Source organism: Phaseolus vulgaris, chromosome 2 (genome assembly GCF_000499845.2).
Source record: "Phaseolus vulgaris cultivar G19833 chromosome 2, P. vulgaris v2.0, whole genome shotgun sequence".
In the NCBI taxonomy this organism is placed as follows: Eukaryota; Viridiplantae; Streptophyta; class Magnoliopsida; order Fabales; family Fabaceae; genus Phaseolus; species Phaseolus vulgaris.
In genome coordinates this window covers 9623043-9695131 of record NC_023758.2, presented here as the reverse complement: position 1 = coordinate 9695131, position 72089 = coordinate 9623043, and positions in this window count along the sequence as shown.

The window sequence follows — 72089 nt, the reverse complement described above, 5'->3', positions numbered from 1 at the left end:
GCTCCTCCAATGCTCTCGACCATGGAGTTGATACTAGAAGAAGGAGACATCAGCATCATTCCAATGGGGGCAGCCACTATCGTTATCAAAGACCTCACCATGAGTTCAAGCCTCAAGTTTCTTTTGTAAAAGTTCCTTGTTTTAGTGGAGGTAGTGATCCAAATGTATATCTAGATTGGGAGGCTAAATGTGAACAAATCTTTAACACCTATGAGGTTGATGAGGACCAAAAGGTGAAGATAGCCACCCTAGAATTTGTTGATTATGCCATGAAATGGTGGCATAGCTATGTAACGGACATTTGTTATAACAAGAGACCTCCTGTGGTCTCTTGGAACGATTTGGTTGAGTGTATGCGCTTTAGATTTGTCCCACCACACTTTAGGAAAGACCTCATGTTGAAGCTCCAACGGTTTCAACAAGGCATGCTAAGTGTGGATGCTTATTTTAAGGAGTTAGAAATGCTTTTACTTAAAGTTAATTTGCAAGAGAGTGAGGAAGCTTTGATAGCTAGGTTTGTAAGTGGTCTAAGGAGGGATATTCAAGATGTTGTTGAGCTTCAAGAGTATTCATCTTTGGGATCTTTGGTTCATCTTGCAATGAAGGTTGAGGCCCAAATTGCTAAGAGAAATGCTTTTAAAAACTCTCCCAATGATGGTTACTACAACAACTCTTGGAAAAATAAAAAAACCCTTTTCAAAACCCCCTTCTAAGGATTCTTCTTTCAAACCTAAAGATTCTAAGCCTTCCACTTCTACTCCTAAATCTCCAATCAAATCGTCTAGTAAGAAATGCTTTAAATGTTTAGGTTATGGTCACATTGCTTCTAATTGTCCTTCTAAAAGGAATATGTTTGTGCATAATGGCATTGTAGTTAGTGAGCATGATTCAGATTCATCTAAGCATTCTTCTCTTTCTAGAACATCTAGTGATCATGAGAGTGAAAGTCCACTTGAAGGAGATTTGTTGGTTGTGAGAAGACTTCTTGGTCAAGTTTTACAACCTTTTGATGAAAGTCAAAGGGAAAATATTTTTCATACAAGATGTCTTATTCAAAACAACATTTTTTCTTTAATAGTGGATGGAAGTAGTTGTGCTAATGTGGCTAGTACAAGAGTAGTACATAAGCTTGGATTGTCTACTATCTCTCATACCAAGCCCTACAAATTACAATGGTTGAGTGAGGTGGGAGAGATTATTGTTAATAAACAAGTACTCATTAATTTCTCTATTGGAAAATACAAAGATGAGGTATTATGTGATGTTGTGCCAATGGAAGCTACACATGTTCCTTTGGGAAGGCCATGGCAATTTGATAGAAAAGTTTTTCATGATGGCTTTACCAATAAACTTTCTTTTGACTTCCATCGACACAAGGTCATTTTAAAATCTCTCTCTCCTAGGGAAGTCCATGAGGACCAAATTCTTATGAAGAAAAAGAGGGAGAGTGAAAACCAAAAAAGTTCTAAAAAAAACCTTTTTATCTCTAACCATGCGGTCAACAAGGTGATGGCTTCTCAAAAGCTAACTTTTTTAGCCATTCCTAGACCTCTTGTGTTCCAAAAAATTGAGGCTAGTCCTACATGTTTAGATAATTTGGTAAAGGAATTTCAAGATGTGTTTCAATATCCTCCTAAAGGACTTCCACCTTTAAGAGGCATTGAACACCAAATTGATTTAATTCCGGGATCTTCTTTACCCAATCATCCCGCATATAGGACCAACCCAAGTGAAACTCAAGAGATCCGCAAACAAGTTGAGGAGTTGATTGCCAAGGGATGGGTTCAAGATAGTATGAGCTCTTGTACCATGCCTATCATACTTGTCCCTAAAAAAGATGGATCATGGAGGATGTGTTCAGATTGTAGAGCTATAAACAACATTACAATTAAGTATAGGCATCCCGTACCTAGGCTTGATGATTTGTTGGATGAATTGCATGGTTCCCAAATTTTTATAAAGATTGATCTTAAAAGCAGCTACAATCAAATCCGTATAAAACCGGTTGATGAATGGAAGACGACCTTTAAGACCAAATTTGGCTTGTATGAGTGGTTAGTTATGCCAATTGGTTTGACTAATGCACCAAGTACATTCATGCGTCTCATGCATCATGTCTTAAGACCATTCATTGGCAAGTTTGTTGTGGTTTATTTTGATGACATTCTCATTTCTAGCTTGTCTTTAGATGATCATGAAATGCATGTTAGACAAGTCTTGGAAACCCTTAGGAAAGAACAATTGTATGCTAATCTTGCTAAATGTATGTTTGCGCTTGATCATATAGAATTCCTAGGGTTTGTTGTAGTGTTAAAGGGGTGCATGTTGACCAATCAAAATTGTAGCATTCAAAATTGGCCAACACCCACCAATGTGAATGATGTTCGAAGCTTTCATGGCCTTGCTTATTTCTATAGAAGGTTTGTGAGAGACTTTGGTACATGGCCGCACCCTCAATGATATAGTAAAAAGGATGTGGTTTTTAAGTGGGGAGAAGAGCAACAAAGGCTTTTGATATTTTGAAAGAAAAATTGACTAATGCTCCCATCTTAGCCCTTCTTAATTTTACTAAAACATTTGAGATAGATTGTGATGCTTCAAATGTAGGCATTGGGGTTGTTCTCCTTCAAGAGGGTCACCCCATAGCTTATTTAGTGAGAAATTGAAAGGTAGTCATCTCAATTATTCCACTTATGATAAAGAGTTATATGCTCTTGTTAGAGCTTTACATACTTGGCAACATTATCTTTTTCCTATGGAATTTGTGATTCATAGTGATCATGAATCCCTTAAATATTTCAAAAGCCAAAATAAGCTTAACAAGAGGCATGCTAAGTGGGTGGAATTCCTTGAGCAATTTCCTATTGATCAAACAAAGCAAGGCAAAGTGAATATTGTAGCCGATGCACTTTCTAGACGCTATGCCTTGGTAATCTTTTGATGTACAATATCTTGGGTTTGATCACATCAAGGAACTTTATCATGATGACCTTGATTTTTCTCTTATCTATCAAGAGTGCACTAAGGAGGCCACAAAGATTTTTTTATACAAGATGGATTTCTTTTAGAGGAAAACGACTTTGTGTGCCCCAAAGCTCTATTAGACATCTCTTGTTAGAGAGCACATGAGGGGGATTAATGGGACATTTTGGGGTTGCTAAAACTTTGGATGTGTTACATGAGGATTTCTTTTGGCGTCATATGCATAAACATGTTCATAGTTTATGTGATAAATGATAGCTTGTCGTAAAGCTAAATCTAGAGTGCATCCCCATGGTTTGTATACTCCTCTTCCTATCCCTTCAATGCCTTGGGTTGATATTTCTATGGATTTTATCTTAGGTTTACCCAAGACATCAAAGGGTAAGGATTCCATTTTTGTGGTAGTGGATCATTTTTCCAAGATGGCACATTTTATTCCTTGCCACAAGTGGATGATGCATGTTTATTGCAAATCTCTTCTTCAAGGAAGTGGTTCGTTTACATGGACTTCCTAGAACTATAGTGTCCGATAGAGATTCCAAGTTCTTGAGTCACTTTTGGAAGACCTTGTGGGGTAAACTTGGTACTAAACTTTTATTTTCTACTACTTGTCACCCACAAACCGATGGTCAAACCGAAGTGGTAAATAGAACTTTGGGACAAATGTTGAGATGCTTTATTTCCGGGAATCCAAGGGTTTGAGGATGATTTACTACCACATGTTGAATTTGCTTATAATCGTGTAGTAAATTCTACCACCTCACATTCTCCTTTTGAGGTTGTTATGGGTTTAATCCCTTAACACCTCTTGATCTTCTTCCTATTCCCATACTTGATGATGTCTTATGCAAAGATGGGGATGAAAAGCTTCTTTTGTGAAAAATTTGCATAAAGACATCAAGTTGAGAATTGAGAAGAAGGTTGGCAAGTATGTTGAATTTGCCAACAAAAGGAGGAAAGCATTATTGTTTGATGTAGGTGATTGGGTTTGGCTTCATTTGAGAAAGATCATTTTCCTACTCAAAGGAAGTCCAAACTTATGCCTCGTGGAGATGGACCTTTTCAAGTCCTAAAGAGGATTAATGATAATGCTTATGAGTTATTATACTTGGAAGTCATACATTTAATATGAGTGATGTAACCCCTTTTCTGTAGGTCTTCATAATTCGTGGTCGAATTCTCTCCAACTTGGGGAGTATGATGGGATTAGATCAAGAGAGAAAGAACGAAGATGAAGATGTCAAGAGGATATTAGTCATCATCCTTACCTCAAAGGATTACAAGGAGCAAATTTAAAGAATTAGGTAGTGGTCAATGTTTTCTCTTTTGTACTATCTTTTGTATAAAATGTAAAATGTAAATATATAGTTTTTAGGAAGGTCCTAAGAGGGAAACCTAAAAGATACCTCTTGTAAAGCATCTTTTAGATATTAGTTTTAGAACATTCTAGTAGTTGACCCTTCATACCTCACTATAGGTGCTAGAAGTGGGAGTTGTACAAGGGACCTTTGGTTAGCTTCTTGTGTAAGCTTCTTGTACTTCATGATCGGTCCTTCTCCTATATAAGGAGGGCTTGGGTCCTTCTAAATACAGATTTGAATTTGAAACTACCGAAACTCTCCCAAATTGGTGATTGAGTGAGTGAGATTTGTCTTCTCCTCTTCTAGTCTCATCTTGAGTGCATCTCGGAACCTCAAGTGGTAGCATCTACACTCATCTTGAAGCCTTGCATCCTTCAAGTGGCGTGTTCACCTCCAAGAACTCCAACCACATAAGTTTCCTTATCTTTTCCATCTTTTCATCCATTCCATGTCCTTATAAACTCTAGAAACATGTTTTAGGTCTTTCTTGCACTTTTGATCGGTTCATTTGACCCAATTCCTATTTTGTTCGATTCATTTCATTTGTTAATCATTTTAATCGGTTCAATTTTTTTTTTTTTGGTCAGCAAAGAATAAAATTTAAATTTAACGGGACATTTTAGGGATGTCCCAACCCTTATACAAACCATGCACCAGATGTTGATATAACCACTTGTGGATCATAGTTAAAGATCACCAGGGAAACATCAAACAACAAAACAAGGATACTAAAAACTTCAAAGGAATGTAGAATCATGCAACAGAAGAAGCAGGAAAAAACGTCCCAGCAAGCTACACCACACGGCTGCTAAGCCAGCATTTGTGCCTATATTCTAATCCCGAATAGCTGCCAGAACATGCTCCAAATACATTGGCCAAATACAGAACCAAGACCCTTTTACTTGACAAAATCTTGGCTAATAAATTTTGTTTGACATGTAGCACCTCCTACGTTCCATCTATTGCATGCATCCTCCCAGCACCTACTTGTAACCCCTGCAACTTTCTTAGGTGTCCTTGTATAGCCTTCCCACCACATACCTGGCTACAATTCTTTCTCCCCTGCACCCTTCAAAAGTGACCTTAGCAGGTATTAACCACCGAACCCCACCTAAGCGTAGAAGGCATATGTCCTGCACCAGGGAGCTTCCCTTGGATTCAAAACATTACAGGGCCATCTCTCTCTCTCCCTCCACGCTCGCCCACCATTTTAACCAACGTCATGTGTCTATGCTTTCTCCACTCCAACTACAGTACCAAACAAATAAGACCACGTAAGAGCCCGTCCTCCTCTCCATCGTACCTAGCAGACCTTGATGACATGATAAGGTTAGGGCATCCAGGCTTAGTACCAACAACTCATAAGGGTGTCCCAGAATGTCTCTGCTCCAGTTCCAAATCTTCATACAGTCAAGGCCTCTCTAACAAATAAGTTGATCTCCCATGCATAGACAACCACTAGGTTCTATTCGGCACCAACCTTGGGCCTCTTAAAACTCTAAGACTTATCCACTTCGTAGTCAACTCCAGATTTAAAACCTCTTTACTCAAGCCAATACTTTCTTCTACTTCCCATCAACAATATTTATACTCCCTTAATCTGGTTGGACAGATTCCAAAGCCAACTGAGTCAAGATAAACAACATCACTAGAACATGACAAACAAGGCCCAAAACCGATATTTATCTAATTACTCCCTGTCAACTTGCCTTTTTCACTCCCCTGTTCTGCTACCCATTCCTGACAGACAAAAACTTCGCCCCAGCAGCTGACATGTGCTGCCTCCCTTCTCCTCCCCTGCCCCTTGTAGTTTGGATAGCCGTGGTCATCCCTTTGTTGCTGCCTTGGTAAGAGTTTTTAAGTACCCTTGATACAAAACCGACCCTAAGTTGCTACCGTCCATAATTATTATCTGCTCAGTACCTGCTTCTACACACTGCTACAAAACTCGTCACAAAACTCCAAACTGGGGGTTACCTGCCTAGAGCACCCCATACTACAGCTTATAGTACATCTCAGCGTTGACCTGAACCAGCAACAGTAACGCTTCTCAAGCATTTGTGGGAATGGTGCTATCAACGAATAACATGGAGGCACTGATTTGGATTCAAAATCCAGTCAGATAGCCCTCCAAATCCGCTGCCTTGTGTTTTATCCACAACCAAGATTGCTCTTGGGCATTTTGGAGGATTTCATCCGTATCCGGTACCCCATCCTTGAATACAATCAGATTCCTCTTCTCCCAAATGCACCTGAAAATTGTCGCCCATACTCCTATCCACACTTGATTTTGCTTGCTAGAGAGATGAATTAAGTGAGAGTTTAGCATATGGTTCCTAATATCGTTGTTATGGACCCCCAAAACTCCAATCCAGCGGTAGCAACGTGACCAAACTTGTTGTGCAAAAGCACAATCAAGGAAAAGGTGTTGGGATGATTCTTCTGATAGGCTGCAGAAAGGGCATAGAAGAGATATCACGGGCACTCCTCTCCTAGATAGGTTATCTCTGATAGGGAGTTTGTCGTGAAGGACTCTCCACGCTGTTAGAAGTACTTTGGGCGGGGCCTTTGCTTGCCATAATGTACTAAAAACTCCTTTCATTTCACCAATATCTTGATGGTTAGCCAGGATAGAGTAAGCTGATTTCACTGAAAAAATACCAACTGGATCCTTCCTCCAAACGAGGTGGTCATGAGAATCCTGACATGTAACTCCCGTATTCAAGCTTGAGAGCATATTTTCCTCCAGATTTGACTCCCATAGGTGCCTGTCTCTTCTCCAGTTTAGCCGCCACCGCCACCTACCGTCCTCCCATCCTCCTACCTCCCCCACCTTCTTACCCTGATCGAGGGACAAAGAGTAGAGTCTGGGGTACAAGACTTTAAGGCTGTTATTTTGTACCCACGTATCCTCCCAAAATCTGACTAAGCCTCCATCGCCTACTTTCCACAAAATAGCCTTGTGAAACCATTCTTCTTCTTCTACCCCTTCACCACAGACCTTGGCTAAGTCCTTCCACCAACATGATTGGTATCTCTGCCTCACCTTACCACCCTCTGTTTCTGTACCATATTTAGATAGGAGAATATCTTTCCATTTCCCTCCCTTGTCACTCATAATCCGCCATTTCCATTTCGCCAAGAGAGGCGTATTAAAACTCCTAATCTCTTTGATCCCCAACCCTCCTTCCTCCTGAGGCCTACAAACATTTTCCCAACTCACCCAGGAGATCATTTTATTTTCCTTCCCCCATGCCCAGAGGAATTTCCTTTGTAAGCTACTGATTCTGTCATGTACTACAGCAGGGGCCTTAAAAACAGATAAGTAAAACAAAGGTATGGTTGTGAAGACTGACTTGAGCAGACAAATCCGACCCGCCATAGATAAAAATCTCCCTTTCCATGAGCTTAGCCTGGTTTCTAATTTTTTAATTACCGGCTCCCAAAACTGTTTCTTCCTTGGATTTCCCCCCACTTCGACACCCAAATATAGGAAGGGTAATCGCATGGTGTTGCAGTTTAGGGTCATTTACTTTCTAAGTAGTTTTAATCGGTTCCTTTGCTTTCTTGTGCTTTTCAATCGGTTCATTTGACTAGAAATGGGTTTCTACATGAGTTTTGGTGTGGTGGCTCAAGTTATGGTGAGTTCTTGAATGAAAGAACATTGATCCAATTCTAGAAAACTGCCTATTCATATTCCAACTCAAGTTGATTTCATATCATGTCTATGAAACATCTCTATCTTGCTATTGGAATCATATCAATAAGTGTTTTCAATCAATTAATAGCGAAAAGAACAAGTTGCAAACATTTAGTTAAGTAATATGCTTGTTTTCAATAGTTAAGATACTTTTAAACTATTATTATAAACAACATTCACTTTCTTATAGTTTCCTAGGTTATAAAACCTTAGATTGTAAATGAAACAAGTATTAAACATACCAAAAAACAAATTTTAAAACATGTAATTGTGTTTCAAACATATCATAAGTGTTTTAATCAATTAATAGACCTTAGATTCTAAAAGAAGTATTAAACATATCAAAATACAATTTGAACACATGAAATGGTTTTTCAAAGGTATCATTAGTGTTTGAATCAATTAATAGACCTTAGATTGTAAAAAATATATTAAACATATGAAAACACAATTTTAACACATGAAATTGTTTTTCAAAGATATTCATAAGTGTTTCAATCAATTAATAGACTAAGATTGTAAAAGAAATATTAAACATATCAAAACACAATTTTAACACATGAAATTGGTTTTCAAAGATATCATAATTGTTTTTAATCAATTAATAGCGAAAAGAACAAGTTGCAAAGATTTAGTTCAGTAATACGCTTGTTTTCAATAGTTAAGATACTTTTAAACTATTATTATATAGAACATTCACTTTCTTATAGTGTCCCAGGTTATAAAACCATAGATTGTAAATGAAACAAGTATTAAACATATCGAAACACAATTTCAACACATGAAATTGTTTTTCAAATATATCATAAGTTTTTCAATCAATTTATAGACCTTAGATTTTAAAAGAAGTATTAAACATATCAAAATACAATTTGAACACATGAAATGGTTTTTCAAAGGTATCATAAGTGTTTGAATCAATCAATTAAGCTTAGATTGTGAAAAATATATTAAACATATGAAAACACAATTTTAACACATGAAATTGTTTTTCAAAGATATTCATAAGTGTTTGAATCAAATAATATACTAAGATTGTAAAAGAAATATTAAACATATCAAAACACAGTTTTAACACATGAAATTGGTTTTCAAAGATATCATAAGTGTTTTCAATCAATTAATAGCGAAAAGAACAAGTTGGAAACAATTAGTTGACTAATATACTTGTTTTCAATAGTTAAGATACTTTTAAACTATTATTATACAGAAGGTTCACTTTCTTATAGTTTCCTAGGTTATAAGACCTTAGATAGTAAATGAAAGAAGTATTAAACATATCAAAACACAATTTTAACACTTGAAATTGTTTTTCGAATATATCATAAATGTTTGAATCAATTAATAGACCTTAGATTCTAAAAGAAGTATTAAACATATCAAAATACAATTTGAACACATGGAATTGGTTTTCAAAGGTATCATTAGTGTTTGAGTCAATTAATGGACCTTAGATTGTAAAAAATATATTAAACATATGAAAACACAATTTTAACAAATGAAATTGTTTTTCAAAGATATTCATAAGCGTTTCAATTAATAGACTAAGATTATAAAAGAAATATTAAATATATCAAAACACAATTTTAACACATGAAATTGGTTTTCAAAGATATCATAAGTGTTTTCAATCAATTAATAGTGAAAAGAACAAGTTGCAAACATTTAGTGTTGTAATACGCTTGTTTTCAATAGTTAAGATACTTTTAAACTATTATTATACAGAACATTCACTTTCTTATAGTTTCCCAAGTTATAAATCCTTAGATTGTAAGTGAAACAAGTATTAAACATATCGATACAAAATTTCAACACATGAAATTGTTTTTCGAAGATATCACTTTCTTATAGTTTCCTAAGTTATAAGACCTTAGATTGTAAATGAAAAAAGTATTATACATATGAAAACACAATTTTAACAAATGAAATTGTTTTTCGAAGATATCACAAGTGTTTCAATCAATTAATAAACCTTAGATTCTAAAAGAAGTATGAAACATATCAAAATACAATTTGAACACATGAAATGCTTTTTCAAAGGTATCATAAGTGTTTGAATCAATTAATACATCTTAGATTGTGAAAAATATATTAAACATATGAAAACACAATTTTAACACATCAAATTGTTTTTCAAAGATATTCATAAGTGTTTGAATCCAATAATAGACTAAGATTGTAAAAGAAATATTAAACATATCAAAACACAATTTTAACACATGAAATTGGTTTTCATAGATATCATAAGTGTTTTCAATCAATTAATAGCGAAAAGAACAAGTTGCAAGCATTTAGTTAACTAATACACTTGTTTTCAATAGTTAAGATACTTTTAAACCATTATTATACAAAAGATTCACTTTCTTATAGTTTCCTAGGTTATAAGACATTAGATTGTAAGTGAAACAAGTATTAAACATATCGATACAAAATTTCAACACATGAAATTATTTTTCGAAGATATCATAAGTGTTTCAATCAATTAATAGACCTTAGATTGTAAAAGAAGTATTAAACATATCAAAACACAATTTGAACACATGAAATGGTTTTTCAAAGGTATCATCAGTGCTTGAGTCAATTAATGGACCTTAGATTGTAAAAAAAATATTAAACATATGAAAGCACAATTTTAACAAATGAATTGTTTTTCAAAGATATTCATAAGCGTTTCAATCAATTAATATACTAAGATTGTAAAAGAAATATTAAATATAGCAAAACACAATTTTAACACATGAAATTGGTTTTCAAAGATATCATAAGTGTGTTCAATCAATTAATAGTGAAAAGAACAAGTTGCAAACATTTAGTTAGGTAATACGTTTGTTTTCAATATTTAAGATACTTTTAAACTATTATTATACAGAACATTCACTTGTTATAGTTTCCTAGGTTATAAATCCTTAGATTGTAAGTGAAACAAGTATTAAAAATATCGATACAACATTTCAACACACGAAATTGTTTTTCGAAGATACCATAAGTGTTTCAATCAATTAATAGACCTTAGATTGTAAAAGAAGTATTAAACATATCAAAACACAATTTCAACACATGAAATGGTTTTTCAAAGGTATCATCAGTGTTCGAGTCAATTAATGGACCTTAGATTGTAAAAAATATATAAACATATGAAAGCACAATTTTAACAAATGAAATTGTTTTTCAAAGATATTCATAAGCGTTTCAATCAATTAGTAGACTAAGATTGTAAAAGAAATATTAAATATATCAAAACACAATTTTAATACATGAAATTGGTTTTCAAAAATATCATAAGTGTTTTCAATCAATTCATAGCGAAAAGAACAAGTTGCAAACATTTAGTTAACTAATACACTTGTTTTCAATAGTTAAGATACTTTTAAACTATTATTATACAGAAGATTCACATTCTTATAGTTTCCTAAGTTATAAGACCTTAGATTGTAAATGAAAGAAGTATTATACATATGAAAACACAATTTTAACAAATGAAATTGTTTTTCGAAGATATCATAAGTGTTTCAATCAATTAATAAACCTTAGATTCTATAAGAAGTATGAAACATATCAAAATACAATTTGAACAAATGAAATGGTGTTTAAAAGGTATCATAAGTGTTTGAATCAATTAATAGATCTTAGATTGTTAAAAATATATTAAACATATGAAAACACAATTTTAACACATCAAATTGTTTTTCAAAGATATTCATAAGTGTTTCAATCCAATAATAGACGAAGATTGTAAAAGAAATATTAAACATATCAAAACACAATTTTAACACATGAAATTGGTTTTCAAAGATATCATAAGTGTTTTCAATCAATTAATAGCGAAAAGAACAAGTTGCAAGCATTTAGTTAACTAATACACTTGTTTTCAATAGTTAAGATACTTTTAAACCATTATTATACAAAAGATTCACTTTCTTATAGTTTCCTAGGTTATAAGACATTAGATTGTAAGTGAAACAAGTATGAAACATATCGATACAAAATTTCAACACATGAAATTGTTTTTCGAAGATATCATAAGTGTTTCAATCAATTAATAGACCTTAGATTGTAAAAGAAGTATTAAACTTATCAAAACACAATTTGAACACATGAAATGGTTTTTCAAAGGTATCACCAGTGCTTGAGTCAATTAATGGACCTTAGATTGTAAAAAAAATATTAAACATATGAAAGCACAATTTTCACAAATGAATTGTTTTTCAAAGATATTCATAAGCGTTTCAATCAATTAATATACTAAGATTGTAAAAGAAATATTAAATATAGCAAAACACAATTTTAACACATGAAATTGGTTTTCAAAGATATCATAAGTGTGTTCAATCAATTAATAGTGAAAAGAACAAGTTGCAAACATTTAGTTAGGTAATACGTTTGTTTTCAATATTTAAGATACTTTTAAACTATTATTATACAGAACATTCACTTTCTTATAGTTTCCTAGGTTATAAATCCTTAGATTGTAAGTGAAACAAGTATTAAAAATATCGATACAACATTTCAACACACGAAATTGTTTTTCGAAGATACCATAAGTGTTTCAATCAATTAATAGACCTTAGATTGTAAAAGAAGTATTAAACATTTCAAAAGACAATTTGAACACATGAAATGGTTTTTCAAAGGTATCATCAGTGTTCGAGTCAATTAATGGACCTTAGATTGTAAAAAATATATAAACATATGAAAGCACAATTTTAACAAATGAAATTGTTTTTCAAAGATATTCATAAGCGTTTCAATCAATTAATATACTAAGATTGTAAAAGAAATATTAAATATATCAAAACACAATTTTAACACATGAAATTGGTTTTCAAGGATATCATAAGTGTGTTCAATCAATTAATAGTGAAAAGAACAAGTTGCAAACATTTAGTTAGGTAATACGTTTGTTTTCAATATTTAAGATACTTTTAAACTATTAGTATACAGAACATTCACTTTCTTATAGTTTCCTAGGTTATAAATTCTTAGATTGTAAGTGAAACAAGTATTGAAAATATCGATACAACATTTCAACACACGAAATTGTTTTTCGAAGATACCAAGAGTGTTTCAATCAATTAATAGACTTTCGATTGTAAAAGAAGTATTAAACATATCAAAACACAATTTGAACACATGAAACGGTTTTTCAAAGGTATCATCAGTGTTCGAGTCAATTAATGGACCTTAGATTGTAAAAAATGTATAAACATATGAAAGCACAATTTTTACAAATGAAATTGTTTTTCAAAGATGTTCATAAGCGTTTCAATCAATTAATAGACTAAGATTCTAAAAGAAATATTAAATATATCAAAACACAATTTTAACACATCAAATTGTTTTTCAAAGATATTCATAAGTGTTTGAATCCAATAATAGACTAAGATTGTAAAAGAAATATTGAACATATCAAAACACAATTTTAACACATGAAATTGGTTTTCAAAGATATCATAAGTGTTTTCAATCAATTAATAGCGAAAAGAACAAGTTGCAAGCATTTAGTTAACTAATACACTTGTTTTCAATAGTTAAGATACTTTTAAACCATTATTATACAAAAGATTCACTTTCTTATAGTTTCCTAGGTTATAAGACATTAGATTGTAAGTGAAACAAGTATTAAACATATCGATACAAAATTTCAACACATGAAATTGTTTTTCGAAGATATCATAAGTGTTTCAATCAATTAATAGACCTTAGATTGTAAAAGAAGTATTAAACATATCAAAACACAATTTGAACACATGAAATGGTTTTTCAAAGGTATCATCAGTGCTTGAGTCAATTAATGGACCTTAGATTGTAAAAAAAATATTAAACATATGAAAGCACAATTTTAACAAATGAATTGTTTTTCAAAGATATTCATAAGCGTTTCAATCAATTAATATACTAAGATTGTAAAAGAAATATTAAATATATCAAAACACAATTTTAACACATGAAATTGGTTTTCAAGGATATCATAAGTGTGTTCAATCACTTAATAGTGAAAAGAACAAGTTGCAAACATTTAGTTAGGTAAAACGTTTGTTTTCAATATTTAAGATACTTTTAAACTATTAGTATACAGAACATTCACTTTCTTATAGTTTCCTAGGTTATAAATTCTTAGATTGTAAGTGAAACAAGTATTAAAAATATCGATACAACATTTCAACACACGAAATTGTTTTTCGAAGATATCATAAGTGTTTCAATCAATTAATAGACCTTCGATTGTAAAAGAAGTATTAAACATATCAAAACACAATTTGAACACATGAAACGGTTTTTCAAAGGTATCATCAGTGTTCGAGTTTATTAATGGACCTTAGATTGTAAAAAATATATAAACATATGAAAGCACAATTTTAACAAATGAAATTGTTTTTCAAAGATATTCATAAGCGTTTCAATCAATTAATATACTAAGATTGTAAAAGAAATATTAAATATATCAAAACACAATTTTAACACATGAAATTGGTTTTCAAGGATATCATAAGTGTGTTCAATCAATTAATAAGGAAAAGAACAAGTTGCAAACATTTAGTTAGGTAATACGTTTGTTTTCAATAGTTAAGATACTTTTAAACTATTATTATACAGAAGATTCCCTTTCTTATAGTTTCCTAAGTTATAAGACCTTAGATTGTAAAAGAAAGAAGTATTATACATATGAAAACACAATTTTAACAAATGAAATTGTTTTTCGAAGATATTATAAGTGTTTCAATCAATTAATAAACCTTAGATTCTAAAAGAAGTATGAAACATATCAAAATACAATTTGAACACATGAAATGCTTTTTCAAAGGTATCATAAGTGTTTGAATCAATTAATAGATCTTAGATTGTGAAAAATATATTAAACATATGAAAACACAATTTTAACACATCAAATTGTTTTTCAAAGATATTCATAAGTGTTTGAATCCAATAATAGACTAATATTGTAAAAGAAATATTAAACATATCAAAACACAATTTTAACACATGAAATTGCTTTTCAAAGATATCATAAGTGTTTTCAATCAATTAATAGCGAAAAGAACAAGTTGCATGCATTTAGTTAACTAATACACTTGTTTTCAATAGTTAAGATACTTTTAAACCATTATTATACAAAAGATTCACTTTCTTATAGTTTCCTAGGTTATAAGACATTAGATTGTAAGTGAAACAAGTATTAAACATATCGATACAAAATTTAAACACATGAAATTGTTTTTCGAAGATATCATAAGTGTTTCAATTAATTAATAGACCCTAGATTGTAAATGAAGTATTAAACATATCAAAACACAATTTGAACACATGAAATGGTTTTTCATAGGTATCATCAGTGTTTGAGTCAATTAATGGACCTTAGATTATAAAAAATATATTAAACATATGAAAGCACAATTTTAACAAATGAAATTGTTTTTCAAAGATATTCTTAAGCGTTTCAATCAATTAATAGACTAAGATTGTAAAAGAAATATTAAATATATCAAAACACAAGAAATTGGTTTTCAAAGATATCATAAGTGTTTTCAATCAATTCATAGCGAAAAGAACAAGTTGCAAGCATTTAGTTAACTAATACACTTGTTTTCAATAGTTAAGATACTTTTAAACCATTATTATACAAAAGATTCACTTTCTTATAGTTTCCTAGGTTATAAGACATTAGATTGTAAGTGAAACAAGTATTAAACATATCGATACAAAATTTCAACACATGAAATTGTTTTTCGAAGATATCATAAGTGTTTCAATCAATTAATAGACCTTAGATTGTAAAATAAGTATTAAACATGTCAAAACACAATTTGAACACATGAAATGGTTTTTCAAAGGTATCATCAGTGCTTAACTCAATTAATGGACCTTAGATTGTAAAAAAAATATTAAACATATGAAAGCACAATTTTAACAAATGAAATTGTTTTTCAAAGATATTCTTAAGCGTTTCAATCAATTAATAAACTGAGATTGTAAAGGAAATATTAAACATATCAAAACAGAATTTGAACACATGAAATTGGTTTTCAAAGATATCATAAGTGTTTTCAATCAATTCATGGTGAAAAGAACAAGTTGCAAACATTTAGTTAAGTAATACGCTTGTTTTCAATAGTTAAGATACTTTTAAACTATTATTATACAGAACATTCACTTTCTTATAGTTTCCCAGGATATAAAACCTTAAATTGTAAATGAAAGAAGTATTATACATATGAAAACACAATTTTAACACATGATATTTTTTTCCGAAGATATTATAAGTGTTTCAATCAATTAATAGACATTAGATTGTAGAAGAATTATTAAACATATCAAAATACAATTTGAACACATTAAATAGTTTTTCAAAGGTATCATAAGTGTTTGAATCAATTAATAGACCTTAGATTGTGAAAAATATATTAAACATATGAAAACACAATTTTAACACATGAAATTGTTTTTCAAAGAAATTCATAAGTGTTTGAATCAAATAATAGACTAATGATGTAAAAGAAATATTAAACATATCAAAACACAATTTTAACACGTGAAATTGGTTTTCAAAGATATCATATGTGTTTTCAATCAATTAATAGCGAAAAAAACAAGTTGCAAACATTTAGTTAACTAATACACTTGTTTTCAATAGTTAAGATACTTTTAAACTATTATTATACAGAACATTCACTTTTTATTGTTTCCCAGGTTATAAAACCTTAGATTGTAAATGAAACAAGTATTAAACATATCGAAACAAAATTTCAACACATGAATTTTTTTTTCAAAGATATCATAAGTGTTTGAATCAATTAATAGACCTTAGATTGTAAAAGAAGTATTAAACATATCAAAAAACAATTTGAACACATGAAATGGTGTTTCAAAGGTATCATAAGTGTTTGAATCAATCAATAGAGCTTAGATTGTTAAAAATTATATTAAACATATGAAAACAGAATTTTAACAAATGAAATTGTTTTTCAAAGATATTCATAAGCGTTTCAATCAATTAATAGACTAAGATTGTAAAAGAAATATTAAATATATCAAAACACAATTTTAAAACATGCAATTGTTTTTCAAAAATATCATAAGTGTTTGAATCAATTAATAGACCTTAGATTGTAAAAGAAGTATTAAAGATATCAAAAATACAATTTGAACACATGAAATGGTTTTTCAAAGGTATCATAATTGTTTGAATCAATTAATAGAACTTAGATTGTAAAATATATATTAAACATATGAAAACAGAATTTTAACACATCAAATTGTTTCTCAAAGATATTCATAAGCGTTTCAATCAATTAATAAACTAAGATTGTAAAAGAAATGTTAAACATATCAAAACTTAATTTTAATTCATGAAATTGGTTTTCAAAGAAATCATAAGTGTTTTCAATCAATTAATAGCAAAAACAACAAGTTGCAAACATTTAGTTAAGAACTACGCTTCTTTTCAATAGTTAAGATACTTTTAAACTATTATTATAGAGAACATTCCCTTTCTTATAGTTTCCTAGGTTATAAGACGTTTGATTGTAAATGAAAGAAGTATTATACATATCAAAACACAATTTTAACACATGAAATTGTTTTTCAAAGGTAATACGCTTCGTAATACAAGTAATACACTTGTTTTCTATAGTTAAGATACTTTTAAACTATTATTATACAGAACATTCACTTTCTTATAGTTTCCTAGGTTATAAGACATTAGATTGTAAGTGAAACAAGTATTAAACATATCGATACAAAATTTCAACACATGAAATTGTTATTCGAAGATATCATAAGTGTTTTCAATCAATTAATAGCGAAAAAAACAAGTTGCAAACATTTAGTTAAGTAATACGCTTGTTTTCAATAGTTAAGATACTTTTAAACTATTATTATACAGAACATTAACTTTCTTATAGTTTCCTAGGTTATAAAATCTTAGATTGTAAATGAAAGAAGTATTAGACATATCGAAACCTAATTTTAACACATAAAATTGTTTTTCAAATATATCATCAGTGTTTAAATCAATTAATAGACGTTAGATTGTAAAAGAAGTATTAAACATATCAAAAAACAATTTGAACACATGAAATGGTTTTTCAAAGGTATCATAAGTGTTTGAATCAATTAACAGACCTTAGATTGTGAAAGATATATTAGACATATGAAAACACAATTTTAACACATGAAATTGTTTTTCATATAAATTCATATGTTTTTCAATCAATTAATAAACTAAGATTGTAAGAGAAATATTAAACATATCAAAACATAATTTTAACACATGAAATTGGTTTTCAAAGATATCATAAATATTTTCAATCAATTAATAGCGAAAAGAACAAGTTGCAAACATTTAGTTAAGTAATATGCTTGTTTTCAATAGTTAAAATACTTTTAAACTATTATTATACAGAACATTCACTTTCTTATAGTTTCCTAGGTTATAAAACCATAATTATAAATGAAAGAGGTATTAAACATATGAGAACACATTTTTTAAAGATGAAATTGTTTTTCAAAGATATCATAAGTGTTTCAATCAATTAATAGACCTTAGGTTGTAAAAGAAGTATTAAACATATACAAATACAAACTGAACACATGAAATGGTTTTTCAAAGGTTTCATAAGTGTTTGAATCAATTAATGGACCATAGATTGTAAAAAAAATATTAAACATATGAAAACAGAATTTTAACAAATGAATTTGTTTGCCAAAGATATTCATAAGCGTTTCAATTAATTAATAGACTAACATTGTAAGAGAAATATTAAATATATCAAAACACAACTTTAACACATGAAATTGGTTTTCAATCAATTAATAGCAAAAAGTACAAGTTGCAAACATTTAGTTAAGTAATACGCTTGTTTTCAATAGTTAAGATACTTTTAAACTATTATTATACAGAACATTCACCTTCTAATAGTTTCCTAAGTTATAAAACCTTAGATTGTAAATGAAAGAAGTATTAAACATAACAAAACATAATTTAACACGTGAAATTGTTTTTCAAAGATATCACAATTGTTTCAATCAATTAATAGACCTTAGATTTTAAAAGAAGTATTAAACATATCAGAATACAACTTGAACACATGAAATGGTTTTTGAAAGCTATCATAAGTGTTTGAATAAATTAATAGACGTTAGATTGTAAAAAATATATGAAACATATGAAAACCCAAATTTAACACATGGAATTGTTTTTCAAATATATTTATAAGCATTTCAGTCAATTAATAGACTAAGATTGTAAAAGAAATATTAAATATATCAAAACATAATTTTAACACATGAAATTGGTTTTCAAAAATATCATAAGTGTTTTCAATCAATTAATAGGGAAATGAACAAGTTGCAAACATTTAGTTAAATAATACGCTTGTTTTCAATAGTTAAGATACTTTTAAACTATTATTATACAGAACATTCACTTTCTTATAGTTTCCTAGGTTATAAAACCTTAGATTGTAAATGAAAGAAGTATTAAACATATCAAAACACAATTTTAACACATGAAATTGTTTTTCAAAGATATCATAAGTGTTTCAATCAATTAATAGACCTTCGATTGTAAAAGAAGTATTAAAAATATCAAAATACAATTTGAACACATGAAATGGTTTTTCAATGGTATCATAAGTGTTTGAATCAATTAATATCCTTAGATTGTAAAAAATATATTAAACATATGAAAACACAATTTTAACACATGAAATTGTTTTTCAAAGATATTCATAAGTGTTTCAATCAATTAATAGACTAAGATTGTAAAAGAAATATTGCACATATCAAAACACAATTTTAACACATGAAATTGGTTTTCAAAGATATCATAAGTGTTTTCAATAAATTAATAGAGAAAAGAACAACTTGCAAACATTTAGTTAAGTAATACGCTTGTTATCAATAGTTAAGATACTTTTAAACTATTATTATACAGAACATTCACTTTCTTATGGTTTCCTAGGTTATAAAACCTTAGATTTTAAATGAAAGAATTATTAAACATATCAAATCACAATTTTAACACATGAAATTGTTTTTCAAAGATATCATAAGTGTTTCAATCAATTAATAGGCTTTAGATTGTAAAATAACTATCAAACATATCAAAATACAATTTGAACACATGAAATAGTTTTTCAAAGGTATTATAAGTGTTTGAATCAATTAATAGACCTTAGATTCTAAAAATTATATTAAACATATGAAAACTCAATTTTAACACATGACATTGTTTTTCAAAGATATTCATAAGCGTTTCAGTCAATTAATAGACTAAGATTGTAAAAGAAATATTAAACATACCAAAACACAATTTTAACACATGAAATTGGTTTTTGTTCCGGCCGGTTGACCGGGATCGTCTTTGCGCGTGGCTTGTCCTCGCGAGCTAGGGCACCTTCGTTTTGGTCTGTCTGTGAGTACCTGAAAAGAAGTGAACAAAGAGGCGCCCTCGCGGCCGTTTGCTCTCCGACGATCAAGTCAGCTAGCGAGAAACATCAAAGGGTGACGCACCCCCGTATCGGAACACTTGAACGAATGCTCTGAGGGTGGTCGAAAACTGTAGTGAAAAACTAGTACTGAAGGGCTAAAACTGTGTTGCCGTAATTGCCTTGTGCTCACAGCTGGGTGCGCCGTCAAGAACAATTAGGGTTTGTGCTCTGTGTGTCTATGCTCTGTGTAACTGTGAGAATTAGGTTAAAACTCTCTCCCTTTTCAAATGCTCTCAAGGTCCCTTTTTATACATCTCTCATCATTAAAACGCGTTGAAGCGCATTGAAGGCGTATAAAAATGTGCCTTGGAATATACGAATCTTAACTTACTTAACGCGTACCTTGGCAAACTTTCCCTAAAACCTTTAATGAGCACGTGGGCATTGCCACGTGCCCCTCTGACTTGATCGTTATTCTGTTCAGAGGGTCCCACACCGCCGCCACCCAACTTAGGGTTTTTCCATCGTGTGAGCCCTCTTTTCTGCGAAGTGCTTCTGTCACGTGGGTTGACTTTTTGGGTGCCAACTCATGCCAATCACTAGTCACTCGCCTTGGGGGTGTATCTACCTTTCTCTCGTATCATGCACGTGGTTCTCCCCTGGCCATGGCCCTCTCATGGGTCGTATCTGTCCCAGGGTCTCCTAGCAGTGGCGTGGATACTTCACGAGTCAGGTTTACCCTCTACTGGTACTAGAACTTATGGCCTTGAAGCCACCTTTCTCTTCTCCTTGCTACTGTTCTGAACTGTCGAGGCCCGATGTCTTTGCTTAGGCGATGTCTGACTTGGGCGATGTCTTTCCTTAGGCGATGTCTTACTTTAGGCGAAGTCTTTCCTTAGGCAATGTCTTACTTTAGGCGATGTCTTTGCTTGGTCGATGTCTTACTTAGGCGACGTCTTTCTGGGCGACGTCTTCTCTTGGGGTGACGTCTTACTTTAGGGCGACGTCTTACTTTGGCGACGTCCCGAGCAGTCGACCTGTTGACTTTTCTTCCTTGGGTCCCTTGAGGGGTCCCACCATGTGTTGACTTTGACTTCTGGTCAACGCCCAGCAACAGGACGGTACAGTTTTCAAAGATATCATAAGTATTTTCCATCAATTAATAGCGCAAATAACAAGTTGCAAACATTTAATTAAGTAATACGCTTGTTTTCAATAGTTAAGATACTTTTAAACTATTATTATACATAACATTCACTTTCTTATAGTTTCCTAGGTTATAAAACCTTAGATTGTAAATGAAAGAAGTATTAAACATATCAAAACACAATTTTAACACATGAAATTGTTTTTCAAAGATATCATAAGTGTTTCAATCAATTAATAGACCTTAGATTGTAAAAGAAGTATTAAACATATCAAAATACAATTTGAACAGATTAAATGGTTTTTCAAAGGTATGATAAGTGTTTGAATCAATTAACAGACCTTAGATTGTAAAAAATATATTAAACATGGGAAAATACAATTTTAACACATGAAATTTTTTTTCAAATATATTCATAAGTATTTCAATCAATTAATAGACTAAGATTGTAAAAGAAATATTAAACATATCAAAACACAATTTGAACACATGAAATTGTTTTTCAAAGATATAATAAGTGTTTCAATCAATTAATAGACCTTAGATTGTAAATGAAGTATTAAACATATCAAAATACAATTTGAACAAATGAAATAGTTTTTCAATGGTATCATAAGTGTTTGAATCAATTAACAGACCATAGATTCTAAAAAATATATTAAACATATGAAAACAATATTTTAACACATGAAATTGTTTTTCAAAGATATTCATAAGTGTTTCAATCAATTAATAGACTAAGATTGTAAAAGAAATATTCAACATATCAAAACATAATTTTAACACGTGAAATTGGTTTTCAAAGATATCATAAGTATTTTCAATCAATTAATAGCGAAAAGAACAAGTTGCAAACATTTTGTTAAGTAATACGCTTGTTTTCAATAGTTAAGATACTTTTAAACTATAACATTCACTTTCTTATAGTTTCCTTGGTTATAAAACCTTAGATTGTAAATGAAATAAGTATTAAACATATCAAAACACAATTTTAACACATGAAATGGTTTTTCAAAGATATTATAAGTGTTTCAATCAATTAATAGACCTTAGATTGTAAAAGAAGTATTAAACATATCAAAATACAATTTGAACACATGAAATGGTTTTTCATAGGTATCATAAGTGTTTGAATCAATTAACAGACCTTAGATTGTAAAACATATAATAAACATATGGAAACACAATTTTAACACATGAAATTCTTTTTCAAATATATTCATAAGTGTTTCAATCAATTAATAGACTAAGATTGTAAAAGAAGTATTAAACATATCAAAACACTATTTTAACACATGATATTTGTACCGTTCCGTCCTCGGGCGTTGAGCAAAAGTCAAAGTCAAACATATGGTGGGATCCATCCAAGGGCCTAGGGAGGAAAGTCAACAGGTTGACCGCTTAAGGCGTCGCCAGGATGAGGCGTCGCCAGGTTAAGGCGTCGTCAGGATGAGGCGTCGCCAGGTTAAGGCGTCGCTAGGTTGAGGCGTCACCAGGTTAAGGCGTTGACGGTCTTTCTTACCCGTGGGGCGACACCCCGAGGGGCCCCGGTACCTCAGAACAGTTGGAGAAAGGTGGCTCCAAGGCCATGGCTTTAGTACCAGTAGGGGTAACCTGACTCGTGAAGTTCCCATGCCACCTCTGGGAGACCCCCGGGATAGATACGACCCATGAGAGGCCCACGCCCAGGGACGAACCATGTGCGTAGTACGAGAAGAAGGTAGGTACCCAGAAGTTGGGGCGCATGAGTTGGCACCCAGAAGGTCACCCCGTGCGCTAGATGCACTTCGAGGAAGGAGGACTTACACAATGGAATATCCCTAAGTTCGGTTACGGCGCTGTAAGGTCCTCCATGTAGAATAGCGATGAAGTCAGAAGAACACATGGCAGTAAGTACTGAAACGTCAAGGTGTATAAGTTTCCCTGAAAGTTTGCTAAGGTACGTTTTTATTCAGTTTACGTTTTGAACGCTTTAAAAGCACTTTAAACGCTTTAAATGCTTTGAACGTTTTAAACGCGTTGAACTTTTTAAACGCTTTAAATGCGCTTTAAGACGCTTTAAATGCTTTAGACGTTTAAAAGGGGGCTTTAGACGTTTGAGACGGGATCCCATACTCAGTTTTACACACACACACACTCTAGTTGCTTGGGAGCGCACCCACTGTACGCACAGGCAATTAGAGAGAAATCAGTTCACGGTGCTCCGATACGGAGGTGTGTCTTTTGATGTTTCTCGCTTGCTGACTTGATCGTCGGAGCGTCGAAGGCTGATCAAGAGCGCATGTGATGAGAATCAAGTAAAGGAGGCTTTTATTGATGAAGGTAGAGGTCATTTTCCTTCACATCTAAAGTTCTTCCTTCTAGTCTTCTCAAAAATTAAAAGAAGACATAACATAAAGATGAGGCCCAAGCCCAAAGCCCAAGCCCAAAGCCCAAGAAGGCCAAAGCCCAAAGAGCCCAAGTCCATCCCATGAGGGGCAAGGCCAAGTTTTAAATAATAAAGAATATTGTTTAGAAAAGTGCTTAGAGGGAAACATTAGAAACCTCTTTTGTTAAAGCATTTTTAGGACTTTAGATTAGGAGTCTTAAGGGGGGTGCGTTAGTAGATAGGTGTAGGAATAATAAGGGAGGTGCCAAAGTGAGAGAGAAGGTCACACCTTCCTCATGACTATAGTTGGCGCCACTTTCATTTGTATTTGGGGGGAATTTTGAATTTGATTAGCTTTGCATTTCAGCACCTCTAGGCTATAAATTAAGGTGATGCCTTTGTATTTTTCAGAATTGAAATTTGATTAGAGAAACTATACTCAATTTTTGAGAGAGCATTGGAGAGCTTTGTGCCTTCCTCACTAGTCTTATCTTGAGAGTTCAATGGTTACCTCAAGTGGCAGCTTGCACACTCATCTTGGAGTCTCCATCCTCTAAGTGGCGTGATCATCCAACCATTCCTCCATCTTCATGAGCTTTCTCTTCTCCTTCTTTCCTTCTCTTTTATGTTCATGTCTTTCCTTGTTGTTCTTGCATTTTTCTGTTCGGCAATTATAGCTTCTTTGGTTTGCTTCGGTTCTTTTTAAGTTCAGCTATTCATCTTTGGTTCTTCTTCCTTTTCTAGCTAATTGATCGGTGCAATTCAGTTTTTAACACATTTTGTTCGGTGCATTTGCTTTTCCTTCCATTTTAATAGGTTCAATTTGACAATAATTGGAACTTCCATATGAGTTTGTGTTTTGGTACTAGTTTTGGTGAGTTCTTGTTCATAGAACCTTGATCCAATTCTATGATAAAGTGCCTATCTCATAACCAACTCAAGATGATTCCTAAGAATGTCAAGAATCATTCAAAGTGTGCTAGTGGAATCATATCAGCATGCAGGCGGATCTCGCGACGTCTCAGGCGAGAAATGAGGAGCTTTGTCGCATGAATGAGGAGTTGCGCCATGGGTGGCACAACCACACAGGGCTACGTGGCGTGGATGAACCCGAGGGTTCCACCCCACCAAGGGAGTTCTCTACGCTGTTCTCGCAGCCGATTTTGGAGCCGGTGATCCCCAACACATTCATGGGGCCCAAGGTAACCTTCACGGGGATGGAGGACCCCGAAACACATCTCACTGCGTTCCACACGCAAATGATGCTGGTAGGCGGCTCCGACGCTGTAAAGTGCAAGCTCTTCATGAGCACTTTGAATGGGATTGCCATGGACTAGTTCATTAGTCTTCCGAATGGCCATATCACTTCCTTCGCACAGCTCTCGCAGCTGTTCAGGGAGCAGTATCTAGCAAACAGGGCTCCACTGCCGGTCTCGTACGACTTGTTCGATGTAAGGCAGTATCAGGGTGAGACCCTCAAGCAATACATCAATTGCTTTGGAGCGCAGGTGGTGAAGGTTGGCACCACAGAGGAACCTATAATCGTCTACGCATTCAGGAAAGGAATGTGCCATGGACCCTTCTGTGAATCGATCATACGAAGCCGCCCCAAGACCTCCGTTGAGATAAGGCATCGCGCGGTGGAACACATCGCCTCTGAGGGCGAGGTGTGCGAGAAGCGCACAAGTGTCGCACCCGCACGCCCAAGAGCGCAGTCGTGTGCACAACTAGCCAGGGTCAACGAGGCCACGACAGGAAGGAAGAACCAAGACAGGAAGCGCCTATACGAGGCAAGGAGGCCTCAGGCAAGGGGGGCAGCAAAGGGGGACAGGCAGGTGAGGAAAGGAAATAGGTCGTTAAGGCACAATTTCGTGATGGAGCTGAAGGATCTTATTGTTGTGCCCAATATAGCTGACAGGTTGAGGCCACCAGTGAAGTCTGACAAGGTGCTAGGACCCCGTAAAGACTCGTGGTGCGAGTTCCACGAGGCGTTTAGGCACCATATCAACAACTCCTTGGAGCTGGGCCATCAGTTGGATGAGCTCGTGAAGAATGGCTTTCTGAAGGATTATCTTGTTGGGCCTGCCACCACCGCAGCCTTAACAGTGCTAGAGGAGGATCAAGCGCATGAAATGCCAATCCATGGAGAAGTTCACACCATCTCTGGTGGCTTTTCTGGAGGAGGACCCATTGCCTCTCAATGCAAGAGGTATGTGAGGGCAGTGAACTCAGTTGCTGAGGAGGGTTTGGATGATCAGTGTTCCGGCCGGTTGACCTAGATACATCTTTGTGCGCAACCTTGCCCGTCAGCTAAGGACACCTTCCCTCTGGCAATCTGTGAACACCTGCAAAGAAGGACAAATGGGCGCCCTAGCGGTCGTTTGCACTTCGACGCTCAAGTCAGCTAGCAAGAAACACCAAAACTCTGCACCTCCGTCTCGGAACACCGTGGATGGTGCTCTGAAGGTGGTAAAAAGAACTGTGTATTGTGTATATCTTCTCCCTTTGGCAAACAACCTTTCTCTAGTCCCTTGTGCGTAGCCTGAAGACTCGAGCAAGCAACTAGAGTGTATTCTGGGCAAATTTGCCAAAAGTTCGAACCCCGTTTCCAACATCCAAGGTTCTATTTAAACGCCTCTGGCATTTAAAGCGTCTTAAAGCGCATTTAATTATGAAACGTTCAACGCCTTTAAGACGTTTAAACTGCCTAAAGCATTTAAAGTACCTTTAATTACCTTTAAATAGCTTTAATTACCTTATACCTGACAAATGGATGTTGATGTTTTGACTTGGCTATTATTACACGTGGAGGGCCTCACAGCACCATGACCCAACTTGGGGGTATTTTGTCGTGTGAGTCCTCCTTCCTTGGAGTGCATCTGGCGCAAGGGGTGACTTTTTGGGTGCCAACTTATGCCCCCAAACCTCTAGTCACTCGTTTTGACAGCGTATCTACCTTCCTCTTGTACCCTGCACCTGGTTACCCTTGGACGTGACCCTCTCATGAGTCGTATCTATCCCAAGGGCCTCTCTGGGTGACATGGGCACTTCGCGAGTCAGATTGCTCTCCACTGGCGCTAGTACTATGGCCTTGAAGCCACCCTTCTCTTCACTTTATCATTGTTTCTGCACTTGGCGGGCCCGAAGCCTCCGCGGCGTCACTCCCTCCATGGTCTTTCCTACCCATGGGTATCAGGGAGTGACACTGCTGGTGGCTTGTTGGGCGACACCTTATCTTGGAAACACCTTGCTTGGGCGACGCCTTATCTTGGCGACACCTTGCTTGGGCGACACCTTACCTTGACGACTCTATGTTAAGGCGATGCCCTTCTTTGGCGACGCCTTGCTTAATTATTCTGTTGACTTCCTTTCTTTAACCCCTTCGCAGGGTCTCACCACATGTTGACCTTGGCCCCGACATTGACTTTGACTTTGGTGAACGCCCGGGGGCGGGACGGTACAATCAGTGGGAGTCAGACCTTGTGTTCACAAGGGCTGACCTACGAGATGTTATCCCACATGACAATGGACCCCGTGGTCATTTCGGTTGTCACAACTGGGAGAAAGGTGCATAGGGTTCTCGTCGACCAGGGCAGTTTCGCAGATGTCTTGTTTTGGTCGACGTTCAATCAGTTGCAGTTGTCCCCTGACTTGCTGAGGTCCTACACTGGATGCTTGTATGGGTTCACAGGGACCAAGTTGAGGTGTGTGGCTACCTGAAACTGAGAACGACGTTTACTGATGGAACGACGTCGTGAACCGAGAGCATCCGGTATCTAGTCGTGAATGCTAATAAAGGCTACAACATCTTGTTGGGAAGGCCAGCGTTGAATAGACTAAGGGCGATGGCGTCCACGCGCCACATAAAAATGAAGATGCCAGATCGTAGTGGCAGGGTCATTGTGATCAAATCTCATCAAGAGGAAGCCCGTAGATGCTATGAAAATAGCTTAAAGACAAAGAGAGGCGTGTTCATGGTGCTTGAACGATCACCCATCTCGGCTACGCCAATGGAGGTAGAGTCAGTAGAAGAGGCGACATCTGCGAAGGCGACGCCTGTCGAGGCCTCACCCACGGAGGTGACGCCAAGGGAACATTTGGCGCGCCTAGGAAAAACACATGGGGAGGCCTCCCCCATGGAAGAGGTATCCGGAGGGGCCTCGCCCATGGGAAAGGTCGATGAGGCGACGCCTATAAGAGAAGATCGCAGAAACGAGTCTCGTGCAGAGAGCGTGCGAGATAGCCGACCCCAACCAGTAGACAATGCGGTGGAGAGGCAGATTGATGGCAAGATATTCAAGCTGGGGCGTTTGTTGAGCCAGGAAGAACAAGACGAAGTGGCAACAGTAATCTCGCGCCACTTAGATGCATTCGCATGGACCGCCTCAGACATGCCAGGCATCGACCTAGATTTTTTGTGCCACCACCTCACCATGGACGCTAAGGTTCGCCCTGTACGACAGAGGAGGAGGAAGTTCAACGAAGAGAGACGCCTTTTCGTAAAGGAAGAAACGCAGAAATTGCTAAGTGTTGGGCACATCAGGGAGATACAATACCCTGAGTGGCTGGCCAACGTCGTCTTGGTGAAGAAGGCGAATGGAAAGTGGAGAATGTGCGTCGACTTCATGGACTTAAACAAGGTGTGCCCTAAAGATTCGTACCCCCTACCTAGCATCAACGCATTGGTGGATAGCGCCTCAGGGTGCAAGATGCTAAGCTTCTTAGACGCGTTCTCTGGGTACAATTAGATAAAAATGCATACAAGGGATGAGAGCAAAACGGCGTTCATGACGGAAACATGCAGTTACTGTTACAAGGTGATGCCATTTAGGCTGAAGAACGCAGGCGCCACCTACCAGAGACTAATGGACAAGGTCCTTGCACCCATGCTAGGAAGGAACGTGCAAGACTATGTACACGACATGGTGGTGACCTCGCAGGAGAGGGGGCGGCACACAGCGGATCTGGAAGAGCTGTTTGCCACCATATCAAAGTACTGCCTCAAGCTGAACCCCGAGAAGTGCGTCTTCGGGGTTGAGGCGGGTAAGTTCTTAGGCTTTATGCTCACGGAAAGGGGAATAGAGGCGAACCCTAATAAGTGCGCAGCCATCATTACCATGAGAAGCCCAACTTCGGTGAAAGAAGTGCAGCAGCTGACTTGGCAGATGACAGCTTTGTCAAGGTTCGTATCTGCTGGAGGTGAGAAGGGCCACCCCTACTTTCACTGCCTCAAGAGGAATAGCCATTTTGCGTGGATAGATGAGTGAGAAGCAGCATTCCTCAAGTTAAAGGAGTACTTGGCGACGCCGCCGGTGCTTTGCAAGCCACGGGCAGGCATCCCCCTTCGTTTGTACTTCGTTGTGACTGAGTGGGCCATCAGTTTTGTGCTGGTCCAAGAGCAGGATCAAGTGCAGAGGCCCATCTACTTTGTAAGCAAGGCTCTGCAAGGCCCAGAGTCGAGGTACTAGTCATTGGAGAAGGCGACGTTGGCAGTGGTATTGTTGGCCAAGAGGCTCCCCCATTATTTTCACAGCTTCACAGTGGTGGTGATGACAAACCTCCCCCTTCAGAAAGTACTTCAGAAGCCAGATGTAGCTGGAAGGATGGTTCGTTGGGCGCCATCCTTCGGGAAACCTCCTTCTTAGGCGTAATCACCAAAATCCCTGATCATTTTGGTGTTTAGACACACCAGGGACGATACGACAATGTTTCCAACACGCCTCTCCCTGGGCGTGGGCGCCAAGAACAATGATCGCCTTAGAGTTTTCAGACACTCTGGGGACGAAACGGCGTTGCCTTCGGGCAGGCCTCTCCTCGGGCGTGGGCATCAAGCGCGCAGTTATAATGGGATAAGTTGCCTTTGGCGTTTAGACACTCCGTGGACGACGACGCTGTTGTAGTAGGCCTCTCCTCGGACGTGGGCACCAAAGGGTGATTTAGTCCCAAGTGTTTAAACACACTGAGGACGATACGACCTCGGGTTCAACGGCTCTCTCCTCGAGTGTGGATACCCAGTATAGGAAAAGGTAAGTCCTCCTCGCCCTCGAGCGCTGTCGAGGCCACAAAAGGAGAGATGAGTCCTCCTCGCCCTCAAGTGCTGGCGAGGGTATAGAAGGGCAATGAAAGAACAAGTTGAGACTTTTGCAAGTTGAAGAGGCAAAAGAAAATCGAAGAGTAACAAGAAAAAGCGTAAAAACCGCGCGTTATCGAAAGCCATAAAGACAAGAGAAGTCCTTCTTCACCTTTGGAGTGATGATGAGGCACGAAGTTAAGTCCTGCTATGTCTTTGGGCGATGACGTGGCAGGTGACACCTTCATGAGGTAGATTCCTCACAGATACAAAGACCAAGTGAAGTTTGAAGTGAAGAGATCAAGTGAATGGCATGCATCACGACTTAGAAAGGAAGAGTAAAAGAGAAAGTCGCGTGCTACCTAAAGAGTTAAAGGCAAAGCAACGAAGAGATACATCGAAGGTAAGTACCAGTTACGCCTTTGATATAGTAAAGAAAGCAGAAGCAGATAAAGGTGCAAGAGAAGTTAAGAGCGAACAAGAATTTAAAGATAATGTTCGAATGACATTTAAATAAATAAGTTGGGTATCAGAGTTACAGATATTTCAAATGTGGTAAATACAAATTTACAAAGAAGATGGAAATCAATTAAGTACTGCTCATTCCCCGAGGTCGAGAGGCACCACCTTTCCATCAACAATTTGGTTGTCGGGGTCACAATTTGAGGTGTTAATCTCTAGGTTTTCACACGTTGCTTGAGTCAGAGCCTCTTTAAACCCCTCCTCAAATGTGTCAGCCATGTCGTCAATAAGCTTTTTGTTGGACTTCTCCAGTTCTTCAATCTTGGAGTTCTTGGTGGCTAGCTGCTTGTCCAGAAATTCCTTCTCCACTTGAAGCTTGTTGACATCAGCTTGGAGTTTTCCATTTTCAGCTTGGAGAAGGTTGAGAGCTTCGATCTTCGCAGCTAGCTCCCCCTCAGTCTCACCCAGTTTTACCTCGAGGGCCTTGGAGTTTACAGCAGCCGCCTTCAGTTCAGCAACCTCCGCCTGCAGAGGGACCATGGAGCCTAGAAGGTCAGCATATTTCTGGCCAGCATCGTGCAGCCTCAGGTTGGTCGCCTCCTCCGCCTTCCGGGTCTCCATCAGAGAGGTTTTGTAAGCATCTTCCTTGTGCTCCCAGAGGCGTTTGAGCTTCAGTTTCTCCTCCTTCAGGGTGGCCACCTCTCGCTTGAGAGCCTGAAGTGCTTGCATCTCGATGGCTTTGGATTTTGCTTGTGCGCGCCACTCGAGAGCAATAGCAAGGAAGGCTCCCATGTAGTAGGGCATGCCTTCTTTCTTGGCCTTGTCGGAAGAGCTTGCCGACGACCTCTCCGTGAAGCCCCTCATTAGTTGTATAATTGGAGGGGGTATTTCTAAGACCTCTGGGGCAGGTGCTTGTGCGGCAAGTGTTTGTGTTGATGGTGGTGCGGATTCTGCCCCCTCCTCTTGGCCCAGTTGTTGTGATGGAGACGTGGCGCTAGGGGGGTTGTCCCTTAGAGACCCTCCACATTGGGGGGATGCAGATCGTGAGGAGATGACTCTGTTGGTCCTCCTCCTCTTGAAGAACTTCCCCTCGTCTGAACCTTCGTCATCGGAGGGGACGATAAGGACGTCTTTGCCCTTGTCAAGGGGGGCTGAGGTGTTGGCCACAGCCAGTGGGACTGCAACGATTGGAGGGGGTGAATTAAGCGTTTGGAGGGTGTGGGGGTGAGTTGGTTGTTTGGGCGGTATGTGGTGAAGTTGGGCTTTGCGGAGGTTCTGAGGGGGTTTTTTCAGTCATAGGGGTATCAGAAGCGCCAGCTTTCGCAGCAGTCGCCTTGGTGCGAGCCTTCAAGGCCTTGACCAGTGCAAGACGCCTTGACGAGTCCATCACTGAGGCTACACCAGACAAGCAAAAGAACAAAGGTTAGAGCCAATACCAGTTAAGCACGAAGCATCAGATACACATAGTTACACATAGAAGTTTGGAGCAGATAAACAACACATACAACAATAAGAGAGAGCACATTAAGGGGCAAAGATTAAGAAGACAAGTATGGGCGTAGATTCTCCTACCAAAGTATTGAGTAAGGGCGTCCGCATCAAACTCACGAGCTATGAGCTCCACGGTGTTGAAGACGACTCCCATGCCAGCTAAAGCCACACATACCTCTCTATCAGCAGAGGGTAGTTCGTCTAAGGACTTGGGCTTAATCAGCCTTGGTTCTTTCACCCAATACAGGGGGAAGCCATCCAGGGCTGTGGGGTCGTGTTTGGTGCAACACACCCTGAAAAACTTGCCTTTCCATCCTTTGTAGGAGTTCCAGAAGAGGGTGAGGATTATCCTTCCAGCAACTCCAGAGAAGCTCACCCAGAGGGTCTTCCTTTGTTTCTTCACTTCAAAAAAGTGGAGGAAGATGTCCACTGATGGTGGCCGGCCTAGGTACCCGTTCAAAATTTCGAACGCCTTGATGAATGCCCAGCTGTTGGAGTGTAGCTGGGCACGAACTACGTTAATTTCAGTAAGTAGCTCCCTCTCGAAATCTGAGAAGGGTAGGCGTAGACCGATTTGTTTCAACATCGTCTGGTAGAGGAAGAAGAAGGGCTTCCCACAATTGGACCTATCATCCACGCAGACCGGCTCCCCGGGGGTGCAGTGACGAACAGAGATGTGGGAGTCGTGTCTGCTGGAGAAGGCATTGAAGTTGTATGCACGTGGGTCACCCAGATGGTTCTCCACGTCTTCGACGGTGGTCAGAGTCGAACACTCGGCTAAGAGTTCATAAGAGGCTCAGAGGTAGTGAGCCATATAGTTGATCCCTAGGGGTAGTGGATTGGCAGTTGTTTTTGTACGCGCCATGGATTGATGAAAAAGCTGAAGAAGGAAGAAAAAATCAAAGGCTTAGCGAAGAAGGTTTGAAGGAGCAAGTGGGAAGAAACCCTAGAAAAGCCCTACCCACGCGAGAAGAGGAGAACGGGGGGGGGGGAACGAAGGAGCGAGAAGAATACAGAAATGCAGAAACATAAACAGTCTCAGGCAGTTATAAGAGCGATATAGTAAAGGGCAAGAGTAAACAAGAAAGAAAAACCATACCTTTAAGTTCGGAATGTAGAAAGGTGAGAGCTTTCGTGAATGAAGAACGCAAAGATCGCAGGGAAGATGAACAGTGCAAAGAGAAATGAGAAGTGATGAAATAGTGCCTTGAGCGCGCGTTTTTTGAAAGGTTATAACGTTAACTTGAGAAGCGCTAGCGACACTCATCCCCAACCGTAGGATCGTGCCACGTGTCGAGAGATTAGCGTGCAACTTAAGTTGTCACGTCACCACGCAGAAATGTCTAGTCAGCATCAGAATGCCACGTGGACGATAAGGCGAGGCCTTAGTCTTTTCGCTGAAAACAAGTTGTCAGCTCAAGACTGGGGGGCTTGTGTACCGTTCCGTCCTCGGGCGTTGACCAAGAGTCGAAGTCAAAGCCAAAGTCAAACATATGGTGGGACCCATCCAGGGAGCCAAGGGAGGAAAGTCAACAGGTTGACCGCTTAAGGTGTCGCCAGGATGAGGCGTCGCCAGGTTGAGGCGTCGCCAGGTTGAGGCGTCGCCAGGTTGAGGCTTCGCCAGGTTAAGGCGTCGATGGTGTCGCCCCCCGATACCCACGAGTAGGAAAGACCGTGGAGGGGGCAACACCCCGAGGGGCCCCGGTACCTCAAAACAGTAGGAGAAAGGTGGCTCAAAGGCCATGGTTTTAGTACCAGTAGGGGGTAACCTGACTCGGGAAGTACCCACGCCACCTCTGGAAGACCCCCGGGATATATACGACCCAGGGACGAACCATGTGCGTAGTACGAGAAGAAGGTAGGTACACCCCCAGGGCGAGTGACTAGAGGCTGGGGCGCGTGAGTTGGCACCCAGAAGGTCACCCCTTGCGCCAGATGCACTTCGAGGAAGGAGGACTTACACGATGGAATATCCCTAAGTTGGGTTACGGCGCTGTAAGGCCCTCCACGTAGAATAGCGATCAAGTCAGAAGAACACATGGCAGTAAGTAATGAAACGTCAATGTCTATAAGTTTCGCTGAAAGTTTGCTAAGGTACGTTTTTATTCAGTTTACGTTTTGAACGCTTTAAAAGCACTTTAAACGCTTTAAATGCTTTGAACGTTTTAAACGCGTTGAACATTTTTAAACGCTTTAAATGCGCTTTAAGACGCTTTAAATGCCTTAGACATTTAAAAGGGGGTTTAGACGTTTGAGACGGGATCCCAGACTCAGTTTTACACACACACACTCTAGTTGCTTGGGAGAGCACCCACTGTACGCACAGGCAATTAGAGAGAAATCAGTTACTCGGCTATTTTACCACCTTCAAAGCATCCATTCACAGTGCTCCAATACGGAGGTGTGTCTTTTGATGTTTCTCGCTTGATGACTTGATCGCAAGGGCGCCCTTTGTTCTCCCTGTTTCAGGTACTCACGACGGCTAAGGGTGGGAATTTGGAACGTGAGTCTTAGCTACGCACAAACCACAGTCTAGTCAACCGGTGGGAACAATATTGGTTTTCAAAGATATCATAAGTGTTTTCAATCAATAAATAGCGAAAAGAACAAGTTGCAAACATTTAGTTAAGTAATACGCTTGTTTTCAATAGTTAAGATACTTTTAAACTATTTTGATACAGAACATTCACTTTCTTATAGATTCCTAGGTATAAAACCTTAGACTGTAAATGAAAGAACTATTAAACATATGAAAACACATTTTTAACACATGAAATTGTTTCTCAAAGATATCATAAGTGTTTCAATCAATTAATAGACCTTAGATTGTAAAAGAAGTATTAAACATATCAAAATACAATTTGAACACATGAAATGGTTTTTCAAAGGTATCATAAGTGTTTGAATCATTTAACAAACCTTAGATTGTAAAAAATATATTAAACATATGAAAACAAAATTTTAACACATGAAATTGTTATTCAAATATATTAACAAGTGTTTCAATCAATCAATAGACTAAGATTGTAAAAGAAATATTAAACATATCAAAACACAATTTTAACATATGAAATTGGTTTTCAAATATATCATAAGTGTTTTAAATCAATTAATAGCGAAAAAAACAAGTTGCAAACATTTAGTTAAGTAATACACTTGTTTTCAATAGTTAAGATAATTTTAAACTATTTTGATACAGGACATTCACTTTCTTATAGTTTCCTAGGTTATAAAATCATAGATTGTAAATGAAAGAACTATTAAACATTTGAAAATACATTTTTAACACATGAAATTGTTTTTCAAAGAAATAATAAGTATTTCAATCAAATAATAAACCTTAGATTGTGAAAGAAGTATTAAACATATCAAAATACAATTTGAACACATGAAATGGTTTTTCAAAGGTATCATAAGTGTTAGAATCAATTAACAGACCCTAGATTGTAAAAAATATATTAAACATACGAAAACCCAGTTTTAACACATCAAATTGTTTTCAAAGATATTCACAAGTGTTTCAATCAATCAATAGACTAAGATTATAAAAGAAATATTAAACATATCAAAACACAATTTTAACACTTGAAATTGATTTTCAAAGATATCATAACTGTTTTCAATCCATTAATAGCGAAAAGAACAAGCTGCAAACATTTAGTTAAGTAATACGCTTGTTTTCAGTAGTTAAAATACTTTTAAACTATTATTATACAGAACATTCACTTTCTTATAGTTTCCTAGGTTATAAAACCTTAGATTGTTAATGAAAGAAGTATTAAACATATCAAAACACATTTTTAACACATGTAATTGTTTTTTGAAAGATATCATAAGTGTTTCAATCAATTTATAGTCCTTAGATTGTAAAAGAAGTATTAAACATATCAAAATACAATTTGAACACATGAAATGGTTTTTCAAAGGTATCATAAGTGTTTTAATCAATTAACAGACCCTAGATTGTAAAAAATATATTAAACATATGAAATCACAATTTTAACACATGAAATTGTTTTTCAAAGATATTCAAAAGTGTTTCAATCAATCGATAGACTAAGATTGTAAAAGAAATATTAAACATATCAAAACACAATTTTAACACATGAAATTAGTTTTCAAAGATATCATAAGTGTTTTCAATCAATTAATAGCGAAAAGTACAAGTTGCAAACATTTAGTTAAGTAATACGCTTGTTTTGAATAGTTAAGACACATTTAAACTATTATTATACTGCAGATTCACTTTCTTATAGTTTCCTAGGTTATAAAACCTTAAATTGTAAATGAAAGAAGTATTAAACATATCAAATCAGAATTTTAACACATGAAATTGCTTTTCAAAGATATCATAAGTGTTTCAATCAATTAATAGACCTTAGATTGTAAAAGAAGTATTAAACATATCAAAATACAATTTGAACACATGAAATGGTTTTTCAAAGGTATCATAAGTGTTTGAATCAATTAACAGACCTTAGATTGTAAAAAATATTTTAAACATATGAAAACACAATTTTAACACATGAAATTGTTTTTCAAAGATATTCAGAAGTGTTTCAATTAATCAATAGACTAAGATTGTAAAAGAAATATTAAACATATCAAAACACAATTTTAACACATGAAATTGGTTTTCAAAGATATCATAAGTGTTTTCAATCAATGAATAGCGAAAAGAACAAGTTGCAAACATTTAGTTAAGTAATACGCTTGTTTTAAATAGTTAAGATACTTTTAAACTATTATGATACAGAATATTCACTTTCTTATAGTTTCCTAGGTTATAAAACTTTAGATTGTAAATGAAAGAACTATTAAACATTTGAAAACACATTTTTAACACATGAACTTGTTTTTCAAAGATATCATAAGTGTTTCAATCAATTAATAGACCTGAGATTGTAAAAGAAGTATTAAACATATCAAAATACAATTTGAACACATAAAATGGTTATTCAAAAGTATCATAAGTGTTTGAATCAAGTAACAGACCTTAGATTATAAAAAATATATTGAACAAACGAAAGCACAGTTTTTGTTGAAGATAGTTGCTGGTTCTTCAAGATTGTGTTTGATGAAGACTTCTATGTACATTTCATGTGTATTTTGCTGTGCTTTAAGTATGTCTTAGGTAGTGCTTAGAGGTTGTCTAAGAGAGGGCTTTTTGCTGAGTAACTCACCTCATAACCACTGACCATGTGATAAGAACAAGCATAAGTTTTCTTAAACTGTTTTTCACATGTTTTACAAAAAACACGTTTACTGCATAAAAATAAATCTGTTCTTTTCTAAATAAACAAATTCTTTTTTAACTGATGCTTTGGATAAGTCTTGTGAAAATTAGGTTTTGTGCATCAGGTATTTTGACTAAGTCTTCTACCTTTCAAAACGACTGAGTTTTAAACAGTTAAATTTTCTCTGTTTTTGTTTTGAAAAATAAATTTGTTCATCTGTAAATGAATAAATTCTTTTTGTCTCTGGTGCCATGTCAAGCTTAAACGTTTTCAGTTTTATCTCTGTACCAGAATGGTTGACTAAGTCTCCTCACTTAACAAATTCTCTAACTACTTTTTGAAAATAAATCTGTTCATTTTCTTTTCAATCTGTTCATTTTATAACAACTTTAACTGTTTTTAAAAAAAAACTGTTATAAGTTGGTTTTCTATAAAGTGAAAACTTGTTTCTGAGTTTATCAATCGTTCATACATTTGCAAAAACAAGTTTTACAGCAGAGAATCAAAAGTTTACAAAGGATTAGCATTTGTTCTTCAAAGATTTCAAAAATCACAAAGTGCTTGTTCTTGGTTTGGTTCCAAAAGCTTGGTGTGAGGTGCTGCTACTGTTCTAGCAATCTTGCCTACTGGTTTAAGGCAGATCTTGGTATCCTCAATCAGGTGTAGTCGTTTCACTTCTCATTTCTTGTAATTGTTTGGTTGAACACTCTTCTTGATAGGTTTTCTTGGAGAGTGTGTGTGAGCTGAAATAGGTTTTTTCAGCAAGAGTACCTAAGTTCTTGTAGGTTTCAAGAACAGTGGGAATTGTACTTGGTTGTACTGTGTTTTAGTGATTTCCACCTGGTTTTGGTGAAGACTGGATGTAGCTCAGTTGAGTGAACCAGTATAACTGCTTGTGTTCATTCTCTCTCACTCTCTGCAATTTCGTTTCTACATAATTGATAAAACAGCAAAGAAATAAATTTGTTCAATTGAAAATAAATCTATTCTTTCTGGGCACTGTGCATACTGTTCTTAATTTATGAAAAAGTTGTTTGAATCTGATAGGAACATATATAATCTGCTAAAAGCCACTGGAATAGATTGACTGTGATAGGTTGCTCAAGAAATTGTCAAAGCCATTAATTGAACCTTAAACAATTGCTTAAAGTTGAAGCTTGCTGTTCTGTGATTCATTGTTTCTTAATTTCTGGAAAATTGCTTGACATCAAGAAGAACACTCATAGTTTGTTAAAAGCCACTGGAACAGGTTGTTTGTAAATGATGGAGATCAAGCCCAAGAGAACATGGAGGCCACTCATCAAGCTCAAGAAGAGGTGGAGGCACAAATGGAGGACGCCCATGGAGGTCAAAGTCCACCTCAAAGGATTACAAGAAGCATGTTCAAAGCCTTGGGAGCTAGAGGACATTTATTTTCTCTTTTTGTAGTGTCTTTAGTTGAAGGTGCTTAGAGGGAAAACCTTAGAAACCTCTTTTGTTATAGCATCTTTTAGGTTTTAGTTAGGAGCTTTAGGGGGGGTGTATTAGTAGATAGGTGTAGGAGTAGAATAGGGGGTGCCAAAGTGAAGGAAAGGATCACACCTTCCTTGCCTTGCTTTGTGATACATAGTGATCATGAATCTCTTAAATATTTGAAAAGCCAAAACAAACTTAACAAGAGGCATGCTAAGTGGGTGGAATTCATTGAGCAATTTCCTTATGTGATCAAACACAAGCAAGGCAAAATAAATATTGTTGCGGATGCTCTTTCTAGAAGATACACCTTGCTAAATCTTTTAACCTCTCAATATCTTGGTTTTGATCACATTAAGGAACTTTATCATGATGACCTTGATTTTTCTCTCCTCTATCAAGAGTGTCTTAAGGGAGGACACAAAGACTTTTTTATTCAAGATGGCTTTCTTTTTAAAGGAAAACGTCTTTGTGTTCCCCAATGCTCTATTAGATTATCTCTTGTTAGAGAAGCTCATGAGGGGGGCTTAATGGGACATTTTGGGGTTGCTAAAACTTTGGATGTGTTGCATGAACATTTCTTTTGGCCTCATATGCATAAACATGTTCATAGTTTGTGTGATAAATGCATAGCTTGCCGCAAAGCTAAATCTAAAATGCATCCCCATGGTCTTTATACTCCTCTTCCTATCCCTTCAATGCCTTGGGTAGATATATCTATGGATTTCATCTTAGGCTTACCCAAGACATCAAAGGGAAAGGACTCCATTTTTGTGGTAGTGGATCGTTTTTCAAAGATGGCTCACTTTATTCCTTGCCACAAAGTGGATGATGCATGCCACATTGCAAACCTCTTCTTCCAAGAAGTGGTTCGCTTGCATGGGATTCCTAGGTCTATAGTGTCCGATAGAGATCCTAAGTTCTTGAGTCACTTTTGGAAGACCTTGTGGGGCAAGCTTGGAACTAAGCTTTTATTTTCTACCACTTGCCACCCACAAACTGATGGTCAAACCGAGGTGGTGAATAGAACTTTAGGACAACTATTGCGATGCTTTATTTCGGGGAATCCTAGAGTGTGGGAGAATTTACTACCCCATGTTGAGTTTGCATATAACCGAGTAGTAAATTCTACCACCTCCCATTCTCCTTTTGAGGTGGTCTATGGGTTTAATCCCCTAACACCTCTTGATCTTCTTCCTATTCCCCTTCTTGACGATGTCTTGTGCAAAGATGGGGATGAAAAGGCTTCTTTTGTGAAAACTTTGCATAAAGACATCAAGAAGAGAATTGAGAAGAAGGTTGGCAAGTATGCTGAACTTGCCAATAAAAGGAGAAAAGCATTGTTGTTTGATGAGGGCGATTGGGTTTGGCTTCACTTGAGGAAGGATCGTTTTCCTATTCAAAGGAAGTCCAAACTAATGCCTCGAGGGGATGGACCTTTCCAAGTCCTCAAGAGGATTAATGACAATGCTTATGAGTTAGATATGCCTGATACATTCTTAGGTAGTCATACTTTTAATGTCAGCGATCTAACTCCTTTTTCTGTAGGTCTCCAGAATTCGTGGTCGAATTCTCTCCAACTCGGGGAGTATGATGGAGATCAAGCCCAAGAGAACATGGAGGCCACTCATCAAGCTCAAGAAGAGGTGGAGGCACAAATGGAGGACGCCCATGGAGGTCAAAGTCCACCTCAAAGGATTACAAGAAGCATGTTCAAAGCCTTGGGAGCTAGAGGACATTTATTTTCTCTTTTTGTAGTGTCTTTAGTTGAAGGTGCTTAGAGGGAAAACCTTAGAAACCTCTTTTGTTATAGCATCTTTTAGGTTTTAGTTAGGAGCTTTAGGGGGGGTGTATTAGTAGATAGGTGTAGGAGTAGAATAGGGGGTGCCAAAGTGAAGGAAAGGATCACACCTTCCTTGCCTTGCTTTTGAGCGCCGGTTCTAGCTTGTTTTGGAGGGAATTTTGATTTGTTTTAGCTTTCAATTTTCAGCACCTTAGGCTATAAATAGAGGTGCCTTCCTTGTAAATTTCAGATTTGAATTCATCTAAAGAAACTATACTCAAAATTGGAGTGAGCATTTGGAGAGCTTTTGAGCTTCTACTCTAGTCTTATCTTGAAGGACCATGGTTTCCTCAAGTGGCGGCTTCCACACTCATCTAGGAGCATCCATACTTCTAGTGGCGTGATCATCCAACCTATCTTCCATCTTCATGAGCATTCTCTTCTCCTTCCTTTCTTCTCTTTCAATTACTCTTGTTGTTTTATGTTCTTGAGCATTTTTTGGTTCGGCTGTCCTTAATTTTCCAGCACCTATGTTTTGGTTTTCTAAATTCTGTTCGGTACATTTGTTTGTGGTTTAATTCTGTTCGGTCTTCTCTTTTATAACTCCTTTGTTGATTCAATTTGACAATATTTGGTTCATCCAAATGAGTTTGGGAATTGGTACTTGTATTGGTGAGTTCTTGACTTAGAACCATGATCCAACTTCTAAGAAAGTGCCTCTATATTTTCCAGCTCAAGGTGATTCCTCAAAGTGTCAAGAATCTTGTTCTATGTGGCTATTGGAATCACATCAGTAAAGGTCACTCAATTAATTGGCATGCTATCAATTGAACCTTAATCACTTGCTTGAAATTGAAGTTTGCTGTTTTGTGGTTCACTGGTTTTCGTTCTAATATCAGTGTGTGTGCATCTGGAAAATCTATCTGCATAATCTTGTGATTAACCTTGCTGTATAAACGCTTTTCAAACAAAAACAGTGTTGAAATAAATCTGTTCATTTTCACATAAATCGATTTATTTTCTGTAAACTGTGTGATGAGAATCAAATAAAGGAGGCTTTTATTAATGGAGGAAGAGGACATCCACCCTCACATTTGAAGTTCTTCCTTCTAGTCTTCTCAAAATTAAAAGAAGACATAAAATAAAGATGAGGCCCAAGCCCAAAGCCCAAGCCCAAGCCCAAGAAGGCCAAAGCCCAAAGAGCCCAAGTCCATCCCATGAGGGGCAATGCCAAGCTTTGAAATACTCTTGTATAGTTTTAGGAGGTGTGGTTATTAAATAAAGGAGTGTGAAAATGTAAAATAAAGTCACCTTACCCATGTGACTTAGGAGAGTGGTGTAGGTGTAGTTTTTGGGAGGTGTCATAGTAGAAAAAGGTCACACCTCCCATGTGACTTGTTTTTTGTGGGAATTTCAAATGAGTTTATTTGAAATTTCCCACCTATTTTTCAGCACCTTAGGCTATAAATAGAGGTGCTTCCTTTGTAAAATTCAGATTGGAATTAATCTAAGAAAACTCTACTCAAATTTTGAGTGACCTTTGGAGAGCTTTTGGAGCCTTCTTCTCTAGTCTTATCTTGATGGATCAATGGAGTCCTCAAGTGGCGGCATCACTCTCATCTAGGAGCATTCCACACTTCTAGTGGCGAGATCTTCCATCCTCCTTCCATCTTCATGAGCATTCTCTTCTCCTTCCTTTCTTCTTCTTCAATTGTTCAAGTTGCCTTGTGTTCTTGAGTTGTTGAGTTTCGGTTTTTTCTATTTTCCAGCACTATGTTCTGTTTTGTTTTTAATTCTGTTCGGTTCATATGATTAGTTGCTTAATTCTGTTCGGTCATTCCAGCTTTCATTCTCTTTGTTGATTCAATTTGACAATATTTGGTTCATCCAAATGAGTTTGGGATTTGGTACTAGTTTTTGGTGAGTTCTTGTCTTAGAACAATGATCCAACTCTAAGAAAAGTGCCTCTATATTTTCCAGCTCAAGGTGATTCCTAAGAATGTCAAGAATCTTGTTCTATGTGGCTATTGGAATCACATCACTGTGTTAAACACTATTTCTGTGAGAAAGTTTTAAAAGGACAATTCACCCCCCCTCTTGAACTTTGGCACTATTAAACCCAACAATTGGTATCAAGAGCTAGGACTTGTATCTTAATCAAGTTTGTTTGTAATAATGTCTGAGTTTAATGTGCTTTTTGCTGAAGGATCTGCTGTTAATAGACCACCTATGTTCAATGGAATGAATTATGCATTCTGGAAAGTTAGAATGAGAATTTTCATGGAATCCATTGATGCATTAATTTGGGAAGCTGTGGTCAATGGACCTTATGTGCCAATGCAGGTTGTCAAGGATGAAGAAAAGGTAAAGCCAAGATCAGAATGGAATGAGACCGAAAGGAGGAAGGCTCAACATAATCTTGTGGCCAAGAACACCATAACCTCTGCATTGACAATGGATGAGTTCTTCAGGATATCTCAATGTAAGTCAGCTAAGGAGATGTGGGAAGTCTTAGAAGTGACTCATGAGGGTACTGAAGATGTGAAAAGGTCAAGGAAACATGCGCTCATCCAAGAATATGAACTGTTCAGAATGCAACCCGAGGAGAGCATTGCTGATGTGCAAAAAAGATTCACCCATATTGTGAATCACCTCACTGGCTTGGGAAAAGAATTTGACAGGGAGGAACTCAACATAAAGATATTGAAGTGCTGGCAACCAAAGGTGACAACTATCTCTGAAAGCCGTGATCTGTCAAAATTGGGAACTGCTGCACTGTTTGGAAAGCTGATGGAGCATGAGCTAGAGCTCAAAAGACTTAAAGAGCAGGAAACAACAGAGAGAAAACCCAAAGGTCTTGCACTGAAAGCAACTGAACTGAATGAGATCAAGGAAGAAAAAGAAGATGCTGAAGATGATGATACAATCAGCCTTCTTACAAAAAGATTCAGCAAATTCCTGAGAAAGAAAAGCAAAAATAGGAACCAGCAGAAAAGAAGGTATCCTAAACCCAATGATTTAAATTCCTCTAAATATACTTGCTTTGGGTGTGGCAAAACAGGGCATATCAAAACAGATTGTCCAGAAAATCAAACAAGGGAAAAATCTGCCAGCAAGAAATTTGAAAGGAACAAGGGAAGAAGAGCCTACATCTCATGGGAGGAAAATGAAGCATCCTCAACCAGCAGTTCTTCAACAGAAGATGAGGAGAACAATTTGTGCTTCATGATGAAGGATGAGGAGTCAAGCTCTGATTCAGTAAGTAATTTTTCTGCTGATTCTGATAACTATGATGATTTGCTTGCTGCCTTCAAGGAAACACATGATGAAGCCAATAGGCTAGCTGTAATATGCAATAAGCTGCAAAAGGTAAATAATGTGCTTGCACCTAAAGTAAAAACACTTGAGGAAGAATTGCATAAAGCCAAAACAGATTTGGTAAGCCTTGAACTAACTTGCTTGCATGCCTCTATTAAATCCTGTGAAAACTGCAAAAAATTGGAAAAACAAGTGGAGTATTTGCTGAAAACCCTTTCCAATTTCACCAAGGGAAGAGAAAACCTTGAGTCTCTCCTTGGATCACAGAATGTTGTTTTCAATAAGAATGGACTTGGTTATACCCCTGGAAATGTAACCAATGTCAAAAAGCTTTCAAGTTTTTTTGTTCCAGCAAAATCAGTTTTTTCAGCTTTTAACAGTGGCAAAAAGGCATCTCATGTAACCTGTTTTTACTGCATGAAATCTGGTCATACATCTAGGTCTTGCATTGCTAGAAAGCATCTTGTTCCTAAGAACTTAGCAAAATGGCTACCAAAGAGAAGGTTTTAATCTGTGCTGGACCCTATACTGAAAAGGGTACCATTTGTATCATTTTTATTCTGTTTTGCAGATTGGTAGCAAGAAAAATCAGTGGTACTTGGACAGTGGCTGTTCCAAGCATATGACTGGAGATCTTACAAAGTTTACTAGCTTGAAGCTCAAAGCAGAAGGACATGTAACCCATGGTGATAATAACCGAGGGAGGATTTTGGGCAGAGGAACTGTTGGAACAGGGAATTCAACAACCATTGAAAACGTGTTGTATGTAGAAGGACTCAAGCATAGTCTTCTCAGCATAAGTCAGCTTTGTGACAAAGGATACAAAGTGAATTTTGAGTCAACTGGCTGCACAATCTCAAGTAATTCATCTAGTAAGGTACTGTTTACTGGTAAGAGAGTGAATAACATTTATCTGTTGAATATCATGGAAACTAACTCTTCAAATGAGTGCTTGCTGTCCAGAAGTGATGAGTCTTGGTTGTGGCACAGGAGGTTAGCTCACATACACACAAATCACTTGAATAAATTGAAATCTAAAGATTTAGTTTCTGGTTTGCCTAACATTAAATTTCAGAACAACAGGCTTTGTGATGCTTGTGTGAAAGGTAAACAAATCAAATCCTCTTTCAAGTTAAAGGATATTGTCTCTACAAAAAATCCATTGGATGTGTTACATATGGACTTATTTGGTCCATCTAGAGTTGCTAGCTTGGCTGGAAATTTGTATGCTTTAGTTGTTGTGGATGATTACTCTAGATTTACATGGACTTTATTTCTAGCACATAAACATGATGCTTACACTGCCTTTAAGAAATTAGCAAAAATTCTGCAAAATGAAAATGGTTGCTGCATTAAATCAGTTCGAAGTGATCATGGGGGAGAGTTTCAAAATGCTAAGTTTGAGAGGTTCTGTGAGAAGCATGGGATAGCTCATACCTTTTCATCCCCTAGGACACCCCAACAAAATGGTGTAGTTGAAAGGAAAAATAGATCACTAGAGGAACTAGCTAGAACTATGATAAATGAATCTAAGCTTCCTAAGTATTTTTGGGTTGATGCTGTTTATACTGCAGGTTATGTCTTAAGAAAACCCCATATGAATTGTATAAGGGCAGAAAACCTAGTGTAAGCCACCTTAGAGTATTTGGGTGTAAATGCTTTGTATTGAATAATGGCAAAGAAAATCTTGGTAAGTTTGATGCTAAATCTGATGAAAGTGTGCACATTGGTTTTGCTTTGAATGGTCATGCATATAGAGTCTTCAATAAAAGGTTGCTTATTGTAGAAGAATCAATGCATGTTGTTTTTGATGAAACTGATCATAGCATATCTAAAACTGCTGCTGATGACCCTGACAGTAATGAATTTAAATCTATTTTAAATCAAAATGAATCGATTCATTTTGATACTGCTGATACACATGCTATACAAGAATCTACTGCAGCTGCAGGTTTGCCAAAAGAGTGGAAAACCCCAAGAGACTTAACCCTTGATAATGTCATTGGGAACATTGAGAAAGGAGTGTCAATTAGAAAATCCTTGAACAATTTCTGTGAAGCAATGGCCTTTGTATCTCAAGTTGAACCCAAGAATTTGAATGAAGCTCTCAAGGACAGCAACTGGATTTTAGCTATGCAAGAGGAACTAAATCAGTTTGCTCTTAATGAAGTCTAGACTCTTGTTCCTAGAATACCTGAGATGAATGTAATTGGAACAAAATGGGTATTTAGAAACAAGATGGATGAGCATGGAGTGATCACCAGAAACAAGGCTAGGCTTGTAGCTAAAGGGTACAATCAAGAAGAAGGAATAGACTATGATGAGACATATTGATGTGATTCCAATAGCCACATAGAACAAGATTCTTGACACTTTGAGGAATCACCTTGAGCTGGAAAATGTAGAGGCACTTTCTTAGAAGTTGGATCATAGTTCTAAGATCAAGAACTCACCAAAACAAGTACCAAATCCCAAACTCATTTGGATGAACCAAATATTGTCAAATTGAATCAACAAAGGAGAAGGAAAAGAACAAACCGAACAGAATTGAACTTCAAAACAAAAGAACCGAACAGAATTTAAAAACTAAACAGAAAATAGGTGCTGGAAAATTAAAGGAACCGAAACAAAAACAACTCAAAACTCAAGGCAATAAGAACAAATTGAAGAAGAAGAAAGGAAGGAGAAGAGAATGCTCATGAAGATGGAGGAATGGTTGGATGATCACGCCACTAGAAGAATGGATGCTCCTAGATGAGTGTGGAAGCCGCCACTTGAGGAAACCATGGTCCTTCAAGATAAGACTAGAGAAGAAGCTCAAAGCTCTCCAAATGCTCACTCCAATTTTGAGTATAGTTTCTTTAGATAAAATTCAAATCTGAATTTTACAAAGGAAGCACCTCTATTTATAGCCTAAGGTGCTGAAAAATAGGTGGGAAATTTCAAATAAACTCATTTGAAATTCCCACCAAAAACAAGTCACATGGGAGGTGTGACCTTTTTCTACTATGACACCTCCCAAAAACTACACCTACACCTATCTACTAATACACCCCCCTAAAGGTCCTATTTAAAACCTAAAAGATGCTATAACAAAAGAGGTTTCTAAGGTTTCCCTCTAAGCACCTTCAACTAAAGACACTACAAAAAGAGAAAATAAATGTCCTCTTGCTCCCAAGGCTTTGAACATGCTTCTTGTAATCCTTTGAGGTGGACTTTGACCTCCATGGGCATCCTCCATTTGTGCCTCCACCTCTTCTTGAGCTTGATGAGTGGCCTCCATGTTCTCTTGGGCTTGATCTCCATCATACTCCCCGAGTTGGAGAGAATTCGACCACGAATTCTGGAGACCTACAGAAAAAGGAGTTAGATCGCTGACATTAAAAGTATGACTACCTAAGAATGTATCAGGCATATCTAACTCATAAGCATTGTCATTAATCCTCTTGAGGACTTGGAAAGGTCCATCCCCTCGAGGCATTAGTTTGGACTTCCTTTGAGTAGGAAAACGATCCTTCCTCAAGTGAAGCCAAACCCAATCGCCCTCATCAAACAACAATGCTTTTCTCCTCTTATTGGCAAGTTCAGCATACTTGCCAACCTTCTTCTCAATTCTCTTCTTGATGTCTTTATGCAAAGTTTTCACAAAAGAAGCCTTTTCATCCCCATCTTTGCACAAGACATCGTCAAGAAGGGGAATAGGAAGAAGATCAAGAGGTGTTAGGGGATTAAACCCATAGACCACCTCAAAAGGAGAATGGGAGGTGGTAGAATTTACTACTCGGTTATATGCAAACTCAACATGGGGTAGTAAATTCTCCCACACTCTAGGATTCCCCGAAATAAAGCATCTCAATAGTTGTCCCAAAGTTCTATTTACCACCTCGGTTTGACCATCGGTTTGTGGGTGGCAAGTGGTAGAAAATAAAAGCTTAGTTCCAAGCTTGCCCCACAAGGTCTTCCAAAAGTGACTCAAGAACTTAGGATCTCTATCGGACACTATAGACCTAGGAATCCCATGCAAGCGAACCACTTCTTGGAAGAAGAGGTTTGCAATGTGGCATGCATCATCCACTTTGTGGCAAGGAATAAAGTGAGCCATTTTTGAAAAACGATCCACTACCACAAAAATGGAGTCCTTTCCCTTTGATGTCTTGGGTAAGCCTAAGATGAAATCCATAGATATATCTACCCAAGGCATTGAAGGGATAGGAAGAGGAGTATAAAGACCATGGGGATGCATTTTAGATTTAGCTTTGCGGCAAGCTATGCATTTATCACACAAACTATGAACATGTTTATGCATATGAGGCCAAAAGAAATGTTCATGCAACACATCCAAAGTTTTAGCAACCCCAAAATGTCCCATTAAGCCCCCCTCATGAGCTTCTCTAACAAGAGATAATCTAATAGAGCATTGGGGAACACAAAGACGTTTTCCTTTAAAAAGAAAGCCATCTTGAATAAAAAAATCTTTGTGTCCTCCCTTAAGACACTCTTGATAGAGGAGAGAAAAATCAAGGTCATCATGATAAAGTTCCTTAATGTGATCAAAACCAAGATATTGAGAGGTTAAAAGATTTAGCAAGGTGTATCTTCTAGAAAGAGCATCCGCCACAATATTTATTTTGCCTTGCTTGTGTTTGATCACATAAGGAAATTGCTCAATGAATTCCACCCACTTAGCATGCCTCTTGTTAAGTTTGTTTTGGCTTTTCAAATATTTAAGAGATTCATGATCACTATGTATCACAAACTCTTTGGGAAAAAGATAGTGTTGCCAAGTAAACAAAGCCCTAACAAGTGCATATAATTCCTTATCATAGGTGGAATAGTTGAGATGACTTCCCTTCAATTTCTCACTAAAATAGGCTATGGGGTGGCCCTCTTGAAGGAGAACAGCCCCAATACCTATGCTTGAAGCATCACACTCAATCTCAAATGTCTTAGTGAAATTAGGAAGGGCCAAGATGGGAGCATTAGTCAATTTTTCTTTCAAAGTATCAAAAGCATTTTGTTGTGCTTCTCCCCAATGAAAGACCACATCCTTTTTCACTATGTCATTGAGTGGTGCGGCAATGGTACCAAAGTTTGGGACAAATCTTCTATAGAAAGAAGCAAGCCCATGAAAACTTCGGACCTCATTCAAAGATTTCGGTGTAGGCCACTTTTGAATGGCCACCACCTTGGTTTTGTCCACATGGACCCCTTTACAACTCACAACAAACCCTAGGAATTCTATATGATCAAGAGCAAACATACATTTAGCAAGGTTAGCATACAAATGTTCCTTCCTAAGGGTTTCCAAAACTTGCCTAACATGCAACCTATGGTCATTCAAAGATAAGCTATAAATGAGAATGTCATCAAAGTAAACCACAACAAACTTACCAATGAAAGGTCTAAGAACATGATGCATGAGGCGCATGAAGGTACTTGGTGCATTAGTTAAACCAAAAGGCATAACTAACCACTCATATAAACCAAAGTTGGTCTTAAAAGCCGTCTTCCATTCATCACCCGGTTTGATACGGATTTGATTGTAGCCGCTTTTAAGATCAATCTTTGAAAAGATTTTTGAACCATGTAATTCATCCAACAAATCATCTAATCTAGGTATGGGATGCCTATACTTAATGGTTATGTTATTTATGGCCCTACAATCCGAACACATTCGCCATGTGCCATCCTTTTTTGGCACTAAGATGATAGGCATAGCACAAGGACTCATGCTATCTTGCACCCACCCTTTTTCAATCAAAGCCTCAACTTGTTGGCGAATTTCCTTGGTTTCACTTGGATTGGTCCTATATGCGGGACGATTTGGTAAAGAAGAGCCCGGTATCAAATCAATTTGGTGCTCAATCCCTCTCAAAGGTGGAAGGCCATTTGGAGGATCTTGAAACACATCTTTGAACTCTTCTACCAAATTTTCCAAGCAATGAGGACTATCAACAAGTGTTTCTATGCTAAGAGTTCTAGGGATGGCTAAAAAAAGAGGATGATGAGCCACTATTTCCCTTTCAATGTCACGCCTAGACACAAGGAGTGTAGGCTTAGAACTCTTATCTTTTTTATCTTTTTTATCTTTTTCACTCTCCCTCTTTTTCTTCATGATAACTTGGTCCTCATGGACTTCTCTTGGAGAGAGAGATTTTAAAGTAACCTTGTGACCATGGAATTCAAAAGATAATTTGTTGGTAAAGCCATCATGTAAAACTTTTCTATCAAATTGCCAAGGCCTTCCCAAAAGAACATGAGTGGCTTCCATGGGCACAACATCACATAATACCTCATCTTTGTATTTTCCAATGGAGAAATGGATGAGGACTTGTTTATTAACAATTATTTCTCCTACTTCACTAAGCCATTGTAATTTGTAGGGCTTTGTATGAGAGATAGTAGGCAATCCAAGCTTATCTACTACTCTTGTACTAGCCACATTTGCACAACTACCCCCATCCACTATCAAGGAACAAATGTTGTTTTGAATAAGACATCTTGTATGGAAAATATTTTCCCTTTGACTTTCATCAAAAGGTTGTGAAACTTGTCCAAGAAGTCTTCTCACAACTAACAAGTCCCCTTCAAGTGGACATTCACTCTCTTCCTCACTAGATGCATGAGAATGCAATGAATGCTTTGAAGAATCCGAATCATGCTCACTAACTACAATGCCCTCATGCATGTACATACTTCGTTTTGAAGGACAATTTGCAGCAATATGACCATAACCCATACATTTAAAGCATTTAGTGTTAGATGTTCTAGTGGGAGACTTAGGTCTAGATGTTGATGGCTTAGATTCCTTGGGTTTGAAAGAAGAATCTTTGGAAGGATGTTTTGAAAAAGAAGTTTTGTTTCTCCAAGACTTGGAGTAGTATCCATTATTGGAAGCATTTTTAAAAGAGTTTTTCTTAGCAAGTTGGGCTTCCACCTTCATTGCAAGATGAACTAAAGAGCCCAATGATGAATACTCTTGTAACTCAACAATGTCTTGGATATCCTTCCTAAGACCACTCACAAACCTAGCAACCATGGCTTCTTCACTTTCTTCTAATTCAATTTTAAGCACAAGCGTCTCAAGCTCCTTATAATATTCATCCACATTTAGCGTGCCTTGTTGAAACCGTTGGAGTCTCAACATGAGGTCTTTCCTAAAATGTGGGGGCACAAACCTAGCGCGCATATGATCCTTTAAAGAGTTCCAAGAGTCCACGGGAGGACCCTTGTGATAGATAATGTCCTTTACAATCCCATGCCACCATTTCATGGCATAATCACTAAACTCTAGGGTGGCTAGCTTGAGCTTATGCTCATCTTGGATCTCATGGATCTCAAAAATTTGTTCACACTTAGCCTCCCAATCTAAATACACATTTGGATCACTAGAACCATTAAAACAAGGTAGTTTGACCGAAGGAAGCTTGGACTTTGCATCATGGTAGAAGCCATTGCCGTAGTGAATTCTTTCCCCTTGGTGATGATGTCTTTGTCCATGGACTTGGGGTGGAGGTCTCCTTCTCCTATGCTCATCTTCACGGCCAACATCATTTGAAGAAGCTCTTGAAGATGGTCTATGAGAATGATGTCCATCATGGATAGAAGGAGATGGTCTAGTTTGTTTGACCTCCATCTTTTGCAATTTCTCTTCCAACCTTCTAATTGTTCTTTGAGCTTCATGTAATTCACCAAGAATTGAAGCTTTGGAAGGAGAATTCTGCTTGGAGGATGCATCACTTGAAGATCCAGCCATTTGTAATTAAAAAAACAGCAAACACACAAAACAGCAAACAAGTTAAAAATTAGCAAAAACAGTGAGCTTTCCAATTGAAACTGCCGAAGTGAATTTAAGGCTGAAAAGATATCACTCTCAAAGAAATAATGTTCTTGCACCAATCTGATCTTGAGGCCTTGGAATCCTCAAATGAAATATGTCAAAGCAAGCACACCAATCTTAAGAGCAAACCACCACAAAACCAATGAAACAATAAAGACAAACAAGAAAAGGTATAAGCAAGGAAAGGTAATTGCAAAAGGAAAACTATGTGTAAGACAAACTCAAAGAGTAAGAATGAAAGACAATCAAGAAAATAAAGAACTCAATGAGAAAAGTAGGCACACAAAAGAATACCTAAGGAAAAGCACTAGAGTAGATGAAGAAAACAAAAAAAATTTAGCTACTGGAAATTTTTTTTAAATGCAAACTGTGTTTGATATTCACTGATTTAACTGGAACGTTGTAGAGCGAACTGGATTATGAAATTTATACCACAGAAACTTCAAGATGTTAACTCAAAAATGGCACTGGAATCAATTAAAAACAGTAAGCCAATTGAGAGAAATAAATTTTTTAAAATCACTGCCAGATTACCGTATTTTTTTCGGCAGGAATGTACACTTTTTTTATTTTATTTATCATTTTTTGTGTACTTCATATTTTTGAATGATTCTTTTTTCTATTCTTTTCTAACACTTTCAATATCTCAAATCCAGAATTTCAAAATTTTACAGTACGTAAATCAATTGCAATAAGGAAAAACAGTAAGCACTTTTTTCAGAAACAGAGGAATCCTAATAGGAATAAAAAACAGGATGATGAACTAGCAAAGACATAATAGAAAAAGATGTATTGGAACTTGTATAGGTCTAGAATACAAGTATGAACTCAATTCTAAAAAGAAAATGCACAAAGGATCAACATCAATTCAGAAAATTATATGACACTAAAGCAAGAAACAATCAAAACAATAAAAGTACTACTAGAAGTAATGACATATATGGAATAACATGACTTAAGACAAAACTTGACATGATTCAAAAATTAAAAGACACAACACAAATTGTAACAAGTGAAAGGAAGCTTAAGGTAAACTCTAGGAAGGATAATGCCATTCCAAAAGAGCAACCTTACTCATAAGAATTATGAGTGCCATAAACCTTTCCACAAACACTTGGAGCAAAAGAAAAACAGCAAGAATACTCAATTAAAATTCTAAAACAGAAACTTAAATTGCAAGAAAAATTAAAGAGCTCTTGAAATAAAGTGCACACAACTCAACAATTAAACAAGAATGAACCTAAGACTCATGATACCACATGATGTGATTCCAATAGCCACATAGAACAAGATTCTTGACACTTTGAGGAATCACCTTGAGCTGGAAAATGTAGAGGCACTTTCTTAGAAGTTGGATCATAGTTCTAAGATCAAGAACTCACCAAAACAAGTACCAAATCCCAAACTCATTTGGATGAACCAAATATTGTCAAATTGAATCAACAAAGGAGAAGGAAAAGAACAAACCGAACAGAATTGAACTTCAAAACAAAAGAACCGAACAGAATTTAAAAACTAAACAGAAAATAGGTGCTGGAAAATTAAAGGAACCGAAACAAAAACAACTCAAAACTCAAGGCAATAAGAACAAATTGAAGAAGAAGAAAGGAAGGAGAAGAGAATGCTCATGAAGATGGAGGAATGGTTGGATGATCACGCCACTAGAAGAATGGATGCTCCTAGATGAGTGTGGAAGCCGCCACTTGAGGAAACCATGGTCCTTCAAGATAAGACTAGAGAAGAAGCTCAAAGCTCTCCAAATGCTCACTCCAATTTTGAGTATAGTTTCTTTAGATAAAATTCAAATCTGAATTTTACAAAGGAAGCACCTCTATTTATAGCCTAAGGTGCTGAAAAATAGGTGGGAAATTTCAAATAAACTCATTTGAAATTCCCACCAAAAACAAGTCACATGGGAGGTGTGACCTTTTTCTACTATGACACCTCCCAAAAACTACACCTACACCTATCTACTAATACACCCCCCTAAAGGTCCTATTTAAAACCTAAAAGATGCTATAACAAAAGAGGTTTCTAAGGTTTCCCTCTAAGCACCTTCAACTAAAGACACTACAAAAAGAGAAAATAAATGTCCTCTTGCTCCCAAGGCTTTGAACATGCTTCTTGTAATCCTTTGAGGTGGACTTTGACCTCCATGGGCATCCTCCATTTGTGCCTCCACCTCTTCTTGAGCTTGATGAGTGGCCTCCATGTTCTCTTGGGCTTGATCTCCATCACATATGCACCAGTGGCTCGATTAGAAGCTGTTAGACTGCTGCTTGCCTTCTCCTGCATCAAAGGGTTCAAGCTATTTCAAATGGATGTGAAAAGTGCCTTTCTAAATGGCTATATAAATGAAGAGGTATTTGTATCACAACCACCAGGTTTTGAAGACCATCAACATCCAGAACATGTGTTCAAACTCCAAAAGGCTCTCTATGGACTCAAGCAAGCTCCTAGGCAATGGTATGAGAGGCTAAGTGATTTTCTCACCTCACAAGGCTATGACAGAGGCACATCAGATAAGACCTTGTTCATCAAGAAGAAAGGAGATGACTCAATTCTAGTCCAAGTATATGTGGATGACATCATTTTTGGATCAAACAATGGAGAATTGTGTGAAGCTTTCGTGAAAGTCATGAAAAGTGAGTTTGAAATGTCAATGATGGGTGAGTTGAACTATTTTCTAGGCTTGCAGGTCAAACAACTCAAGGATGGCATTTTCTTAAGTCAAGCTAAGTATTGCAAGGATCTGCTGAAGAAATTTGAAATGGACAAGTGTAAACCAATCAGCACACCCTTCTCAACAAGCTGTCATTTGGATCATGATGAAGCTGGAATTTCTGTTGATGAAACCAAATATAGAGGACTCATAGGATCACTACTGTATCTCACTGCCAGCAGGGCAGATATAATGTTTGCAGTGTGCATGTGTGCAAGGTTTCAATCTGCTCCTAAAGAATCACACTACAATGCTGTCAAAAGGATTTTGAAGTATTTGCAATGAACTAAAGAAGTTGGCTTGTGGTATCCAGGTAATATTTCATTAAGCTTAACTGGTTATTATGATTCAGATTTTGCAGGTTGCAAAAGTGATAGGAAGAGCAGAAGTGGAACCTGTCATTTGCTTGGATAAAGCTTGATCTCATGGCAATGCAAAAAGCAGGCTTGTGTAGCTCTTTCCACTACTGAAGCAGAATACATTGCAGCAGGGAGTTGCTGTGCTCAAACTATATGGCTAAGACAACAATTGAATGATTTTGGTATCTTACTTAACCATATACCTTTGTTGTGTGACAATACAAGTGCAATCAACTTAACCAAAAATCCTGTCATGCATTCAAGAACCAAACACATTGAAATTAGGCATCATTTTCTAAGGGAACACATATCTAATGGAACATGTGATATTAAGTTCATTGGTACTGATTTACAACTTGCTGATTTGTTCACAAAACCATTAGCCAAAGATAGGTTTAATTTCCTGCTTAATGAATTGGGTATTATAAATGTCAATTGTGCCTAGCAGTGAAAAATTAAATCTGTTTATTCGCAATTGAATGTGTTTATTTTCTGCACTGATATGCATTGATGACTAGGAAAGAGAAATTTTGATCTTTGACTACTTGACTGACCTAGTGGGCATTAACCTCTGTACCTTTGACGGTTTTGGTCATGGTTATGTAACCGATTTGATGGTTTGAGTGCTCAATAAAGGCATGAGTATATGCATCGTGACCCTAAATATTTGTTGCACATTTTCAAAGATTCTCTGCATAAATTCAGAGCATAAAATCTTCATGCATATCCACTCATAACTGCCATATCAACACATTCATTTCTATATAAATCTGTGTGAATACTTGCTACCCACATTGGCTATTCTTTTTCTGTTCTCACCATTTGAAACCAAGAAAAGAATTCAGGTTCAACCATGGCTTCTTCTTCCAAGAAACAGAAAAATAAGGGAAAGCAAACCACCTTTCAAGGTGTGTTAGAAGGATGGTTCGCTGGAAATGAAGAAGGCATCAATGCCTACATTCATGAGACAAGCAGGAAGCAGATCAACATACCCAAAGTGCTGGATTTCAACTGGCTGAAATCTGAAAAACTGGTAGAAACAAGGGCTGTGTTGAAGCACCAGAAACTGAAAAAGATGCTGGAATTAACGGGTAATGTATATCCTGACTTGGTTAAGGTGTTTTACACTAACCTCACATTGGATTGAAAGAATGTTGTCTCTTATGTGAAAGGGACCAAGATGAAGATCACAAGTGAGGTGTGGAATTCTGTGGCTGGAATAAAATATGCTGGATTGAAAGTAGGAAAGGGAAACACCAGTGGAATCCAAGAATTCAACAAACTGCAATATTATAAGAGTTGCATGAGGAATCCTACAGAGAGTATAAACAGGTTCTATGCAGGGCATTTGAACCTCACTCCACGCCTAGTTGCATACATCATAGCATGGCAACTGATTCCTAGAGGGACAAACCATGTTGTCTTACATGAAGAGGATCTCATTCTCCTATATTGCATCATGAACCAGATTAAGGTAAACTGGGTGTTCATTGTCAATGAACACATGCTCAAGTCAAAAAGGTTGGCCGATTACCGATTTCCCTATGCTATTCTTGTTTCCAAATTAATTGATTACTTTGGTGTTGATGTTACAAATGAGAGAAACGACCCTATTAAAGCTGTAAGTGAGATTGATAATTCAACTCTCACCAAAATGGGTTTTCACAAAATTGAGGACAAGTGGGTGGTTCTCAAGGAGAAGGACCCTCAGGCAGAACATGAGGATGAGGATGAAGCTGTTCCTATGGATGATGAGTCACCTGCTACCCAATCTGTACATGAAGAAGTTGCTGCAAATGCCATTGTTGCCTATCAAGCTCCAGAATACCGAGGAGAACCAATGTCTATGTTTGAGAGGCAAGTGCTATATCGTCTTGATGTAATGTCAGCAGAACAAAGGGCATACTTTGAGACTACTCATGCAAGGTTTCAACACCTTGATGATCAGATTGAAGGGGTTCAGGCACAGCTTGCAGAGCTTTACTACAAGGATCAGTAGTTTTCTGTTTTTAATGCTTTCTTTATCAGGTTTCAAGTTTCTGTAATGCTGAACAATTTGGTTTTCATTTTCTGGACTATTATGATTATGGTTTCTGCTTTATATCCCTTTATTCCCTATGCTTATATGCTGTTTGATGAATCCAAAGGGGGAGAAAAATAGCTCACCATACTAGGTGAAGCTAGCTGTGTTAAACATATCAAATCAGAATTTTAACACATGAAAATGCTTTTCAAAGATATCATAAGTGTTTCAATCAATTAATAGACCTTAGATTGTAAAAGAAGTATTAAACATATCAAAATACAATTTGAACACATGAAATGGTTTTTCAAAGGTATCATAAGTGTTTGAATCAATTAACAGACCTTAGATTGTAAAAATTATATTAAACATATGAAAACACAATTTTAACACATGAAATTGTTTTTCAAAGATATTCAGAAGTGTTTCAATTAATCAATAGACTAAGATTGTAAAAGAAATATTAAACATATCAAAACAAAATTTTAACACATGAAATTGGTTTTCAAAGATATCATAAGTGTTTTCAATCAATGAATAACGAAAAGAACAAGTTGCAAACATTTAGTTAAGTAATACGCTTGTTTTCAATTGTTAAGATACTTTTAAACTATTATGATACAGAACATTCACTTTTTTATAGTTTCCTAGGTTATAAAACCTTAGATTGTAAATGAAAGAACTATTAAACATTCGAAAACACATTTTTAACACATGAACTTGTTTTTCAAAGATATCAAAAGTGTTTCAATCAATTAATAGACCTTAGATTGTAAAAGAAGTATTAAACATATCAAAATACAATTTGAACACATAAAATGGTTATTCAAAAGTATCATAAGTGTTTGAATCAAGTAACAGACCTTAGATTATAAAAAATATATTGAACAAACGAAAACACACTTTTAACACATGAAATTGTTTTTCAAAGATATTCACAAGTGTTTCAATCAATCAATACACTAAGATTATAAAAGAAATATTAAACATATCATAACACAATTTTAACACATGGAATTGGTTTTCAAATATATCATAAGTGTTTTCAATCGATTAATAGCGAAAAGAACAAGCTGCAAACATTTAGTTAAGTAATACGCTTGTTTTCAATAGTTAAGATACTTTTAATATATTATTATATAGAACATTCACTTTCTTATAGTTTTGCTAGGTTGTAAAACCTTAGATTGTAAATGAAAGAACTATTAAACATATCAAATCACAATTTTAAGACATGAAATTGTTTTTGAAAGATATCTGAACTGTTTCAATCAATTAATAGACCTTTGATTTTAAAACGAGTTTTAAACATATCAAAATACAATTTGAACACATGAAATGGTTTTTCAAACGTATCATAAGTGTTTGAATCAATTAACATTCCTTAGATTGTAAAAAATATATTAAACATATGAAAACACAATTTTCACACACGAAATTGTTATTCAAAGATATTAACAAATGTTTCAATCAATCAATAGAAAAAGATTGTAAAAGAAATATTAAACATATCAAAACACAATTTTAACATATGAGATTAGTTTTAAAATATATCATAAGTGTTTTAAATCAATTAATAGCGAAAAAAACAAGTTGTAAACATTTAGTTAAGTAATACACTTGTTTTCAATAGTTAAGATACTTTTAAACTATTTTGATACAGAACATTCACTTTCTTATAGTTTCCTAGGTTATAAAACCTTAGATTGTAAATGAAATAACAATTAAACATTTCAAAACACAATTTTAACACATGAAATTGTTTTTCAAACATATCATAAGTGTTTCAATACTTTGATTTTAAAAGAAGTATTAAACATATCAAAATACAATTTGAACACATGAAATGGTTTTTCAAAGGTATCATAAGTGTTTGAATCAATTAACAGACCTTAGATTGTAAAAAATATATTAAACATATGAAAACACAATTTTAACACAGGAAATTGTTTTTCAAAGATATTCACAAGTGTTTCAATCAATTAATAGACTAAGATTGTAAAAGAAATATTAAACATAACAAAACAAAATTTTAACACATGAAATTGGTTTTCAAAGATATCATAAGTGTTTTCAATCAATTAATAGCGAAAAGTACAAGTTGTAAACATTTAGTTAAGTAATACGCTTGTTTTCAATATTTAAGATACTTTTAAACTATTATGATACAGAAAATTCACTTTCTTATAGTTTCTTAGGTTATAAAACCTTAGATAGTAATTAAAAGAAGTATTAAACATATCAAAACACATTTTCAACACATGAAATTGTTTTTCAAAGTTATCATAAGTGTTTCAATCAATTAATAGACCTTTGATAGTAAAAGAAGTATTAAACATATCAAAATACAATCTGAACACATGAAATGGTTTTTCGAAGGTATCATAAGTGTTTGAATCAATTAACAGACCTTAGATTGTAAAAAATATATTAAACATATGAACACACAATTTTAACACATGAAATTATTTTTCAAAGATATTCAGAAGTGTTTCAATCAATCGATAGACTAAGATTGTAAAAGAAATATTAAACATATCAAAACACAATTTTAACATATGAAATTGGTTTTCAAAGAGATCATAAGTGTTTTCAATCAATTAATAGCGAAAAGTACAAGTTGCAAACCTTTAATTAAGTAATACGCTTGTTTTGAATAGTTAAGATACCTTTAAACTATTATTATACAGAACAATCACTTTCTTATAGTTTCCTAGATTATAAAACCTTAGATTTTAATTGAAAGAAGTATTAAACATATAAAAACACATTTTTAACAGATGAAATTGTTTTTCAAAGATATTATAAGTGTTTCAATCAATTAATAGAGCTTAGATTGTAAAAGAAGTATTAAACATATCAAAATATAATTTGAACACATGAAATGGTTTTTCAAAGGTATCATAAGTGTTTGAATCAATTAACAGACCTTAGATTGTAAAAAATATATTAAAGATATGAAAACACAATTTTAACACATGAAATTGTTTTTCAAAGATATTCAGAAGTGTTTCAATTAATCAATAGACTAAGATTGTAAAAGAAATATTAAACATATCAAAACAAAATTTTAACACATGAAATTGGTTTTCAAAGATATCATAAGTGTTTTCAATCAATGAATAACGAAAAGAACAAGTTGCAAACATTTAGTTAAGTAATACGCTTGTTTTCAATTGTTAAGATACTTTTAAACTATTATGATACAGAACATTCACTTTTTTATAGTTTCCTAGGTTGTAAAACCTTAGATTGTAAATGAAAGAACTATTAAACATATCAAATCACAATTTTAACACATGAAATTGTTTTTCAAAGATATCATAACTGTTTCAATCAATTAATAGACCTTAGATTGTAAAAGAACTATTAAACATATCAAAATACAATTTGAACACATGAAATGGTTTTTCGAAGGTATCATAAGTGTTTGAATCAATTAACAGACCTTAGATTGTAAAAAATATATTACACATATTAAGACACAATTTTAACACATGAAATTGTTTTTCAAAGATACTTAGAAGTGTTTCAATAAATCAATAGACTAAGATTTTAAAACAAATATTAAACATACCAAAACACAATTTTAACACATTAAATTGGTTTTCAAAGATATCACAAGTGTGTTCAATCAATTAATAGCGAAAAGAACAAGTTGCAAACATTTAGTTAAATAATATGCCTGTTTTCAATAGTTAAGATACTTGTTAACTATTATTATATAAAACACTCACTTTCTTATAGTTTTCTAGGTTATAGAACCTTAGATTGTAAATGAAATTACTATTAAACATATCAAAACACAATTTTAACACATGAAATTGTTTTTCAAAGATATCATAAGTGTTTCAATCTATTAATAGACCTTTGATTTTAAAACAAGTATTAAACATATCAAAATACAATTTGAACACATGAAATAGTTTTTCAAAGGTATCATATGTGTTTAAATCAATTAACAGACCATATATTAAACATTTCAAAACACAATTTTAACACATGAAATTGGTTTTCAAAGATATCATAAGTGTTTTCAATTAATTAATAGCGAAAAGAACAAGTTGTAAAAATTTAGTTAAGTAATACGCTTGTTTTCAATAGTTAAGATACTTTTAAAATATTATATTATAGAACATTCCTTTTCTTATAGTTTCTTAGGTTATAAAACCTTAGATAGTAATTGAAAGAAGTATTAAACATATGAAAACACATATTTAACACATGAAATTGTTTTTCAAAGATATCATAAGTGTTTCAATCAATTAATAGACCTTTGATTTGAAAAGAAATATTAAACATATCAAAATACAATTTGAACACATGAAATGGTTTTTCAAAGGTATCATAAGTGTTTGAATCAATTAACAGACCTTAGATTCTAAAAAATATATTAAACATATGAAAACACAATTTTAACACATGAAATTGTTTTTCAAAGATATTCACAAGTGTTTCAATCAATCAATAGACTAAGATTGTAAAAGAACTATTAAACATTTCAAAACACAATTTTAGGACATTATTTGGTTTTCAATAAATATCATAAGTGTTTTCAATCAAGTAATAGCGAAAAGAACAAGTTGCAAACATTTAGTTAAGTAATACGCTTGTTTTCAATAGTGAAGATACTTTTAAACTATCATTATACAGAACATTCACTTTCTTATAGTTTCCTAGGTTATAAAAGCTTAGATTGTAATTCAAAGAAGTATTAAACATATGAAAACACAATTTTAACACATGAAATTCTTTTTTCAAAGATATCATAAGTGTTTCAATCAATTAATAGACCTTAGATTGTAAAAGAAGTATTAAACATATGAAAATACAATTTGAACATATGAAATGGTTTTCCAAAGGTATCATAAGTGTTTGAATCAATTAACAGACCTTAGATTGTAAAAAATATATTAAACATATGAAAACACAATTTTAACACATGAAATTGTTTTTTAAAGATATTCATAAGTGTTTCAATCAATCAATAGACGAAGATTGTAAAAGAAATATTAAACATATCAAAGTATAATTTTAAGAAGCGAAATTGGTTTTCAAAAATATCATAAGTGTTTTCAATCAATTAATAGCGAAAAGAACAAGTTCCAAACATTTAGTTAAATAATAAGATTGTTTTCAATAGTTAAGTTACTTTTAAACTAATATTATACAGAACATTTACTTTCTTATAGTTTCCTAGGTAATAAAACCTTAGATTGTAATTGAAAGAAGTATTAAACATATGAAAACATATTTTTAACACATGAAATTGTTTTCCAAAGATATCATAAGTGTTTCAATTAATTAATAGACCTTAGATTGTAAAAGAAGTATTAAACATATCAAAATACAATTTGAACACATGAAATGGTTTTTTAAAGGTATCATAAGTGTTTGAATCAATTAACAGACCTTTGATTGTAAAAAATATATTAAACATATGAAAACACAACTTTAACACATGAAATTGTTTTTCAAAGATATTCACAAGTGTTTCAATCAATCAATAGACTAAGATTGTAAAAGAACTATTAAACATTTCAAAACACAATTTTAACACATGAAATTGGTTTTCCAAGATATCATAAGTGTTTTCAATCAATTAATAGCGAAAAGAACAAGTTGCAAACATTTAGTTAAGTAATACGCTTGTTTTCAACAGTTAAGATACTTTTAACCTATTCTTTTACAGAACATTCACTTTCTTATGGTTTCGTAGGTTATAAAACATTAGATTGTAATTGAAAGAAGTATTAAACATATGAAAACATATTTTTAACACATGAAATTGTTTTTCAAAGATATCATAAGTGTTTCAATCAATTAATAGACCTTAGATTGTAAAAGAAGTATTAAACATATTAAAATACAATTTGAACACCTGAAATGGTTTTCAAAGGTATCATAAGTGTTTGAATCAATTAACAGACCTTAGATTGTAAAAAATATATTAAAATATGAAAACACAATTTTAACACATGAAATTGTTTTTCAAAGATATTCACAAGTGTTTCAATCAATCAATAGACTAAGATTGTAAAAGAAATATTAAACATTTCAAAAGACAATTTTAACACATGAAATTGGTTTTCCAAGATATCATAAGTGTTTTCAATGAATTAATAGCGAAAAGAACAAGTTGCAAACATTAAGTTAAATAATATGCTTGTTTTCACTAGTTAAGATACTTTTAAACTATTATTATACAAAACATTCACTTTCTTATAGTTTCCTAGATTATAAAACCTTAGATTGTAATTGAAAGAAGTATTAAACATATGAAAACACATTTTTAACACATGAAATTCTTTTTCTAAGATATTATAAGTGTTTCAATCAATTAATACACCTTAGATTGTAAAAGAAGTATTAAACATATCAAAATACAATTTGAACACATGAAATTGTTTATCAAAGGTATCATAAGTGTTTGAATCAATTAAGAGATCTTAGATTGTAAAAAATATATTAAACATATGAAAACACAATTTTAACACATGAAATTGTTTTTCAAAGATAATCCTAAGTGTTTCAATCTATCAATAGACTAAGATTGTAAAAGAAATATTAAACATATGAAAACACATTTTTAACACATGAAATTGTTTTTCAAAGATATCATAAGTGTTTCAATCAATTAATAGACCTTTGATAGTAAAAGAAGTATTAAACATATCAAAATACAATTTGAACATATGAAATGGTTTTTCAAAGGTATCATAAGTGTTTGAATTAATTAACAGACCTTAGATTGTAAAAAATATATTAAACATATGAACACACAATTTTAACACATGAAATTCTTTTTCATAGATATTCACAAGTGTTTATATCAATCAATAGACTAAGATTGTAAAAGAAATATTAAACATATCAAAACACAATTTTAACATATGAAATTGGTTTTCAAAGATATCATAAGTGTTTTCAATCAATTAATAGCGAAAAGTACAAGTTGCAAACATTTAGTTAAGTAATACGCTTGTTTTGAATAGTTAAGATACTTTTAAACTATTATTATACAGAACATTCACTTTCTTATAGTTTCCTAGGTTATAAAACCTTAGATTTTAATTGAAAGAAGTATTAAACATATGAAAACACATTTTTAACCGATGAAATTGTTTTTCAAAGATATTATAAGTGTTTAAATCAATTAATAGAGCTTAGATTGTAAAAGAAGTATTAAACATATCAAAATATAATTTGAACACATGAAATGGTTTTTCAAAGGTATCATAAGTTTTTGAATTAATTAACAGACCTTAGATTGTAAAAAATATATTAAACATATGAAAACACAATTTTAACACATGAAATTTTTTTTCAAAGATATTCACAAGTGTTTAAATAATTCAATAGACTAAGATTGTAAAAGAAATATTAAACATTTCAAAACACAATTTTATCACATGAAATTGGTTTTCAAAGATATCATAAGTGTTTTCAATCAATTAATAGCGAAAAGAACAAGTTGCAAACATTAAGTTATGTAATATGCTTTTTTTCAAAAGTTAAGATACTTTTAAACTATTATTATACAGAACATTTGAGGGTTTTTTAATGAGGTCACCCAAATAGAGAAAAAAAAATTAAGATATTTCTGCCCTAGTTTTTCCCTTTCTTGTAAGATCAAAGATCATAGATCAAAGAAACAGAGACAAAGATGAGGCGTCGCCAAGATAAGGCATCGCCAAGGTATGGCGTCGTCAAGATAAGGCGTCGCCAAGGTAAGGCGCCGTAAAAAAATGTAGCGCCACCAAGATAAGGTGTCGCCAAGTTAGCAACGCCACAATAAGGCGTCACTAGAACAAGGCGTCGCCAGAAGAAGGCATCGCCAGATAAAGAAGCGGGAGTCAGATGCGAAGCAAGATAACAGGTATGTTGAGTACAAGTTAAAAATCTGGGAGCCTAGTCTTTGAGTAGGGGTTAAGGGATTCCTTCGAGACGCCCCCTCCTCAAGTATGAATAGTTAGCCCCCAATACCAGATATCAGTATAAGCTGAAAAACCGGGCGTCTAGTCCTTGAGACGGGGGTTAAGGGATTCCTTCGGGACGCCCCCTTCTCAGGTATGAATAGCTAGCCCCGGTATCAGATGTTAGACATAAGTTAAAAACCCGGGCGCTTAGTCCTTGAGCAGGGGTTAAGGGATTCCTTCGGGACGCCCCCTCCTCAGGTATGAATAGCTGGCCCCGGTATCAGACGATAGATGTAAGCTAGAATCTGGGTGCCTAGTCCTTGAGTAGGGGTTAAGGGATTCCTTCGGAACGCCCCCTTCTCAGGTATGAACAGCTAGCCCAGTGTCTGATGTTCAGAACATTTCGCCTTGGTGTTTTCAGACACCCTGAGGACGATACGGCGTTGCTGTAGCAGGCCTTTTCTCAGGCGTGGGCACCAAACGCAAAATGATAAGGGCTAAGTTGCCCTGTTGCTTTAGACACTCCATGAACGATACGGTACTATTGTATAGACCTTTCACTAGAGCGCGACTTTTGTCCCAAAGTGTTTAGACACGCTGAGGACACCCAGAGCAGGTCTCTCCTCGAGCGTAGATACCCAGTGACACACTGAGGACACCCAGAGCGGGTCTCTCCTCGAGCATAGATACCCAGTACAGTTGGGATAAGTCCCCCACGCCTTTGAGCGATGTCGAGGCCAAAAAAGAAGAGACTCCCCTTTTCATCCTAAAGCGATGAGGTAAGTAAGAAGCAGGGCGAAGATTTTACAAGTTCAGAGGGAAAAAGAAACTCGAAAAGTAAGAAAGAGAAGCATAAAACCATGAGTTATCAGAGACAAGGAAAATACGCAAAGTTAAAATCCTCCCTTGCCTTTGGGCAATGACGAGGCAGGCGACGCCTTCATGAGGAAGATTCCTCGCAGATAGAAAGGCCAAGTGGGGTTCTAAGTGGAAAGATCAGGAGAAGGGTATGCATCGCGACTCAGAGGGGAAGGGTAAGAGAAGGTCACGTGCTACCTAAAGAGTTAAAGACAAGGCGAAGAAGCGATGCATCGAAAGTAAGTACCAATTACGCCTTTGATTTAGTAAAGCAAGCAATAAAACAGAGAAGCTACAAGTACACGAGGATGTAAAAATAAAGCTCGAATAAACATTTAAATGAAGTTAAGTGTCAGAATTACAGAGCAAGTGTTAGAAAATACAAATTTACAAATGAAGTTAATAAGTGGAGTTCAATCCCCAAGGTCGAGGGGAACGACCTTCCCATCGACTATATGGTTGAGAGGGGTGCAGTTGGAGATGTCGATTCCCGGGTTTTCACAAGAAGCTTGAGCCAGAGCCTCCTTGAATCCCTCTGCAAAGGTATCGGCCATATTGTCAATAAGTTTCCCCTTTGCCTTCTCCAATTCTGCAATGGTGGAGTCTCGAGTTTCCTTCTCTGCAATGAGCTCCCCCCTTGCCCTCTCCAGCTCTTCAATCGTGGAGTCGCCAGAGGCTAGCTGCTTCTCAAGAGCTTCCTTCTCCACTTGAAGCCTGTTCAGTTCAGTCTGAAACTGATCATGCTCGGTTTGAAGAAGGTTGAGTTTGTCCATATTCTCAGCTAGCTCCCCCTCGGTCTTCTCCAGCGATTGCCCCTGGGCATCACATTGATCAGCAAGTAGTTTCTGTTGTGCCTCGGAGGTTCGCATCGCCGCTTCAAGGGCGACGATCTTGGACTAACGGGACGCTAGCTGTTCAAGAAGCTCAGTGAGCCGCTTGCAGGCTTCAGCATTGGACTCTCAGGCATCTCTCAAAGAGGCTTTGTAGGCCTCTTCCTGGCACGCCCAACTGCGGCACAATTTCTCCTTCTCTTCCTTCAGGGCAGCTACTTCCTGTCGGAGGGATTGAAGCGCACGTGCCTCGACAGCTTTGGATTTAGCTTGGGCACGCCACTCAAGGGCCACGACCAAGAAGGCACCCATGTAGTAAGGCATGCCCTCTGACCGTGGGACCGCGGAAGGTTCACCTGGCGACGTTTTATCATTAAAACCCCTCATCAGCTGCATGATGGGAGGGGGAATTGGTATGAGTCCTGGGGTGGTTGTTGGGGCGATTGGTGTTGGTGTTGTTGTTGATGGTGGAGGTGGTGTTGGTATTGGTGCTGGTAAGGGCATGGACTCCACTACCCCTTCATCTTGGATTGATTGGCATGGGGGAGACATGGCGCTAAGGGGATTGTCCCTCATGGATCCCCCATGTGGAGGTGTAGGAGAGCGCGAGTGGACGACCCGGTTGGTCCTCCTTCTTTTGTAGGCAGGCCCTACATCCGAGTCGTCGTCCTCGGAGGAAACAGTGAGCACCCTCTTCCCTTTGTCAAGAGGGGCGGTGGAAGGGACGCTAGCTACAGCCAGAGGGACTGCAACAATGGGAGGGGGTGAGCTAGGTGTTTGAAGTGATGGAGGAGAATGGGGTGTTTGGGCTATGGAAGGTGTTTATGATGTGAGCGGGGAGTTTAGTGTTTGGTGGGAATATGGAGAATCGGGTGTTTCGGAGGAATGAGATGGTAGTGATGTTCCCAGTGGATTGGACTTAAGGAGGGAGGTGCTGGAGGCGCCACCCTTTGCAGACTGCGCGCCAAGGCGAGCCTTCAAGGACCTAGCCAATTCAGCCCTTGTTGCAGAATCCATCACCGATGCTGCACCAAGACAAACAAGCAACAAAGGTTAGTTAGGGGGGAAGTATCAAATGTATATGGCGATACATAAAAGCATGGAATCAATATTTGAACTCAGAACCAGGCACATGATTCAATTCTACTACTTAAGTAAATTTACAAAGCAACAGCACACATGGAGATTAGAACAGACAAACATTGATCACAATAATCGGAGAGAAGCACGACTAAGAATCTAATATGAAGAAAAAGTAAAGGGCGAGACTCCCTACCAAAGTATGCAAAAAGGCCGTTGGCCTTAAATTCGCGTGAAATCAATGTTGGGGTGTGGAATATGACTTTCAAGCCAGCCAACGCCATGCAGACCTCCCTATCAACAGAGGCCAACTCTTCCAGAGACTTGGGTTTGGTGGGATTGGGCTTCTCCGTCCAATACAAGGGAAAGCCATCCAGGGCTGTAGGGTCGTGCTTGGCGCAACACACCCTGAAGAAGTTGCCCTTCCAACCCTTGAAGGAGTTTTGGAAGAGGGTGAAGAGGATCCTGCCAGCAACCCCGGAAAAGCTCACCCAGAGACTTTTCCCTTGCTTTTTTACTTCAAAGAAGTGGAGGAAAACATCCACTGATGGTGGGATGCCCAGGTACCCACACAAGATTTGGAAGGCCCTTACGAAGGCCCAGCCGTTCGGATGTAGTTGGGCAGGGGCAACTTTGACCTCTGTGAGCAGCTCCCTCTCGTAGGGTGTGACTGGGAGGCGCAGACCAATGCATTTGAATACCGCTTGGTAGAGGAAAAAGAAAGGCTTTCCCCCATTGGACCTGTCATCCACACAAACTGGCTCCCCAGGGGTGCCATGGCGAATAGAGATATGAGAATCGTGGGTTTTGCAGAAGGAGTTAAAGTTGTACAACCGCAAGTCACCCAGGTGATTCTCTACGTCTTCAACGATGGTCAGTTTGGTGCATTCGTTCAATAGCTCTTCGGAAGCCCATGAATAGAGGGCCTTGTAGTGAGCACTTGGGGGAGGGGGATTGAGAGTTATTTTTGTTCGCGCCATGGATGGATGAAGAGCTGAAGAAATAAGAAAAGGCAAAGGTTCAACAAAGAGGGCTCGAAGAAGCAAAGGGGGAAGAAAACCCTAGGAAAATCCTACCCACGCGGAAAGGAGAAGAACCGGGAAAAAACGAAGAAAACAAGTAGAACACAGAAATGCAGAGAATATAAACAGTCCCAAGCAGTTACAAGGGCAACACAGTAAAGAGAAGGAGTCATCAAAGAAGAAAAATCATACCTTTGAGTGATCACGTTAACGAAGAGTGGGGTGCGAAGAAAGAATGCAGAGAGAGTTTCGGAGAAGAAGGTGAACAGTATGAGAGAAATGAGAAGTGATGAAACAGTGCTCTAAGCGCGCATTTTTTGAAAGGCTATAACGTTAACTCGAAGAAGCGCTAGCGACGCACACCCTCAGCCGTTGGATCGCACACGTGTCGAAGGATTAAGCGCTAACTTGAAGCGCAAAGGGCACCAAGCGCTGGCCGTGCGATTGAGCCACGTGTGAAGAGATGAGGGCATGACCCAAAGCGTCAACTTTCTAGCTCAGAAAAGGTCACCTCGTCAGAACACTCGAAGGCATGTCACATCCGTCGTACAGAGAATGTCACGTCAGCTGATCAGAGAATGACACATCATCAGAATGCCACGTGGACAATAGGGCGAAGCCTTAGTCTTTTCGCTGAAAACAAGTTATCAGCTCAAGACTAGGGGGCTTGTGTATCGTCCCGGGGCGTTGACCAAAAGTCAAAGTCAAAGTCAAAACATGGTGGGACCGCTCGAGGGCCCCAAAGAAGGGAAAGAAAGTCAACAGGTTGACCGCTTGGGGCATCGCCAGGGTAGGGCGTCACCTCGCAAAGGTGTCCCCTAAGAAAGGCGTCGCCTCGCAAGAGCGTCGCCCAAGAAAGGCGTCGCCAGGTTCAGAAACAGTCAAGTTACGACATCGATGGTGTTACCCTCCGATACCTATAGGTAGGAAAGACCATGGAGGGGGCAACACCGTGAGGAAGTCTCGGGCCCCGATGGCTCAGAACAGCAATGAAGAGAAGAGAAAGGTGGCTTCAAGGCCATAGTTCTAGTACCAGTAGGGAGTAACCTCACTCGTGAAGTACCCGTGCCACCTAAGGGAGACCCCCGGAACAGATACGACCCATGAGAGGGTCATGCTCAGGGGTGAACCAGGTGCATGGTGCAAGAGGAAGGTAGACACACTCCCGGGGTGAGTGACTAGAGGTTGGGGCGCATGAGTTGGCACCCAGGAAGTCACCCTACGTGCCAGAAGCACTTCGAGGAAAGAGGGCTCACGCAATGGAATAACCCTAAGTTGGGTTGCGGCACTGAGGGACCCTCTGCGTAGAATAACGATCAAGTCAAAAGAGCACTTGGCAATAAGCATGTGCTCATTAAATGTTTCAGTGAAAGCTTGCCGAGGTACGCGTTAATTCAGTTAAGATTCGAACGTTCCAAGGAATATTTTTATACGCTTTCAATGCGCTTTAACGCGTTTTAAACACGAGAGATGTATAACAAGGGACCTGGGGGCATTTGAAAAGGGATCCGAGTTTTGACCTAATTCTCGCAGCATTACACAGAGCACAAACCCTAGTTGTTTTCGCTGCGTACCCACTGTGCGCACAAGACGATTAGGGCAACACAGTTTCAGTTATTCAGTATAGTTTCCAACCACCCTTAGAGCATTCAGTCACAGTGTTCTACACGGGGGTGCGTCACCCTTTGATGTTTCTCGTTAACTGACTTGATCGTTGGAGTTCAAACGGCCGCGAGGGAGCCCCTTTGTTCACTTCTTTTCAGGTACTCACAGACGGAGCAGAACGAAGGTCCCCTAGCTCGTGAGGACAAGCCACGCATAAAGACGACCCAGGTCAACCGACAGCAACATTAACTTAGTTTGAAAACATTTTACTTTCACAAAGATTCAGATTGCTAATGCTTTAGATTTAATCAAAGGGTGAATTACAACATTCACACTACCCCAGAACTAAGCTAAACTAGCACAGCAACACCAAGCACAGTAGAGGCTTCAACATCCTTTAAAGGGTTTGGATTCTTCAAAGCTTGAACACCACTTGGTTCAACAATCTCCCCCTATTTGATGAAGACAAATCCCTTATGCTTGTGTTGTACCTGATTAAATCTGAAGCAGTTTCTACAAGATACAGTTTTGAACAAAGCATAGAACTTCTGATATTTGGTTAGCACAGATAAACAGTAATAAACTTCAGAACTAAATATCAGAAAATATTACTCATCCCAAACTGTTTTAACAAAAGAAAAACGAAACTTAAACATAGCAGAAACACAGCATATATCTCCCCCTATTTGTCTTCACAAATAGACAAAGAGAAGAGATAAAACAAGATATTGTTTTTATTACATCAGAGTTAAAGTAGTAACAGCAGAAGCAAAGAAATGTAAAAAACCAGATATAACAGCCAAAAATAATTGATTGTTCCGATAACCAATTGGTTGTTTTTCCTTCATTCTTCTTCATCAGCAAACTAAAGATCAAAGATTTGGTTCTGGACAGCTTCAATTTGTTCATCCAGAGTCATGAACCTTGCATCCATGTTGTTAAATCTATTATCAATGTTCTGGAAGTTGCTAACACACAGATCATGAAGATTCCTTTGATTCTCCCCAAAAGTATCAAACCTATTTGATGGAAGGAGGCCAAGCACAACCTCATATAAAAAGACAAGAGCCAAGACATGAGCATCCAAAGCCAAACCAAGAGCGTCTAGGCCAAAGGAAGGAGCGTCAAGGCCAAAGTGAAGAGCGTCTAGCACAAGGTGGAGAGCGTCTAAAGGGAGAGCTTTTAGAAGGAAGGGTAGACCGTCTAGGACCTATTACTAGGTCCTTTACCAAGCTACAGATGTGAGACTTGGGCCAAGCTATGGATGGGAGAAGAAGAAACTTGTATATGCTACATGAAGGCCCATTAAGGATAGCTTAGTATTAGTTGTGGTGTAAATAGCATAAACTTGATTCCATGAGACTTGACCTAGATTTGCCAAAGATTTGGTCACTTTCTATAAGGATTCTCCACATGGCCATGTGCTCCATGTGATGTAAATTTGCATTTCATTTTGATTAGCATTAGGGTTGCTTTAGGGTTCCATAAAAGGAGGAGCCTACACCTTGTATTTTCAAGATTGAATAGAGTATTGTTATGCTGCCAATTTAGTGCCATACATTACTCCTTGCCTAGCTTCTAGGTTTGAATCTTCATTTCACCACCTTCAAAGGGGCTGGCCGAACCTCCCCATTTCCACACTCTTCATGCACCTTCAAGGTCACCACACCTCTTAGGAGGACCTTGTTCATCTCTTCCATTAAGCTTTCGCACCATCTTCCACAAACATCCAAGAAGAGCTCATAGGGAATCCATCATTTGGTATCATGAGCTATGGTTCTTCAAAGATGAGTATCTCTTTGTCATTTTCTTTTTGAGTTCTTCTTATTTCCTAGTTGTTCATCTTGTTTCCATATTGTCTTGTTGTTTTAATTTTTTGTTTTGAATTGGTGTGCTGTTTGGAATTTCCAATCGGTGCATCTTGTTCAATTGTTCTTGAGCAATCTTTGTGCTATTTTTGGTAGGATTCCATATAGTTTGTCTTGCTGTTTTTATTTTAGGTATTTGAGTCCTTATTACAATTTTAATTGGT